We start from the raw sequence: 72,089 nt of genomic DNA on the forward strand, positions 1-72,089 counted from the left end.
CATTTTAAAGATGAAAACAATAAGGCCCAAAGAGATTAAGGAAGTTGCCTAAGTTTATACAATGAGTAGGTTGGATCTAAACCCAAGCGATCTGGTTCAGTCTGTACTCTAACTACCCTATAATTTTGTATTCCTGAAGCAAAACCAGAATGATATTAAACAGGAATCTTTGGAAAACCCCAAAACAAAACCAAGAAAAAGTCTTGAGAATTAAAAATCCTATTGAAGAAATTAAAAAGTCAATAGGTCTGTTGGAAGATGAATGAGAAAAGTTTCCCAAAGGCCTGCTGAAAACACAAAGAAATGGAAATTAGGAGAGAAGGGATAAGAAAACTAAAGGACCCACCCAGGAGGTCCAGCATCTGAATAATAGCCTTTCTAGAAATAGAGGAGAGAAAATGAAGGGGATGATATCTTCAAAGAAAATAATTCAGGAAAATTTCTTAGAACCAAGAAATATAAATTTCCAGATGGAAAGGGGCACCTAAGCGTCCAACCCAATGGAAATGGATCTACACAAAGGCACACACCATTGTTAAACTTTAGAACTTAGAACAAAGAGAAGACCCTAAAGGCTTCCAAAAGAGAAAAAACCTGGATTGCATTAAAAATTGAGGAATCAGAATTGTATAGGAATTCTCAACAGTGACTAGAAGCTAAAAGATGATAAAGAAATGCCTTCAAAATGGTAAGAGTAAATGATTTCCAACTCAGATTCTATACTCAGAAAAAAATATGAAAACTAAGCATGAGAAAAGTACAAAGACATTCGTAACTATGAAGATCCTTAAAAACGTGTATTCTGTGCACCCTTTCTCAAGAAGCTAATGGAGGATGTGCTCCACCAAAAAAGGGAGTTAACCAAGAAAAATACAATGGGATCTAGGAAATAGGAAATCTACTATAGAAGAGGAAAAGAAAGGATCTCGGGAAGATGGTAAAGAGAAATTCAGGAAGACAGTTGTAAAACAAGAGTAGAGGGGGAAAAAAACAGTCCAGGCTAGAGGAAGACAGAAGATTCCAAAAGTGATATCTCTAAGAAGATAGAGTTGATGGAAGATTTTATGTGCATGATTATGCTAAAAGGAGATTTAGACAGTGAGTAGAGATTTGGGGGTTGAGTGAGCAATAGGTTCATAGAAAAATGTCATAGTTATCTATTGCCGTTTAACAAACCATTCAAAAAATTTTGTGGCTTAAAACAACCACCATGTACTTTTGTCACAACTTTGTGGATCAACAACTTGAGCTGGGCTCCTCTGGATGGTTCTATGGGTCTTGCCTATGGTTACTTTCATCTGGTAGCTTAGTTGAGGCTGGATGGCCCAAGATGGCCCCACTCATGAGTCTGTTGGTTGCCGGGCTATTGACTGGGAAGTCTTTGTTTCCCTCCATGTGGCCTCACCAGCAAGATAGCTCACACTCACTCATATCTTGGTCTCACGTTTCAAACTGCATCACATTTGCTAATGTCTGTGGTAGGCTGAATAACAGCCCCCCACCCACCTCCACCAAATGTCGGGGTATATCCCACAAACCCATGAATGTTACCTCATCTGGCAGAAAGAGCTTTGCAGCTGTGATGAAATTAAGGGTCTTGAGAAGCAGGGGCCTTATACAGGCATTTCACCACTTAAAATATATGCATATATAGTGTGACAAAAATAGAAACGAGTCTTTGAAAGGAAGGTGCACTACTTCTATCTAACAACACGATCGCTCATTGATGATCCAAAGCCGATGCTAAAAGCTGTGTTTTCCCTTCACTAATAAACAAGTAAAAATAAACTTCAAAGGCAATGTTTTATACAAAACATGTAGATAAAACCAAAAGGCCTCAAATAGAAGTGAAGACTCCAAGCTACATAGCCTGCAGGCTGATGAAAGGCCACTGTAATGTTAACAGGCATTTGCCGCCTGATAGTTATAAAGGTAATTTATATCCAGAACATTCCCACCCATGTGAGAGAATGACCCTCCATTTTACTACATGTTGTATTAATGTCAATCAATATATGTTTGAGGGCTTTATACATTATGGATCATAATGTTGGAGCTTTGCAAACCATTCCTCTTGGGGGAGCTACACAAAATTCTACAGGAGAGAATAAAGCAAAGCAACCAAGCCCTGAACGGCCAAGCTCTCTTTGGGTTCGGCAGATGTTAATCAGTTCAAGTGTGCAAATGAGAGCAGAAGCTGGTCCACTCCCAGGCTGAAAATCGGAAATGCCCATGGGGGTGAATCCATTCTTGAAATGGGAAAACGGGGTCTGGATCTGTTCACGAACAAGGCTCCATGGATAAGAGTCTTACTGCTGGATCATAATGCCGTGCTGAGGACAGACAGCCACCCAGATGTGCTGGGGGACTTTGGCCAAGGCACTTAGTTACTTTACACTTCAGTGGTTGCCTTCAAAGTTGCACATACTAGTTAATTAACTCGATGGGGAGAACCCTCTCACAATGTTTCCATCTATCAAATCATCACATTGTGTACTTGAAATATCTTATAATCTTTTTTGTGCATTATACCCAAGAACGGTGAAAAATAAAAAATAATAATAGTAAAGTAAAATAGGCCCCACTGAATCACCTGTCCTTGGAGCTGTTGTGAGGATTAGAAAAATCTATACTATAGGGGCGCCTGAGTGGCTCAGCAGGTTAAGCGTGTACCTTCGGCTCAAGTCATGATCTCCGGGTCTTGAGATTGAGCCTTATATCCGGCTCCCTGCTCGTTGGGGAGTCTGCTTCTCTCTCTTCCTCTCTCCCTCTGTCCCTCCCCACGGCTCATTCTCTCTCTCTCTCTCTCTCTCTCTCTCTCTCTCTCTCTCAAATAAGTAAATAAAATATAGATTTTTTAAAAATCTATACTGTATATCCACTTTGGAAATTTTCTTTTTTTTTAATTTAAATTCAAGTTAGTTAACATACAGGACTTTAGGGCAGCCCGGATGGCTCAGCGGTTTAAGGCTGCCTTCAGCCCAGGGCCTGATCCTGGAGACCCAGGATCGAGTCCCACGTCAGGCTCCCTGCATGGAGCCTGCTTCTCCCTCTGCCTGTGTCTCTGCCTCTCTCTCTCTGTCTCTCATGAATAAATAAATAAAATCTTTAAAAATATATATCTATAGCACTTTATTAGTTTCAGGGGACACTTTGGAAGTTTTCTATTTCCCTTTGTGGGAAACTAAATTACTGGAACCAGTTCTTTCCCTTTCCCTGAATCCACAGCCTTTGTCATGTAACTTCACTGTCCATTCTACTTCCCCTAACTTGACCTTGAGCCACATGACTTGCTTTGATCAAAGGACTCTAGCTGGAAGTAACTGTGTCAGTTCTGAGCCTAAACCTTAAGATGCCTCTCTTGTTTCTGCTTGCTTTCTTGCCTCCACTCTTGCCTTTGGAAGAACATGCCCCCAGATCTTCCAAGGTCCAAGAAACATGTAGAGTAAATCTGGACTCAATTTGTAACTTAGAGATCAGCCCAGCTGATCCAGTCTAGATGAAGAGCCACCCCGGCCAACTCACATATGGAAGAGAAAGAAATTCTTATGATTGTGCCACTGAGATTGTGTGGCTGCTTCTTACACAGCAAGAGCTTACTGATGCAGGTGACAAAGCCAAGAGACTATAAGGACAAGAAGACCAGGAGTGGTTAAAAAAAAAAAAAAACCAGGAGCTAGATGGGAGGGAAGGCAGGCAGCTCTCCTGTAGGCAGTGACCATCAAGAAAGCACCTAGAGTGATATGACCTTAGAATAAAGAGATACTACATGCTGAGAAGCTCAGAGGTATCCTACTAGAATTCTTGAGATATGAAATTCTTACTCCAGAAGTAGATAGTTTTATGCCTTTTAAAACATTTACATTGTAGGATATCTTTTTTCTTCCTTAGCTTTTGTGGCAGTCTGCCCACTTGACCAATGGGGAAAGAGAAAGATGTGTCCATAGTAGGGCTGGAGAAAAAGAGGAATGGTGAACTCTTGGAGTCCAGGCACTGTCATGGAAATACACATAAACATCTCTGGCAGAAATTCAGGGAGAGGAAATCAGGCAACACGGGTGGCGTGTCTTGCCTAGAGTAGCTTCTCCTCTGAGGTCTTCTTTCATGCAGTGGAGCACTCAGCAGTGTGTTAAGTTTAAGCACATAATTCCTGTATGCAACCACAATTTACTTGGGTTTGAATTGAAGGCGTAATTCAATGTTGTTCCACTAGACCCTGAACCCTTTGAGTGCAAGAATGTCTTACTCTGCTGTGCATCTCCTGTGGTTTGCTCAGAGTCTGGCCCATGTTACATGGATAAATTGATGGATAGATGGAAAGTTGGTTAAATGGATGGATGGGTGGATGGATGGATGGACGGATGGACAGATGGACAGATGGATGGATGGACAGACAGCTAAATCTTCACTTGTTGGAATACGTGCAAATACAAACCTATCCAGAATAGAGGCATTTTTGCTTGGAAGATAAGCCCACTGAATAAGGACTTTGTGTAAAGTTCTTCAAATCACTTCGTATACTGTAAATGCTCTAATATCGTGGTCATCACTGCTATCACTTAATAATATTTCTGAGCTTCCTTCACTGTCTGGAAACTAACTAACAGAAGTCATTTAAAACAAGTTCTCTGACTTCTAGGAACTGACTGTATTCATGCAGTCTATAAACTACAACGGTATTCAAAACTCTGGTTGTGTATTTCTCAGACTGCTCCATTTTTATTTTTTGTAGCCTAAATGCTAAGACATCCATTGGTGCAGGTGTATGACAACTGAGGGCCAGGCGAGGGGCGCCTGAGGGGCACAGTCGGTTAAGTGTCCAACTCTTGGTTTCAGCTCGGGTTATGATCTCAGATTCCTGGGATCAAGCCCCGAGTTGGGCTCCCATCTCAACACAGAGTTGGCTTGAGATTCTCTCTCTCTCTCTCTCTCTCTCTCTCTCTCTGCCCCTCCTGCCCATGCTCTCTATCTATCTATCTATCTATCTATCTATCTATCTATCATCTATCTATCTATCTATCTAAAATAAATAAATAAGGGCAGCCCAGGTGGCTCAACAGTTTAGTGCCGCCTTCAGCCCGCGGCATGATCCTGGAAACCTGGGATTGAGTCCTGCGTCGGGCTCCCTGCATGGAGCCTGCTTCTCCCTCTGCCTGTGTCTCTGCCTCTCTCTCTCTGTGTGTGTGTGTGTGTGTGTGTGTGTGTGTGTCTTGTGGATAAAGAAATAAAATCTTAAAAATAAATAAATAAATAAATAAATAAATAAATAAATAAATAAAATCTTAAGGAAAAAAAAAGAACGAGGGCCAGGTGAGCCACATGATTTTAGAAAACAGTATCTTGGGGCTCCTGGGTGGCTCAATCAGTTAAGTGTCTGCCTTTGGCTCAGGTCATGATCCTGAGGTCCTGGGATTGAGCCCCATGTCAGGCTCTCTGCTCATGAGGGAGTCTGCTTCTCCCTCTCCCTCTGACTCTCCCCCAACTCATGCTCACGTTCTCTCTCAAGTAAATAAATAAAATCTTAAAAAGAAAACAGCATCCCTACCCCATGATGATAGAGTACACTCGAGCCCAACTCATCTCACATTCACTCAGATTGGAGCCACCAGTCACCTGGAGGATGTAGCTGCTAGAAAACTCACACACTGAGCACATCCAGATGAAGGTGACTGCCCACAGCCAGGAAGACCAGGACAGAATATGTTTTCCCAAACATCATTTTCCTCTGAATATCACCTCTTTCTGGCCCACTCGTCATCACCCTGATCCCCACAACCTGCCTTACCACCTACATCCCGCTTCTGGGCTCTGGACACTATCACCTGCCCAGTGAGCCACCTGTCTGCCACCTGTCCTCCTCCTCCCTCTTCTCCCACCTCAGTCCTTAGTGCCAGCACCTGCCCCATCCCGAGGCAGTCTCCTCCTCCCTGGCCCAGGACTCCACCAGCAAATGGAATTTTCAGGAACCACTGATGACAGCATCTTTAACGTGGCTGTGAAGAGTACCTGCAACTGTCCAGGCATTTATTTCTGTTCATTGATTTCAATTTGCTATGCAGTCATTTCCTGGGCTCCCATTGGCCCACACACTCCAAGCTCTCTGCGAGGCGCAGCTGGGAGGAACAGCGGGTTCTGGGGGGGCGGGCTGGTCCTTCCTTGCAGGGCACAACCCAGAGTCGCACGGAAGCAGCTTCGATATGTAGGCCGGGGCCAAAAGAACGGGAAAACATTTTCAAGCCGCAGGCTTCTCCTGAATTAAATATTTACTCATTTCGTGCCTCTCCCTCTGTCCACGGAGAATCCAGCTCAAACTAAATAACAAAGGAGGTCAGGCTTGTGATCCGCACAAAAATACTTACCCTGCAATTATAGGAATATTGGGCCTTACAGTTAATGCCAGCTCTGTGGAATTTGGAGAAGGCCCAAAGAAAAGCGGCAGAAGAGATAAAGCTGGTGGGGGAAGCTGGAGAGGCGGGACCTGTTTGGAATGGAAGGACCTTGAGGATGCCTTCATTACTGTCCTCGCTCTATTCCCGCGCTGGGACCTGGCAGCGCAGGGGTTCCAGTGCCACCAGGTTGGCCACTTCGGGTGTTTGAACTCTTTGATCTCAGTTCCCTGTTAATAGAAACATGTTGAGCACTCACTCCACAAGTGGGTCAAACATGGTTGACTTTTCATTTCTATCATTGTCCTCACATCATCTTCACCACAAGACGAGTGCAGAAAGAGAATGTATTAAACAGAGAGATGAACGCCACTTTCAACAGGCACACAGAGCACCTGTTCATACATCAGTGGGTCACCTTGCCATCATGCCCACTTTGGAGTCCACTGTCTGGACTGACAACATACCCAGGCACAAGGCTGGTGTGAAGGCAGGGGCCTTGCCACATCCTTCTTGTCCAGAAGGGAGACTTTTTTTTTTTTAAGATCTTATTTATTTATTTATTTATTTATTTATTTATTTATTTATTTAACAGAGAGAGAGAGCAAGTAGGGGAGCGGCAGGCAGAGGGAGAGGGAGAGGCAGACTCCCCGCTGAGCAGGGAGCCCAATGCGGGACTCGATCCTAGGACCCTAGGATCATGACCTGAGCCAAAGGCAGACACTCCACCGACTGGGCCACCCAAGAGTCCTGGGAGACTGTTTTAGACCAAGATCCCCAGAAGCACTTTCTGAGATGAGGCTTCCTGCGCAAGTGACTGGTTAAGAATTCACTCCCAGGGGAGGTCAGAGAGGGGTCGGGGTCAGACAGGGAAGGGAGTTGCCAATAAGATGTGACTTCTGGCAGAGGATGAGCCAGCCTGCTCCTGCAGGGGTCTGTGGAGCTTGAGGCCCCTCTCAGGGGCACCAGAGAGCAAGGGAGCCAGGCTCTCACACTCCCTCACTGCCAGCCATGGGTTAATATAGCCCTTGGGTCTGGGGCAACAGGGGCAATGGGCAGGCAGGGTGGCTCCAGCAAGAGATCCCCCGGTGCTAGCTGACAAAAGCATGCTGTAGGGGTGGTGACATGCCAAAAAAAAAAAAAAAAAAAAAGGTTGAAATCTACGTACTGACATTGTGCATTATGGTAACTAATTAATGGTACATGCTCAATTAACGTCAGCTGACTGACGGGCTTAAGGGTGCCACGTGCGCCCCCATGTCAGACTCGAGCCCTCTAGATGAGGCCAAGAAGGGCCAGGCAGCTGGACTCCCCGCCACACCTGGGTTGCACTGCAGGGGGGGGAAATTACCTGCCTGTGCAGCCCCCAGAGAGAGAGAGAGAGAGATTGAGAGAGAGAGAGAGAGAGAAACACGGAGACCAAGCGGCAGCCTTTGTAAAACCCCGACAAAGACGGAGCAGCGCCCCAGAGGTGGTGACCCGACAGGCTGGAGCAGAGCCTGCTCTCTCCGAAAGCGTGGCCCTGGGCTTGGCCGAGCAGCGGGGGACCTGCTGCCCCCGGAAATTTCGGCCAGCAACCCAATGCCCCTTTGGAGGAGGGCCGCCTTTGCTTCCTCCGGAATCTACCTATAAATATCCTGCTTCTGGAAAAGTCGGAAGCCCTTGGAAGAAGGGGAAATCCAAGCACCCTACTTGGAAGCTGGGGCTTGATCATCTGAGGCTCGGCTGGACGGGCAGCCACCCACACGGCAGAGTGACTCGAGATGGCTTTGCGGCTGTGTTCCGATGGCCCAGAGCGCATCACGGGGCCGCGTTCACAGAAACGAACCCCCGAGGCTCCGGGGTCCGATGTTACTGCCCTCTGTTCCCTGGCTGCCCCAGCCCAGATATATGACCATTAACATTTTGCGGCTCCTACAAGCATTCTTTAATGAAGAACTCTGTTTCATCATCTGCAGTGCTGTGGAGTTCAAAGCGTGTGGATGTGGATTCGAAGGCCCCTGGATTTCTGACTCACCAGACAATGATCAAATTTATATTTTTCCGCACCATCCGCCTTTGAGATGGTGTTTATGTTTCATGTTAAATATAATTCTCTTTGGCTTCCCCGGCTGCCTGGGGCCTAGTTCTGCTCTGTCCTAGAGCGGCTCACCCGGGAGCTGCCTCTCCATGTGGCCTCTGGGGTCGATTCATTTTTCTCCCAATGCCTTCATGAGTGATGATTTCTAGAGACAATCGGATCGGCTGTGCGGGAGATTCAGCTCCATCATTACGACAGCCGGATACATCACAGGCACCATTTTTCAAACCCATGTTTTTCATCACACAGATATGACTTGATTAAACCTTTGTGATATTACATTGGGATATTTGAAAATAGCCTTTAGTGGCCGGCGTGCGGGTCTTGTTTCTGAGAAATCTGTTACTGCCGCGCGAGGTACTTGCACGTTTGGGGTTTGCAAACAAAGACTGAAGCCCGACTGTCTGGGTCCAGATCCCAACTCTACTATTTACTGCTGTATAACTTTGGTCAAGTTATTCAGCCTCTCTGTGCCTCCGTTCTCTCCTTGATTAACCAGAAATTATGTTAATAACAAGATTCTTATCTCATAGGGCAGTTGTCTGAGGTAGAAGAGATAATACGTGTAAGGCACTTGGCACATAGTAAGAGCTACAGATGTTGGTTATTACTCTTATTATTTGTTATTGTTGATTGTTATTTATCCCTCACTATAGTCCTGTGAGGTAGAGCTAACTTATAGATAAGGAAACTGATATTCAAGAAGGGTTAAGTAACTTGCACAAGCAGTTAAAACATGGCACCAAATTTGAGCAGAATTGAGTATCAGTGCTCACTGCTGTTTTGCTTCTCCCTTCAAGGTTGACCTTTATGTGGAGGTAAATAAAGATGTTGTGGGGAAGGGGGGGCTCCTGGGTGGCTCAGTCGATTGAGTGTCTGCCTTCAGCTCAGGTCATGATCCCTGGGTTCTGGGATCGAGTCCCATATCAGGCTCCCTGCTCAGCAGGGAGTCTGCTTCTCCCTCTCCCTCTGCCTCCTGCTCCACCTACTTGTGCACATGTGCACTCTCTCTCTCTCTCTCTCTCTGTCAAATAAATAAATATAGTCTTTTAAAAAAAGATGTTGCAGAGAAGGGGGATCCCACCCCCAGATCTAAGCAACAAGCAAAAGGAGCAACTGAGACACACATTCGGTTTGTCAGTCAGTGGTTGATGAAGCCCAGATAAGCAACTGCAACATGCCAGGCACTGTGCCAGGCTCTTAAGGATCTCTCAGGCTCTCTGGGGAGCTGGACAGAGACACAGCCGACTCCATACACCATGATGAGACACCTGTACCAAGTGTTATGGGAAAACAGAGGACTGAGGCAAGGGAGGGGAAGGAAGGAATCTAGTTAATATCATTGGCTCCTGGGCTCATGCCTTGTACTGGTCAGGTTTCCACCAATACTCCTGCATAACGAACAATCCCCGAGTCTGGCTAGTTTCCAGGAACAATCACTCACTTTTCTTCAGCTGAACTTGGCTTCAGGAAGCAAGCTGGTTTCAGCACTGCTCCACCAAACTCCGCCTTTTGAGACCAGCAGCTACCCGTGCATGTTCTTATCACAACAACCAGCAGGAGAGCAAGAAACCAACGCAAACCACACACGCATATTTAAAGCCTCTGTTCACATCACTTCTGCTGAGTTCGTATTGGCCAAAAGAAGTCACATAGCAAAGCAACATTAATGGCACAGGACAACATGCTCTGCCTATTGTAACAGGAGGGCCCCGCCAAGTCACACCGGTATGGTTGTATAATCCTATTAACAGGATGCAGTAAAGAATTGGGAGCCAGAATGCAATCTGCCATGAGTGCCATGGGCAAGGCCAAGAGAAGAGAATAATGCAGGCAATACAAGCACTAATAGCTCCCCTGGGGAAGCAGGGTGTGGCTACTATATTTATTAAGTGAGAGACCAAAACCCAACTCAAATTCCCTTTTGCTACATAACTAGGAAGTCTGGGATTTCATCGAATTCCAGTTGACTGTCTCCAAAGGCTCGATGATGTTGTCAGGGCTCTGTCAGTCTCTCTCTCCATCTTTCTTTCTTTGTTTTGTGTGTAGTGGCAAGTTGGACTTGTCGGCCTGGGGGGATTTTGTGGTCTTTACAGCTTGAGATCCCAGCGGGCGAGAAAGTCTCCTATAGCATTCACATAACAAATCTCAGGGAAGCTGCCAATTGGCCCAGTTTACTCCATCTGGGCATCCCTGAACCAATTACTATGACTCTAGAATAGAATGCTCTGGGTGACTGGTTAGGAGGATGGCAGCCTGGGGACATGATGACTGTCAGCCCCACAGAGACCACTTAGAATAGAGGAGGGATTGTTCTCCGAAAGCAATCAGCATGTTATTTCAGGACAAAGAGGGAATGGATGCCAGACACTCCTAAAGAGTCTGACTCAGTAAGTGTTGCTGTTAGATCTGCTGTGTAACAAACCACCCCAGAACTTAGTGGCCTAAAACAATTTAGTATCTCCCATGGCTCATCTGCTGGTCTCACAGGGACTCATTCATGCTGCTGCTGCCACATGATGGGGCGACTGCAACTGAATGATACAAAATGACCTCATCCACATGTCCAGAACTTGGTGCTGGCTGTTGGCTGGAGTGCCCCAGTTCTCCTCCACATGGCCCCTCACCCTCCAGTCGGCTAGACTGGGCTTCTTCACATTGTGGTGGTCTCAGGGGTCCCAGAGAGGGGGAAAGTTCAAGCTGCCTGGTCTAGTGTCAGAAGTCCCCCAGTTCCACGTCTACCATATTCCATTAGTCAAAGCAAATCACAAGGGGAAATATACTCTATGTCTCGATGGAAGGAGAGGCAAAGTCACTTTGCACGGGAGAGCCTGGGAGCCGGAAGGCTTTGATATAAGCATCTTTGCAAATAATCTACTGCAATAGGTTTGGGGAGGGGGGTACCCGAGACTCTTGGTAGTCAAGTGATATGGACATGGGTGGTCAGCACACTTTGGAACTACATCAGGTTCCTCCCTACTGCGATGCTTCTCTGTCAGGCAGCTCCACTCTCCCCCAACTGTTTCTACCTTTCAAGGCAAACCCCTCCTGCACACCTCACACCTCCTGCAGGAGGCCTTCCTTATCCCTCTGCCCTCAAGTCTTGCCTTCTTTTCCATCATGGCTCTCTGAGATGAAGGATTCCCCTCCTAGACTACCAGATCTTAAAGCACAGAAGGCACATCTTGGATGATACCAGCCCCTACCCATAGTACTGGGGATAAGGCAAGACCCTTTGACACTTAGAGACTGGTAGATGAATGGAGTTGCCACTCCCAGGAGGACCCTGGCTTTTCTTCATGCCCCTCCTAAGACAAAAATCCTCTGTCTGTAATTTCAACTCTTTGCAGGAAAAAAAAATCGAGAATGAGAGTGAGGGAAGTAAAGGGGAAAAGAACTGAATTATTAAACTCTCCTGATCCAAGGCACTTGGGTGGCTCAGTTGGTTAAGCGTCTGCCTTCAGCTCAGGTCATGATCTCTGGGCCCTGGATTGAGACCCACATCAGGCTCTCTGCTCAGCAAAGAGTCTGTTTCTCCCTCTGCCTCTCCCCCTGCTTGTGTGCACACTCTCTCTCAATTTCTCTCTCAAATAAGTAAAAACAAAAACCAAATAACTTTTCTGATCCAAAATGAGGGAGTAGATCCTAGTACAGTTTAAAAAGAAAAGAATATTGCACCCATCACTACAAACCACAGGCTCACTGAGCTCTGGCTGCCTCACTACCCTGGCTTTGCTCCACAGGGCAATGAGAAGCAAACCCCAGCTACCTTTTTGCATTTCTTGTTCGCTCTTTTCTTAAGGAGCTGGAAAAAGTATCATATTAGGACTTGCCAGAAGTAATGTTGCCTACCGTTAAATGTCTCAGCTACCATGTAATGCTCATTAAAGAGGCCAGCCTGATAGTTACATTACATTGTTGGGCTCAGGTGAAAAAGGAACTTGATTTAGGAAGTGTCAGGGGCCACTGCTATGAGCTCTATGGAGTTACCCCACTTCTCCCCCTTCCCTCATCCCCCCCACCAGTTTCTAGAATGTGCAATTGTGAGGTGTGATCCCACAGTTTGGGAGAAACACCAGCACGCCCCACCCATGTCATCCAACAAACAACAGGGAGGCGTCCTGTGCTTTTCCAGGGCTTCCATCTTTGGCCAAGGTTCCACAAAGCCTCGAGACCCTCCCGGCAGGCATCCTGTGCACATCTTATCAAAAGCATTAAACTGCCTTATTTCCCTTGGCAGAGGTACCTGTGACATAACTCCAGAACAAATGCTCTGCTGGAATGTGGACTGCCTTCCAAACGCATGCTACGCTTGCTCGCAGGGACCACACTCTCCCTTGCTCGGATCATTTGCGAGGTTTGAAACGCATCCATATGAAACACGGATTGTACCATTTGACTTCCCATCAGCATTCCACAGACTCGGTGTGGATATGGCGAGACAACTGGGCTCTTCATACTTAGCTGAAAGGTTGGTGCTCTGACAAGTCATTGCAGGAGAGACATCCCGGGGATGTGGAGAGGTTGGCTGCCGGCAGGTCAGTGCGGTGTGATGTGTGTTGAGAAGGTTGATCGCAGGACGCCTTGGTTCATCCACTCTGCGAGTGTTAACGGACATGGATGGTGTGCTGAAGCACAAGCCCCAGGGAGAGGTAGGGCGCCCGGCCAAGGGGTGGACTCTGCCCCGGCGGGAGTTCGCAGTCTGGTTAGGGAGCAAGTTCCTTCCCCACACCCTCTGAAGAATAACAGACAGGCCAGAAGTGGTAAAGCACTAGACAGGAAACAGAAGGAACTGGAAGCAGTGACGTCAGAGCCCTGAACATCGTGTCAACAAAGTCAGATCCAGCACGTAGCAGCTACTGGGTGAGAAATGGGTTCCTCTGGGTTGATCACATCAGAGTACGTTGGAGATAACTAGGAGTCCAAGGCCAAGGAGATGGTGAGATAAGCTGGCAAGGCAGAGGGGTTCAGAATAGCCTCAGAACTCATTCAAAGTTTTCTCTCTCTGGACATCTGTCTTCATGCATCTATTTTATTTTGTCTTTTTCTACATTTTTCTCTCTCTCCTCCCTCTCTTTCCCCACCTCTTCATTTCTACTCCTCCCTCTCACTGTCTCTGGTTCCTTCCCTAATCGTCATCTCTTTCCCTTTCTGAATTTCTCTTTTAGACTTTTCTGGTTTTTCCTTTCCATCCTTTTAATCTATCTCTCCATCCTTCAACTTCTCTTTCCTCTCCTCCTGTCTCTGACAGAAGTAGACAAGGAACTGAAAGTACACTGTTTTTTTGGCTCATTTGCTTCAAAACCATTCTGCTTGATTTTTTTTTTTTTTACTGTAAAAAGTAAGAAGTGAACCAGACTTTTAAGGAGAAAACATAAACAATATTCAAGTTACAGATTGCCATAAGTGGCCTTCATGTGTGGTCTCCTTTAAGGTATTTGTCTGTGTTTGCTGTTACCATAAGAAACTCTTAGATGATATCTTCAAAAAATAAAACAAGGAAAAGCAGTGGAGGAAAAAAAAGTCAAATGTAAGCAATTCATAGATAGGGAACCCCTAATGAAGATGAAGAGATAACCAACCCCCATGAGTTATTAGAGAAATACAAAGTCCAACAGCATCACTTCACACCTAAGACGTTGGCAAAACTTACAAATGTGAATAAAATCCAGTGCTGTAGAAGATGTGGGGAAATGAGGACTCTCGTGCACTGCTGGTAGGACTGCCAAGTGATACTGCCATTCTGGAGGAGTATCTGGTGAGGCTTAGAGGAGTGAAATCTCTGCAAACTTTATGACCTAGAAACCCCCCGGGGTCTTCACCCCAAAGAAACTCTTGTATAGCTCATGAGTGGGCATTTACTGAGGTTGTCCATCATAGCTGCCTTTGCAGTGCCAGAGAGTAGAGGACAACCTGGGCATCACTCATGAGGGCAAAGGAGAAGTAAGATGGTGGTAGGTGCAGATGGCATGGATACATATGCAGGTGGTGCCCACACCTGGCTTCTTCCTCTGGCTCCACTTAGCAAACTTCCAGCCAGACCACACAAATCAGAAACCTGAAATGGCTAATCAAGAGAAATGACAGAGATGCTCAGGCAACGCCCAATGTTCATTCACCTGTTGATGCCGGAACCCAGGGCAGGGTTTCCAAAAGGAGGGGGCCAGGTCCTTCTCTTCCTCCCTCTGACCTCAGTGGGAGCTACGCACTTCTAATGGCCAATGGCGTGGAGAGGCATAGAGCGGCGCAGAGCAGCGCGGGTCACAGCGGTTAAGTGTTGTCATAATTCTCTCCCCTGGAGCACTGAACTCCATCTCCCTCCAGTTTGTGTGGGAGGAATGTAATCCAGTTCTCCTTGGAACTCAGAGCACATAGTGATTCCTTTCTCCTTTTGTGGTCAGGAAATGAGTTTTGCTGTTTTTCACTTGGGGGCTTATTATGCAATTGCTTAAAATATGCAATGGGATGCAGATATTTATATGAGGATGTTGAAATGATGACTTTTTAATGGAAGCAATCTAATTATGCCATATCTGCGCCCTTTTCATTTTTAAAAAATTTATTTTTACGGTGTTTGAAAGAAGCAGCGATTTTTGTGTGTGTGTCTGGGTTGTGTTTTTGTTTTTGTTTAGGGTATGTGGTTCTATTTCATCTCCCAGACTGTTTAAATGGATTGCAAAGGAAAAAAAAAATCCAAAAAGTATATGGCTGTGATTTAACAAGATAATTAGCAGCTGCACTTTATAACAAAATCTAAGGCAATTATCACTTCAGGAGGACCCAGAGGAATCCCAGCTGCCAACATCCTGCTTCTCTGCCAGAGGGAATGACATCATAACTGCTCCAGACAAAGGGGAGGTGGTTTCTGGTCACTGTGATGTCACTTGCTCCAGCAGACAGTCTCAGACAGCTGGAAGACAGGTGGCTGCTTCCTAGGACATGAGGGAGGAGGATGGGCACCAGAAGGATATCAGTTATTTACAGGCCCAAACTCCGCCCCCTGCCCCCCCAATCCCTCTAGGCCACGGAGAGAGAAACATGTTTACTTAGGCTTCTCCTCCTCCCTAAGACCTTGTAGTCTTTTCGAGAAGTCGAATTGTTCCTCTCCGGAGTCTCATTTCTGAATTTTTATCCCAACTAATCAAACTTCACTGGCTTATTGGGTTCTTGCTCATGGTCAAGTTTACGACTTAGCCAAGATGTGTCCCTTCGAAGATGAGAACTGCCAAGTTACGATGGACAGCAAGCCAAAACAAGCCTAAGAAGAAGATTTGTGTTTTCGTGTCTGGGTTGTGATCTTTTGCCCTGTGGCAAACGATCCATCACTCCAGGCTCCTGAGCACTTTGGGGATCAAAACACAGAGCATGCTATGGTCAGGTACCAGGTCCAAATGGGAATTTGTCATCGACTGAGCTTTATATGTAAAATTGAGCCAGACTATCCCTTTGCATGATGATAAAATCCAACAACTGTTTAGATGCATCCGAGGTGGGCGCCTGGGTGGCCCAGTCAGTTGAACATCTGCCTTCGGCTCCAGTTATGATCATGGGATAGCCCATAATGCACTTAAATATTGAATGCATGTCAGTCTTCTGAGAGTCCCAAAGGATGGAGAGAATAGGTCTGATTGCCTTGTAAATTGCAGGAGGCGATGCGCCGCAGGTTGATTCTGGCTATGGGCAGCCAAGTGCCACCCACCACCCCCACCCCTTCGTGAAACTATGGAGGGGCAGCCAGGGATTGTCCATCACAGTGCCAGATGACATTCTTGGTGCCCGGGCGGGAATTTGTCCTCTGTCCTCTGATAGATAAACCACAAAAAAGATGTGAGTTTGCTCTCACTCTCGTGTGTTCACATTCTCTTGTTTCCTCTTCTGCCCGAGAGCCATCCTCCTTAGGCCCAAGTTACAAAGCCAGGGAGAATAAGAGGGCCAGGACAACTTCCATACTTCCTTCCAACGTCTGCCAGAAAGCTGCTGGACCACATAGGAAATAATATGAGACTTGAAGAGCCCCCAAGAAAGTCACAGACTCGCGGGTCTCACTCAAACATGGATGCTAACCTGGAGGTAACAGTGCCAGGCCTGCCTCTGGAACTGGGCATAATTCTGCAGCCGGGGGTGCAGCCCACACAACAGATTCTTTGGCCCAGTGCCATTCTCAGGCTTCTAGAAAACCTCCTGCTTCCTTTATGGAAAACAGGTGTCCATGTCTTCATGCATTAGGCTGAACGTCAGGCAGGACCCTGGGCTGAGGGCTGTTCCTGTTATCTCTTTCTGTTTAACAAACCACCCAACCTTTGAGGTATAAACAACAAACATTTTAGTATGCCCCTGGATTAAGTGGGTCAGAAATCCAGACAGGGCCAGCCTGGGTGGCTTAACTGTGCTCCACAAAGTCTAGGATCTCATTCAGGAAGAACTGAATGGCCAAGAGGTAACCCAATAGCTGAGGGCTAGAATCATCCAGAAGCTCCTTCACTTATGTGCCTGATGCTTGGACTAAAATGACTTGAAGGCCGGGCTCTGCCAGGACCGTGGATTATTCCATCCGTGTGTAGCTGCTCTGTGTGGACAGGGTTTCCTCCCAACATGGCAGCCACCAGTCAGGCTTCTCACATAGCTTGGAGTGCCAAGAGCAGGTATTCCAGCAAAGAAGACAGAACTTGTGTGGTCTTTTTGGATCTAGCCTTAGATGTCACATGGTATCACTCTTGTGGTATGCTTTGGGCTGGAACAGTCACAAACCCGCCCAGATTCAAGGGGAGGGGCCTTAGAAACCACCCCTGGATTGGAAAAGTATCAAAGAATTTGCCGCCAAGTTTCAAAACCACTACAGGGCTGACGTTCAGATGGTCCCCACCTCGACCCTCAGGGTTCAATGCTACTTGATCACTGGGGCAACCTTTTTCTGTCAGGATCAGCGGCCTTAGAGTGATGCTTGGGATTGTGGGCAGGTGTGGGGGGTGGGAGAGGAGGCACCTGATTGTGGTTTGTTTTTGGTGCCTAACTCCTTTCTCTCATTTCTGGGAGTCTGTGAGGATCTCTCAGACCCTCTCCCTGACATTTTCTTCCAAAGCAGATGTAAAAGGATGAGCCACACAACAGCCACATTCTGGGTGCAGATAACATGGCTGCCGTTGTACAGAGTGTGGGGAGAGAGAGAGGTGGGGGGCCCACCTCGAGAAAGCAGGTTTCTCCATGAGCCAGGGGTTGGGGGGTGCGGGTCTGGTCACTGGGAGGCACAAAGCCATTTCACTTCCTTCTTCTCTTCCCACCCTCAAAGCCTGAATACAGGTTGGGTTAGGCCATGACTCCATACCCGGGCTTCTGTCCTGAGAAAGGAGATGTTGAAATAGGAAGCCATGGCAGAGCTGAGATGATGGCCCGAGTTCTTGGCCAGAGATGGGTCCGAGGTGCCTGTTTTCCATTGCAGCCCCTGGGATGCACCTGGGAGCTTGCCCAGTCCTCTGAAAAAGCACCAGACGTTTACACGGTGTTGACATGGTTAACAGGAGAGGGATCCCCATTTTGGGCTAGCAGGGAGATTCTGGCCCAGGAAATCTACCCCTCACCCAGCCCTGTCCTTTCTGGGGCTGAGGGAATCAAGACCAGAAGGGCCATGACTGGCCCAGGGTCACCAATGTATGACCAGGGGGGCTTTCTTCCCAGCCCGCTGACCGCCAGGGCTTGCGCTCAGTGGAGGGCTGCTCATCACCAGCGTCCAGCCGGCTCCGCCAGGCGCCGGCCTCTGGGCCTCTGGGCAGCTCTGGGCCACTGGGAGGGTCATGCCCACCTGAAGCCCCCCAATCAGGCCCCCCACCGGGCTTCCAGGGCCTCGTCTCAACATCTCCACAGCCTGCGGCCTGCCGAGCTAAGGCTCACAGTGACAGCTGCAAGGGGAGCAAAGCACGGGAACGGCGGCCTCAACGACTCACAAATGGATCTGCAGGGATGACATTGGGAGCACTCGACCTGGCACAGCCGCCTCCGGAGAGGTCACAGGGAGGAGGCCAGGACGGAGGCCAGGGGCCAGGAGACAGACCGGCTCTGTCTCACTGCATCCCCTGCCACCCCCCTGGCTCCCAGCCGGGGCCAGGATGACAATGCCAGGATTCACGGGGCCCTGCGCCCCGGCCGCATGGGCCACCCGGCCCGTGTGTGTCAGCGAAGATAACAGATGTCTTTCACGGGGAAGTAATTGCTCAGAAATACAACTGGACAGCATCCCCCCACCACCCGGGGGATGCAGGGGGTGGGGAGACGGGGAAGGCACCCCCTTTCTCGATTCCCATGATCCCCTGACACCCTAATGAGCTGTGCTAGGCTGCATGGGGGATCACCATGACGTCAGCGATGCCCACCTGCCCCCCTGGCAAGCCTGCCTGGGGACAGGGACCCGGGGGCGGGGCCTTCTGAGGGGGTCTTGTGGCCGGAGGACTTTCCCCAGGGACCTGGGTGGGGGTGCTGAGAGACAGAAATGCTAAGAAGGGCCAGGCCTGGGTCAGGGATCGTCTCCCGAAGCCTGAGAAATCGGTTCAAAGCGGAAAGACTGCTTTCGGCCAGGGCTGGCACCGGTAGGTGTCACTGTAAGGAAAGGAGGGGCCCCGGGGGCTGTCTGCGGCCTGTGCCGGTAAAAATAGAGCTGGCCTGTGTTCCCACTGCCAAGTCGCCAAGCCTGGTGATTTATAAGGCTGGGAGCAGACGTGTGTATAAATGTTTTTGCGTGCGAGATGTGTAGCCAACCGCGGGCTGGCTTTTTCAAACTTACAAGGAGAGAGGGAGGGAGGGAGGGGAGGGGGGAGAGCCAAGGCAGCCAGGGTGGGAAGCACATGGGCCACTTTTATGTAACACTCCTCTGATACACGCCGCAGTGGGGATTTATGCTCTCTTTGAAGTAAATTGCATCCCGGTGCACCATAGCATGAAAGTTAAGATTTACCATGGCTGGGACCTCCGAGACCCTGCTGGAAGCTAGAATAATTAGCACAGCATTTGGCTGCCTCTCCTCCCGCTCTGCGGGCGGTGACAGGAGTGCCACTAATAGATCTTCCAGGCCTGGGCCCCGTGTGTTTGTTATGGGGTCCACAGTGACTGTGAGCAAAGAGGACTCTGGTCAACCGGAGACGTGGAGGCAGGGGAAGGGCCCGGGACCAACCTCTTCGCTGGGGACAGTGGGCCCTGCTCCTCCTGGAGGTGCCCTTCTGTCAAAGGGGGGAGGGGGCTCGGCCTCAACGAGCATTTTGGGGACCCAGGGAGCTCATTTATAAGCAGAGTCCAGGGCGAGACTCGTGGCTGGTCACAGGTGGGCAGGCCGGGGCCCTTGCCAGTTTGGGGAGCCCCCAGATTCTATCAGCTCCAATATCCAGTGGTTTCCGGAAGACAGTGCCCGGACCTCCCCTCCTCCCCAAGCCCTCCTGCCCTTCCTGCCTCCCCTACCCCAGGTCCTTCCCAGGTCCTGTGCCAGGGCCTTGAGCTGCCATACTGGAGAAGCTGAGAAGTGAACTCGATCGACAGGTCTTGAGCTCCAGGGCGAGAGTCCTAAGAGCTGCCTGGACACCCCAGCTCTGTCACCAATCAGCAGTGTGATCTTGAGCCAGTTCCTGTCCCTCTCTGGGCCTCAGCTTCCACTTGGCTATCACAATGGGGTTGGATTTTCACTGGATCGTCCTGAAGGGCCTCCTTGAACATTCCGTGATCCATCTGAGTCTCCTCCTCCGCAGGAGACCAGCATGAAGCTCTAAGGAATCAAAGCCCAGAAGTGACGGCCAGTTGTAGGGTCCCAGGCTCATGGGAGGATGCCGGAGTGGGGAGGAGCCCGGCCGGCACGGCTCACTGCAAAGATTACAAGGGCCTCCTCTGGCTTTCCTGAGGTTACAGTAAGGTCATATGATCACTTCTCAGTCCGCAGAGCAGAGCAGTTTCCTGGGACCCCTAGAGACTTCCCACTTCATAATCACAACCATAAAAAAACAACACCGGGAAGCATTTTCCAAAGCCCTCACCTAATTCTCACAACATGTATCTAAGATAGCCAAAAAATCGTTCCTGTTTCACATCTGGAGAAGCTGGGGCTCTGAGAAATCGGCTGGCCCAAGCGAGTCTGCAGAATGTTGTAGAAATACGGATGTTGAAATCCAGCCTCCCATGGGTGCACATCTCAACTCTGCCAGGCTGGCTGCGTGAACTAGGATAAACGGGAAAGTCTTACGGCCTCGGTTTTGTCATCTGTAAAATGGGTGCTAACTCAACCTAAACGAGGCCTTGGTAAGGGCTGCCTGAGTGAGCCCACGGGAAAGGGATGCACCGAGGGCAGCCCCCCCCCCATAGGTGAGGTCAATGAGCAGAAGTTCCCTGGGCCACAGCTGCTCAGCCAGTAATGAGAGACTCAGGCTTCAGACCCAGGCCGCTGGCTGCAAGCCACTTTTGCCTCCCAGATCTCAAGTGGTGCCTGGCACGGTCGGGCCCAGTAAATATTTGCTGAACCGAATTATACCGGCTGCCACCACAGAGGCCTCACTATCGAGCAGTGTTGGAGAAGTAGCAGATGAAGCCATGAGGACTGAAGATTCTCCAAGGGAATTGGGGGCCGACGGCAAAGAGAGTTTAGGAAAGGGGCAGATCCAAATTCAAAAGGCTCACACTGCAGGGTCCAGAGCATCGTGCAGGGTGGGACTACAATCAGAAGTGGGCAGAGGTTTGTGGGCAGATTCTGCAAGGATGAATCCCCAAAATGCGCTGAGCGGTCTTTCGGATCGATCATCCGAGGTCGGCGATTTGGGGAAATACTAATCAATGAAGTGGAACCAGCAACCACAAAAGCCAAGTGTGATTCTCAAATGAACTGTCTTCCCGTTCCTCCTCCTCCTCACCCCCGCCACCCCCTAAATTCCCCCCTGCCACACAGACATGAGGGTGGGAGGGAGAGATGAAGCGAGGGCTCCTACCCGTGTGAATCTAGGTCCAGGAAGGTGAGGGATCTCAGAGTTACCCCAACAAATTCCCAGCCCTTCCCCCCCAATCCAGGTTCTCTGGCCTCACATCTCTTCTTGAGCTGAAAGTGTCCCGACAATCCAGGCCCTAGAGTGTTCGGTGAGACCTGCCTCCTGCCCTGTGGAGGAGAGGACACAGTGACGAGAACCTCCCATACTGATGGAGACAAGTTCCCCTGTGGAACTACACCTTGCTCTCAGAGGCACCACCCTTTCCCCGAGGTCACACCCAGGACAGGTGACACAGACTTACGGAGCAGAGAGGCCAGAAGAACACCCCAGAGCTCTTGATCTTTTCTCAAAGAACAGGGATGAATGGATGGTTGGATAGATGGATGGATGGACAAACGAACCAAGTTCCTTAGCCCCTCCTGGTGTCTTGCTCTCGAGCCTTAGAGCTACTATAATTGAGAGATGATGCCAAGTGTCTTGCTTGCTTTCTCTCAACCACGGCTATAAAACACTCCCTTTTCTCTGCTTGTCAGGAGACAACAAACAGCCAGGGGACCTCCTCTAGAAAAGTGTTGCGCTGAGTCAACTACTCCACATGTCTGACATCGAGGAAAGAAGGAGGGCTTGGAGGTACACAGACCCAGGTTGGAGAACCAGACCCAACCAATACCACTAAGCTATGGGACCTTGGACAACCTACAAAAGCTTTCTGAACCTATTTTATCATCTGTAAAATTGGGATCAGGGCCATGACATCTCAGGGGTGTTTCAGGAAGAGATGATTCCCAAGAAGCATCTGGCATGCATAGATAGTTCTCTTCAAGAAAGTGAGCTAGAGACGGAAAATAGCCCCAGCTTTGGCGTCTAAACGGGTCTGGTTGGAACCTGCTCAACCGCTGGCTATGTGGCCTTTCGCCAAGGTAGTGGATTCGGAGCTTCAGACTCCTCATCTTTTAAAGGAACTAATAAGACATACCTTTCTGGGTTGCCAGGAAGAGTAGACGTATTTTCTGGAGAGCGCCCAGCACAGAGCAGGTGCCTACCGAATGGTAGCCCATATTATCGCTAGTGAAAGGATAGGGGGACACTGAGGCACAAAGTGATCTGCTCGAGCAGGGGAAGAGTGATGGGGTCCGGGCTTCTCTGTGGCCCATGAGCCATGCCACACCACCTGGGGTGCCATTAACCATGCCTGGTCCCCATGCAGCGAGCCCGAGGAAACAGAAACCTTCAGGCTCCTTGGTGATTAGAATTTGGCCTGACCTGACTGGTGGCTGCTTGCAGGGTGGGTGGGGTGCCCAGAACTAATTTTGTTGGGTTTCTTAGGCTTCTGGCCCTGGGCTTTCCTCATACCTTCATGAGGGGGCTCAGCCAGGTGATTGAGAACACTGGAGCCCCACCACCTCCGTTTCTAATCCTGGTGCCACCACCTCAGGCTGGGTGACCAGCGGCCACGGCCTGGTCCCTCTGTGCCTCCATAATGGCAATGACAACAGTGCCTAACTCCAAGAGGTGTTGTGATGGTGAGACAGTGCCTGGCACATACAAAGCCCCCAATCAATGTTAGCGACAATTATTATTCGCTCTTTGCCACGTAGAGCTTTGATCTCTCAAAGACCCATTAATCGCTCAGCCCCTTCTTCAAGGGATTAAAAAAAAAAAAACCAGCAAATGAAATTCTACATGAAATCATCGCTGTAATATTTCTGCTGCCAGGACAAATCATTAGGGGCGGTGGGGGGGGGGGCAACCTGGCAGTGATACCACTGGCCTGCTCAGAATGAAGAAGGGACATTAATATAGCAGCCTCCCGTCTAACAGCCCGGGAAGACAGAGGAGGAGCAGAGGGCTGCCCAAGGAGCAGGCTCTGGAAGGAAGGGGTCCTGTCAGTCCAGAGCCCCCAGGAGGTGGAGGGGGTCTCTATGGCTGGTGGGGAGAGGCACAGAGAGTGGCCCCCTGGGACCACTGCCCAGCATCCCCCCATCCATGCAGCCAGCCCACCTCCAACTCCACTCCTTCAGGACCACGGGCCTCCTTGGGCTCAAGAAACCCAACCTGCCTTTATTCTTCACAGGGCACTGGGCGGAGAGCTTTGCCCTCCCCGAGGCTGGCTCCAAGAGGCAGTTGTGCCGGATTCCTGCTACTTCTGCCTCTCTGTGGTCTCCTCCAGCCCTGGACGGGCATCAGCTTTCTCAACTGAAGAGTTAGGGGTTTGGCTGAGGCTGTGGTTTTGAAAGGTGGGTTGGGGGTGCCCGAGGGAGCCCGGTGGAGGCCAAGGTTGGGTGTGGGCCTCCACCTGGCTTCTCCCAGAGTTGGCACCCTATCCGCCAATTTGAGGACTGCAGTTGCAGATAAATACGACTCGATTTTGCAAAAAGCTTCTGCTACTTCAAACGAGACTGTATGAATGCCCTGAGCAGAGGGTCTCTAGCCAGCCCTCCCCCTGCCATGTGTCCCCTGCCTGGGAGGCTCCAAGGACTGGCAGGGGAGCTGGCCTGGCCCTGGCTCAGAGTCCAGAGGATTTGCTGGTCCTCCTTCCCGAGTGGCCACTGGGCTTTGCATGTCACAGTTTAACCTCCGGCAAGGGCTGGCTGGACACAATGCCTTGGCCCAAAGCCCACCTGTGGGAGCCAAACCCAACAGTCTCCTCAGCTTCCTGGCTTGTGCCAGCACACTCCTTGGCAGAAGTGACCAGTGGGCACAAGGAGCGCGGGTCTGCCTGGGCTCAGAAGTACCTCCGACAAGGGTGTCTTGCTGGTTCCTGTGGGGCAACTGAGAGTCACATTCTGGGCTCAGGCCTGGAGTGTGTCAACGGGCAACTCGTCCTGCTGGGGTGGGTGGGCAGGAAATGGTGGTAAAGGTGTGGGGCGTGCCCGAGCCCACCCGGGAGTTTTCAGGAAGTGGTATAAGCAACTAGGCCCCCCCAGGCTGAGGCCCCCCCCACACTGCTTCTAAATCCCATCTTGCCTTCCGGTCAGGGACCCCTGGCTGAGTCACAGGGTACATCTCAGATAGTTTCCTAGGAGCACGCCTTGTCGAGGGCGAGGAAGAGTTGTCAGCACGTGAGGCACACCAAAGCTAGTAGGGGTGGGGTTTCCTTGAAGGAGGAAGTAAGGCCCAGAAAAGATGGCCTGGGGACCCACTGTCTCTTTTATAGTTTTGCTGGGGCATGAAACAGCCCCTTGGTGTGGTGGTCAAGACTCTCTGGGTCAGGTTCCCTACCCACTCTCCCAACCGAGCAGCAGTACGTGTACAGTCAGGACACCTTTGTGCCTTTGTGCATGCGATTCCCCCACAAGAGAATGGCCATACCTTTCCTGCGGCCTACTCCTAGCCTTATCTGCCTGGCGGGCTCCTGCTCGGCCTTCAAAGCCCATTTTTCCTTCCTCTGTAAGGCCTTCTCTGGTTCCCTCTGGAGAGATTCTTGCCCCGTCCTCCATTTCCCCGAAATATCTTATACACATGGGCAGCCCCAGTGGCACAGCGGTTTGGTACCGCCTGCAGCCTGGGGTGTGATCCTGGAGATCTGGGATCAAATCCCACGTCAGGCTTCCTGTGTGGAGCCTGCTTCTCCCTCTGCCTGTGTCTCTGCCTCTCATTCTCTCTCTCTCTCTCTCTCAATAAATAAGTAAAATCTTTTTTAAAAAATTTAAAAAATATATCTTACACACACACACACACACACACACACACATCACATATGACAATATTGTATTTATTGGAAGAACACCTCTTTGGCCTGTATTACTGGACTGTGAGCTCCTTGATATAAACTGTAACTTTTTGTGCACACAGACACTTGCACAGCTGTATGTATTTTTGCCTCCCACACCAAAAGCATTATTTGAGATCACATCAGGAATAATGACAACCCACATTTATCAGCGGCCTGGTGCGTGCCTGATTCCCAACAGGTACTCCCCACAGCACAGTGAGCACAATTACTCCATGTCACAAGTGGGGAAACTGAGGCTCAGGGAGCTGAGGTATCCTGCTCAAGGTCACACAACTAGTAACGCTAAGCCAGGGCGAGATCACTGTTCTTTTTGATTCCAGGGCCCGGTGTTTGCCCTGTTTTCTCATCACCACTATCAGGCTGCTGGAAAGTCTTCCTCCATTTCTCTATCACTCTGTGCCTGCCAGCAGATGTGCAGACATTCTGACCACAAGCAGTCTGACAGCGATCCCTGGGATGGTGGCCCTTGCTACTCAAATTAGGGTCCTGGGACTAGCAGCATCCACATCACTTGGGAGCCTGCACAGAATCGCAGATTCCACCATGACCTCTGGAACCGGTAGCTGAAATTGAACAAGATCCCCAGGGGGTTCATGCGCATGGTCAAATCTGTGCCTTAGGCACCTGTTTCCACCAGGAAGAGCCAGGCGAAGTTTTTGACAGAGGGAGTTCGCAGGTTACTAAAAATTTCCCCTTCTCAGTGCCACTTTGCTAATTTCTTCCACAACAGTTTCTTTGATTATGTTCAGCCTTAGGTTTCTTTTTTTTCCCTTTTTGAGAGAGAGAGAGAGAGAGAGAGAGAATCTGAAGCAGGCTGCATGAAACAGTGCTGACCCAGGGCGGGTCTCGATCTCACAACCCCAAGATCATGACCTGAGCCAAAACCAAGAGTCGGACATTCAACCAACTGAGCCACCCAGATGCCGAGATATGTTCAACCTTAGGAATGATGTCATGAAAAACCTCATTCGGCCCCATCAACTCCCCACAGTAGATGTTACAAGAATCCACCAGGAGCCATGCTCCAGAATGTCTACAGCAAGGCGGACCTACCCGGAGCCCATCCACCGTGGGATGGATCAGTAAACGGTGCAAGGCCACGCAATGGAACGCTAACAGCAATGAGGACCAAAAGCCACAACCACTTGCTGCGAGTGGATACATCTCAACATCTTACTGCTGAGCAAGAGGCCAGACCCAAAAGTATGTTTGATTCCATTTATGTAAGCTTCACGGATAAGCAAAGATGCTGGTGTAGAGTCAGGGGAGCTCCCTGGGGAAAGCAGTGCCCGGGAGAGGGCATGAGCAGGGGGCTCCCTTGGGGGCTGGCGACGTTCCATGTCCTGACCCAGGTGCTCCTCCGCGGGTGCTTTCTGCTTGTGAGAATTTATCAAGCATACACCTAGGATATGTGCGCTTCTCTGAATGTAGGTTATACTTCAATAAAAAGTTAAAAAAAAAAAAACTCATGTCGCCTAATGGCCTAAATTCTATGAATATGCAATAAACTTGCAGCATAAGAATTTTGTCCTGCAATTTGCTGCTGACTCGAAGTTCGGGAGGGGTCAGGGTAACAAAGCACCCCAGGGTGAGCATTTGACAGGAAGCATTAGCTGCCCCCCAGGAGCCTCAAATACCTGATGGGTTTTCTCCTGCTTAAAATTAAAAACCTGCCCGCAAAGATGCCGAGGAAGGGAGAATGTATCCACAGCCCTCATCCTGCAGCGTTATTAACTGTGGGAGTTGAACACAGTGGGTAGTGAGATTCGTTCTCCAATTGCTGGCTAAACACCAGGTGCCCTGGAGGGCGGGGCTGGAGCCTTCTTTCTTTGCCTATACGTGCCATGCACACATGCCCACGTGCACACGTGCCCACCACAGCCTTACACACAAAGGCCCAACGGTGCCTCTTATCTACTAATGTTTGTCTATGAACCATAGCACTGTGGCCCTAGCAAGAGCATTAATAAGAACAGCTCCCTTTCATTTTGCACATGCTTGTGTGCCCGTCACTAAAGTGCTTCGTATGCATGATCTCACTTAACCCTCGTGGCCAGCCTGTGAGGGCATGGCCGTTATTATTCCCATTTTACAGATGAGCCTTGGAGCTTACCCAAGCAGAGCTGGGCTCACACCCAGGGTGGGCGTGCATCCAGAGCCTGCTTGGCCTCGAGGCGTGGCTGCCTGGGAGGCCCGGCTAAGCCCTCAGTTCTACAAATGTGGCCACCGGGTAAGGTTGTTGGATTTAGCAGATAGAAATACAGGCTGCCAAGCTAAAGTTGAATTGCAGATAAATAATGCATACTTTTGCAGTGTAAGTATGTCCCATGGGATATTTGGGACATACTTAAAATAAAAATTACTAATTTGTTGATCTGAAATTTAACTTTAACTGGGATGCTTGTATTTTATCCAGCACCCCTACCATGGGGGCCCAAGGAAGCATAGCAATATATGAAGTCACACTGGTGATTTGTCAGAGTCGGGGGTCTGGACCCAGGGAACCCCCTCCCTGCCACAACCTCCTCATGCCATACTATTGGCACTGGCTGTTGCCCTTCTGTGAACCTCCTCACACTCTGTGTACTTACCACCAAACCCATCACTTTCCCTGGGAACTGCTTCTCCTATTCCTTGTATACTTTTAAGCCGGGCTTTCTGTGCTGAGCACCACCCTCCCCGCCTCACCGCAGTGTTCACAGCTGGGGTTCACTGCAACTCCACCCTCAGGCTCGGTCCAGCCTCAGATTGTGGGGTCACAGGCCCCTCCTCAAGGGAAACCCAGGGCCCTCTAAAGTCTTGCAAGGGGACTCAACCCTGCCACAGCTTCCTTTTCCCCCTGGAACTCAGTTCCAGTAAAGTAGAGGTTCTAGGCATCTCTTGCTGCATGACAAGCCACGCCAAAACCCAGAGGCTTAAAAAACAGGACATTCATTCCTTCAACTCCTGAACCTACTTTGAACTGGTCTCATTGGGAAGACTTGTCTTTGTACCATGAATTTGCTTGGGGACTGGCACAATTGCCTGCCACATGGCTGGTTAATACCACTCTCAGGGCTGGCAAGTTGGGGCTGGTGGTTGGCCTGGAGCTTAGCCAAAGCTGAGGACCAGGGGCCATGGTTCATCTGCACACAAGCCTCTGACCGTAACCTGGGCTTCCTCACAGCATGACGCCAAGGTCCCAAGGGTGGGTGTCCCAAGACAGAGCCAGGTGGGAGCTGAGTAACCCCTTCATGTTGCCAGTTCTCTTTTAGTCAAGGCAGTCACAAAGACTACCCCTGGGTTCAAGGGGAGGGGACATAGACTTTATCTCTTGATCAGAGAGTGCCAAAGTTCTGGAAAAGCATGCAGGACTGGAAATATTATTGAGGGAATACAGGGCTTATTATCTGGGACCATGCTCACACTTTTTAACCAACGCCAAAGGGTTTAGAGACCCCTAACATTGAAAATATTATGGCATGACCTTCCCAGCATTGGCTGGGAGCTCAAGATATTCTTTGCTAAAGAAATAAAATTCAGGGGCACCTGGGTAGCTCAATCAGTTAAGCCTCTGACTCCTGATTTCTTCTCGGGTCATGATTTCAGTGTTGGGAGATAAAGCCCCACATTGGGCTTCATGCTCAGCCGGGAATCTGCTTGAAATTCTCTCCCTCTCCCTCTGCCCCTTCCTACTTCCTCTAAAATAAATAAATAAATCTTTTAAAAAAAAAAAAAAAAAGAAAATTCAAGGGAGCCACCGAACAATATATGCAACATGGTATCACTCACGTTAAAACACATACACAAAAATTCTAGGTTTTTTTAAAGTCTTAGAGAAAAAGCATCCAAGAAGGATGAAAGAAAGGCACAAAGGTTTTCAGTTGTTATTAGACTGGGTTATCGTACCACCAACTTTTCTCTCTGAGATAGAATCCTACACCCACGCCCTCTGCCATCTGACTATACACCTCCTAGTGGACCAGTCCCCTAACTTAGGAAGTACCACTGGCTTTGATCAGCAGGGTGAACAGAAGCAACAGTGTGCCAGTTCCAAACCTTGGCCTTAAGAGGCATTGCTTCCAATTGCCCTCTCAAGTTTATCCTCAGCTGTGAGAAAAGCCTGCCCCAGGTACTTGCTCCTCCTTCTGTCTTGGTCCCAGGATGAGAGAAATGTGAGCCCTGAGCACAACCCAGAGCCAGGAGCCCACCCTTGGCCTGTAGAGCTGCAGCCAATTGAAAGACCATAAATGATTGATGTCACAAGCCAGAAATAAGTAGGAGCTGTTTGTTAAGCAGCATTATCATGGCAGAAACCTGACTGGTGTAGTCTCTGAGACTCTAAGTAACCTGGCCCTTGACAACTATTCCAGCCCCATCTCGCTTTTCACTGCTTCTTCGTTCACAAAGTCTAGCCCCCTGGCCTTTTGTAGCGCCTCCTAAGTTAATCACCTTCTCATGAGAGACTCATTCTATTTAGACTATTTTCTACCCTTATTCTAGCGAATTCCTACTCATACCTCATGTCTCAGAAGGTCTCATCTGAACACCCACCACCTCCCATCTAAATTAGCTTCCACTTTGTTGGGCTTTCTGATAACTTGTCTATTCGTTGCCCTTAGGTGATTTATAATTTCCGTATTTCTGTAATTATTTGATTTTTGTCTTCTCCCCCACTGTCCTGTGAGCTCCAAGAGAGCAAGGCCATGCTTATTTTATTCATCAGTATTTACTCAGTGGTATCAAGCGTGGTGCCTGGGACATGGTGCTTTACTGAACAAATGAGTCTGGCTGACTATTTCCAATCATGCTTCAAGAACCAGAGGAGGGCCTCCTTCCCAATGGGTCCAGGCTGCAGCGAAGGAAGTGGGATGTAACTTAAACCCTAAGGTATGGGTGGAATTTAATATGAGCAAAGACATAGCCAGGGTAAGCTGCAGTGACTCTAGGGAGCAGCAAAGGATGGAGAAGTTGGGTCATTAATACTGAGATGAGGAGGTTCAGGTCTTTCCCTACCCAGCTGTGTTGCTCCAACTTTATCCTGCAGCCAGCGGGAAGTGGTAGATGGGTTTTGAGCAAAGACAGGGAGAGATGAAGAGTCATTAGAAGTCCCTTCTGGAAGATATCAGCGGGGAAGTGGGTAGCCTGGTGTGAGGTGAGAAGGGCATGAGGAATGAGAGAAGAAATACCACTAAAGTAAAGACACTTCTGGCCAGGATGTCCACACAGAGTAGCTCTCCCACTAAAGGAGCTCAATAAATATTTGTTAGTGACGATGACTGGATATGGTGAAATAGCATTCGCGTTTTTGCCTTGAATGGGGGAAATGGTGCAACTACTGAGACATATGGGGGAGACAGGAAATGGGCTCATTTGACGGAGAGGAGAGTAGATATAATTTTATATGTGTCGGCTTCAATGTGAGCACAGATTGTCCAGAAGGCAATTTGGAGATGAGTATCAGAATTGGGGAGAACAGCTAGAGAAAATGCCCTTACTTGGGTTTTTCCAGAAGCAGACTCTAAGACAAGGATTTGGGTGCTGGTGGTATATGGGATGGACTCCAGAAACACTGAGAGATAGAAGTGAGATGGGGAAAATAAAAAACAAAGAAAGGTTGAGTTTTCAAGCAAGTTAGTACAGCGGGCAACTGGAGCTTAATCCTACTGGGACTTCTAGGGGGGGAGGACAGTACCAAGCACCCACCTCAGAGTCCTCCCACCTGAGGGCAGGGAACAGGGTCCTTACACACCGAGTCTTATCAGTCCTTGTTTGTGGGCTGTCCCAGGAACCTCTTATTCCTTGGCACTTCCAGGTCCTTCACACAACCAGAGGGAACTCTGGTGACAGAAGAAAGCCCTCAGAGTGGGAGCTGCAGATTTTGGCAATTGAAAGTGGGTCGCCATGCATGGAAATGGTATGTTTTGAGTTCTTGTGATAGGCCAGTCACTCCCCTAGATACTTACAAGTATTATCAGCAACATCTGCACAAGAATATCTTTAAAGATGAGGAAACAGAGCCCCTGAGTAACTAGCACCTCTAAGTGGCAGATCACTGAGACCCACCTTGCCAGATGGACCAGCCAACACATGGGACTGTGGTGTCTGCAGGGCATTGGTGGGACGCAAACTTTCAGCCCCAAGAGCACACTTCCAGCCCACTGTAGCAAGGGGAAATGAAGACAGCCAGAGAGGACTCTTAGGAGAGCCATAGTAATGGCAGCCATGTTGAACAACCCAATTAACAACTGTCACAAAAGACAAAGTTAGTAAAGAACGTGGAAACCCCACTTTTGTAAGTGGACAGGACTGAGTGATAGTCATTCTAAGATTCTGAAGGAAAAGAAGCATTTAAATGGCACCGGTGTAGACAGAGATGCAAAGCCTTTTCAACAGTGCCTGCTCCTGAAGATGGGAACATCATCCGAGTCAGCTCACTTTGTGGGGGTTCATCTAGGGCTGTCCCACTGAGTGCCAGCCCGCACAATTTATCTCCCTCCTGGGAAGGCAAGAGAAATACCAAAGGGCCAAGTATTGCAAACGAAACACTGGGCCTCCTCAGCCACGTCAAGGACAAAAATAAAGGAAATTAATTTATTGACGTTGTGTGAAGGCGAAGAATTGGTCTTGAAGAATCGTAGTGAATGGCTGGGAAAATATGGAGCAAAACAATTGGAAAGCTCAGTTAATGCTAAACAAATTATTAATCATTAACGATAGTTGGAAAACAGGCCTGTGCAGGCAGATGAAAGGAAATAGGAGAGAGAAGCCTATAGGAAGCAGAGACACTCAACTGTCTCTAAGTCTGTCAGAGGTTATTAGTTATTTTCCTGCCATTTGGCAATTGTTATTGAGGCAGTGTGGGAGGTGGGGCTGGGTAAAGAGGAAGGGATGATTATATCAGAATTAACCCCGGGGAGCTTTTTCAAAATGCAAGTGACCCGTACTACCGCTAACGTCAGCACATTTCTCAGGACGTCCATCTCGTGTTCACTTGGGTGTCTGACGTCTGTTGTCCTATAGTCTTATCAAAACCTCTATTTGCATAACTTGAGAGTGGGCCTCACCCTATCTTCCCATCTGTGGGCTTCCACAAAAAACAAAGGGCTGGCAGAAATTTCTTCTTCTCCTATGGTTCCTCTGACCAGCACCCAGGCAAGATCATCGAGCCCCCAAGAACAAGACCTGGACAGCTTCACACACTGGGGTCCTTCCTGCCCCCTCCACAGTGGCCAGCACGTAGCCAGACACATGGTCTTTCAGTGAAGGACACGGGCACTTCACCAACCCAACCAGAATGACCACTTCTGAGCATTTCTTCAAAAACAGGTAGATTATTGATGGCACCATGGGTAGAAATGGTAGGAGGAGAAATACCCACCCAGGGGTGACAAAAGACCGGGGCAATGACCTCTTCAGGAAAGTGTTAGTCCTCTCAGCCACAAGCAGCAGCAGCAGCAGCAGCAGGGAGCCTGAGCTGGGGCCAGTCTCTGCTGCCACAGGTGTCCTGCGGGTTCCATGGCTGCCCTAGCTCCTGTGGCTCTCCTGGCTACTTGTGGCTCTCGGTGGCTGTGGCTATCTCAGCCCCCTCCAGAAGGGCTGCTTAGGAAGATCCCAGCCAGACTGCCCTTGTCCTGGGCCCTGGGTGATTTATGGCCACATACACACATGCACACTCACTCATCCTGTCCACAGACTGAATCTGGGCGAAGGCCCATAAAATAGGCAACAGCTATTGGCAAATTCATTAATTAGGATTCTGTTTGTACTTTTATTGTGAAGGAAAATCATTTGTCAGCTTAAAGTCAGACCCGGTGCCTGATGAGAACTGTTATTCTAAGAAGGTATCGACTGACGGTTCTACGTGGCATTCGCGCTCTCTCCCCAGCTGCCACGTGCCACCCCACCTCTACCTGATCACAGAAAGCCTCTTGTCCTTCCACTTGATTTGGGGCTTGTGTGGTGGATTTTGTGAGCTGTTTACCCAGGAGGTTTACTCCCTCCTTTCCTGCCAACATAATCCCCGATTTTGCTTAAGGAAAGGGCAGTCAATGTGCATTGAGGACAACTGGGACCCTCCCGACTCTAGAGGGTAATGCTTGATAACTCAAAGCTCACCATGCCAACTCCATTTCCTCTCCCAGTGACATAATTCTGACCAATGACATATGAGAGGAAGTTTGTGGGGACTCTTTTGAAGGAACTCGAGGCATTCTCTTGGCAGGCCTTTGGACTCATGTTGGAGCGTGACACCTAGAACCAGGAGAGCCCTCCCGTGAACAAAGGCAGGCAAGACAGAGGACCAGCATCAACATGCAGAGGATGCACCAGCAAAAAGGTGGGAGGGACCCAGGTGTTGGATGAAATCAGTGAGAGTTGGGTTAGCCAACCCAGGAGTCGTCTTGCCTCTGAGCTTCTGGATCACAGGAGATAATAATCTCCCTGTTGTCAACATCCTATTGAGTGGGCTTTTTGTTATGAGAACCGAAAGCACTGAATACAGCTGCAAACATCCTGCTACATTATAACCAACTCAGCCTCAAACTACCTCCAAATAAATGTTTATTCTAATAGACGGCAATGCCTCTGCTCTAGCTATTGCATATGGTTGTCTAATTTCAGATTCGCCCTAGACTCTAGTTATACCATCTTTGCTGGGAAAGGACCAAAGTCCTTCATGTGAACCACTTCCCCATCAACCATTTTGCTATCACTAGTAGAAACCATTCTCCTCACCTCCAAAAAAAGCAAATCAGGAAGCTTTCAGCCAGAGTGTATGACAATACACACACAGACACAAACACACAATCGTCCTACATGTACCTCAGAATAGGACTGCATCTGGAAATAAGGTGATTGTCAATGTCATTAATTGGGATCAGGTCACATTGGACTAAGGTGGACTCCACTCCAATATGACTAGTATCCCAGTAAAAAGGGAAAATTTGGACACAGACATGCATGTAGAGAATGTGCCGTTCAAAGATTGGAATGATGCTACCACAAGCCAAGGAAGTAGCGGGAGTTAGAGAGAGCGTGGCCCCGCCGACACCTTGATGGCCTACTACTAAACCCCCCAGAGCTGTGAAACAGCGCACTCCCGTTGTTGAAGCTGCTCTGTTTATGGTACTTTATTAACAGCGGCCACAGAAAATTAATCAAGTCTCTTAGATGAAGGCCAGGGTTGGTGCAGTAAGTGGAGGCAGTTCCCATATTGAGAACCATAAGGCCAAGGCTATACGTTTCGGGCAGAGCCCACGTCCTCTCTAAGTTGCGAAGTTGCTCTTAGCGTCCTCAGACACTGAGCTAGCTGGGCAGGCCAGCTGGGCAGCTTCCCAGGGCACCAGTCTGTTAGAGGGTCCCAAATACTGCCGAAATAAATAGAAATGCCCCTGCCAGTTGACGCAAGTTTCCCCAAGCTTCTACCAAAGTAAACAGCAGCCTTATATGGAAATTTAAAAAACACCCCTGGCTGGCACTGACCCCTCTCTTTGGGTATGTCTGTGATACACACCTACAGTTGCAATCAGCTGAAAATCTGAAACCAAATACAGCGTGGTGTAACTTTCTTACTTACCACAAACAGTGATTCATTTTATTAGATAATTTGTAAGCCCTTCCAATATGCTTCCCCCACCAAATTGTCTGACTTGGGAAATTGCCAAAGAAAACCGAGGTGAGGAAAAAAGTACCACAAAAAGTGTAAGACATTTTGCCACTTTTGTAGGCCGTTAATTTTTCTACAGCCAGGGGAGGTAAATTAGTGAGTAAATCTGTCTTTGCATAAATGTTTTAATTAATAAGTTTGGCGGAGCCTGTTTCTTTACCTAAAGTGTCCTTTCTCCCCCCTTTCCCTGCTAAGAGACTCCGTGGCTATGGCGGGGCACGTGGCCACCCGGAATAAAGACTCCATGTCCCAGCCCCTCACGGCCAGGAGTGACCATGTGGGAAAGTTTGGGCCAGTCAGATGAAATCAGAAGTATCATAATTCGGTTCTGGGAACCGTCTACTGCTCCTTCTTGATCCTTTTCTCCTCTCTGCTGGCCAGAATGTCACTGCAGCAGTCAGCTTGGATCATGACGTGACCTGGGGATGGGAGGCTATGCCTGGCAGAGCAGTAGGATAGAAAGAGCCTGGGTCCCTAAGGACTTCATAAAGCAGAGCTCCCATGTCAGGCACAGTCTGCTGGTGAGAGAGGAATATACCTCTGTCTTGTTTTACACCTCTCTGTGACTTGAAGCCAAATGCTGATCTGGTCGGAAATCCATTTTTTCCCTTGTGTGAAGGGGCACCGAATTATTCCCCTGTGCAGAGTCTTGGTCTGGCCTCAGTCGGAGAAAGCATGGTTCTCTCTCTGGGTCTGGCTCCCACGAAGGTGGTAGATGGTATGATGGTGACCCTGTGAGGAGAAAGAACAGGCATTGCCAAGGGCGGAGTCCTAGGCCCCAACTCCCACGTGAATGGGAAGGAAGCCGTTAGCCACTGTGGTGATTTTCAAGCACGGCTGCAAAGTCTTTGACCTTCCTCCTATGGAGAGGTGGGTTCCAATCTCTTACCCTTGAATAAGGCTAGCCCTACTGACTGTCTTCTAACAAATAGAATCTGGTGGGAGTGACAGTGGGTGACTACCAAGGCTGGGTGTTAAAAGACGTAAGGCTTCCATTTGGTACTCTCTCATGGGGTGCTCACCCTGGGAACCCAACGCCATGCTATGAGGAAGCCAAGAACTGATTGGAGAGGCCACATACAGGTGTTCGGATAAAGTCCGGTTGCCATCTCAGCCTGCAGCCAGCATTAACACCAGACGTGCGAGTGAGTGAACCTTCAGATAATCCAGCCCCCAGCTTCAAACCACACCAGCTGGCATCAAGTGGAGCAGAGATGAGCTGTCCCCGCTGAGCCCTGCCCAAATTGTACATTCATGAGCAAAACTGTTGTTGTCATTATTTTAAGCCACTAAGTTTTCGGATGCTTTGTTATACAGCAAGAGATCATTGCAACGGCCACCCACTCTGCCCCCACAAGCCCGCATGCCAGTGTATGTGAACCCCTGGCTACCACAGCAGTTTCTGGAAAGTTCCAACCTCATTTCAATGGGCTCCTGAGAAGAAAGCAGGGGTTCCAGGCCACACCTTTGTGGGAGGACCAAAGGGGGCAGAGGTTGGTGGTTCCAGTGTCCAAAAGAGGGGAGGTCAGGGCAGAGGGAGCCAGTAGCCCCTCCCTGGCCTGGCCGCTCTAATCGGAGGGCGTATGCACACTTGTATGCACACATGTACATGTATACGCCCAAAGATGGGGGAGAAAATGAATCTCAGGCCAGAACCCTGGCCCTAGCACCCATATGCAGCACCTTCTACTCCCTGTCTTGCTTTCTGAAGTCTCTCCTTCTGGAGCCCAACCAAGAGGCCTCAGGTTTCATTTCATTAAGGCATTTCCTAGGTGCACCCAAGACACTTCCAGGAAGATTTTTTGAAATGGATCCCTGAGTGCCAGCAGCATTGAGAGAGTGATGAGACACTTTGCAAGAGACCTAACCTGGTGGGTGAATCCCCATGGTTCTCTGCGAAGAGTCAAAAGCACCTCCCCAAAATGGACCGAACTGTGTCCTCCCCTAACGCCCATGTGCCTACATGTGGAGATAAGCCTTCTGCGAGATAACTAAGGGTCCACGAGGTCCTGGACAGAGGGCCCTAGTTCCACAGGACCGGTGTTCTTGCAAGAAGACGCACCAGAGAGCTTGTGCTTTCTGTGTGCACACAGAGGGAAGGCCACAGGAGGACACAGCAAGAAGGGGGCCGTGGACAAGCCAAGAAGAGAGGCCTCAGGAGAAACCCACTCTAGTGACACTTTGATCTGGGACTTCCGGCCTCCAGAACTGTGAGGAAATGAACGCATGTTGTTTGAGCCACCCACCGTGAGGTGCTTTGTCCTGGCAGCCCGAGCAGACCCATACACTCCCTGAGAGAAACAAAGAGGAGGGGAATGGGGGAGAGACAACACTTCAAGCCATCATGCCCTTGTTGGTGGTGACACAGAGGGAACCTTTGTCCTGTGTCCCATGTCCTGTGAGGACACCCTCGGCAGTGCAGTCCCACGCAGGGACCCCATGCAGACAGCATGACAGGGGATGTTGGTCCATCCTCACGTCTCCCCTGAAACCGCCCCTGGGGTTAAGCGTTGACCTTTGGTCAGCCGCAAACTCCCAGAGGGCCACTACCCTCCCTGTGTGTTTACTGGCGGGGCAGCAGGAGTTAGGGGTAGCGACCGGGACCCTCTGGCCAGGGCACACAGGAGACAGCGTTGGTGACAACTGCCTGACTTCCCCTGCATGCTTCCGGGGAACCCGGCAGCATCTGCTCAGCTCGGAACAAGCCCACCCACCTCCCTTCTAGTGGCCTGGTTGTGTTGGCAATTCCTGCTGCTCTGCAGCTGCCAACATCTGTAGGCCTTCCGTCTGGGCCACCTTTGTGCTTTGAATGTAAGTATATTTGCGTCTGCTTCCCCCACCCCCTACCCCATGCCCCCAGAACTTAATGGGGAAGGAAGGAAGAAGGAAGGAAGGGCGGGAGGGTGGGAGGGGCGTAGAGGGATGGAAGGATCTGTACTTTGGGGCTCAGAGACCCCCCCACCTTTCTACCCCATCCCAACACGCCTTCTTGATGTTTCCTGTAGCTCCCCGTTAAGGGCACCATGCAGGCAGCCCTCGGCTACCCTGTTGCCGTTGGCCCCACTCCTGCCTGAGCCCAGCGGAGCTGCACCGTAGCCAACATAGCCAATCTGGCAGATCTCCAAGACTTCTGGGTTAGAGTCCCAGCTTGCAATGCACTACTGAGCAATACTTTGTCATGCATTCATCCAGCAAATTCTTGATCAATATTCACCCCACTGCTGCGGGCCAGGCTCTGTGCTAGAAGCACAGGCGCGGCACTGAGCAAGGTACGCGGGGGTCCCTGCTTTCTTCTGCTGGGGGAGACAGACAACAAGCCCATGAGCAGATGGCAGACAGTAGTAAGTCCCACGCTAAAACCTCAAACAGGACACTTTGGTGGAATGACGGGGGAGCAATTTCAGGTGGGCAGGCAGGGGAGGCCAGCCTCAGGGGACCTGGAAGCCAAAATCTGAAAAGCAAAGAAAGAAGCACATATTGACCGGATGGAAAAGCTTGCTAGGCAGAGGGAACAGCTATTAAGAAGGTAGGACGTGGGGAGGCAAGAATGAACTTGATGTGTTCTGACAACAGCAGGAAGGCCAGCATGCCTGGGGTTCCCAGAAAGGTGATAGGAGGTGACATCACAGTGTACAACAGAGGTCAGATCACAGAGGTCCTGGGGACACCAAGTACTCAGGATTCTGGGGTTAGGGATGGGAGGTAACCTAATCAGATTTCCAGTTTTTAAAAAATTGCCAGTGCCTCTTGATTACAATGAGGAAAACAGTAACATGGTAGAGAAAACTGGCAGACGCCACCGTGACCAAGTGATCAAAGTGAACGCCACAGTCACAGATCAAATGGACACTGTGTGCCTCCCAATATGATGCCCTGAGAGGGACACACATGCCCTCGGTGGGGTTGCTGCCAAACATGCAGAATCTGAACCTGGTCACAGGTAACATCAAAAACATCAAACAAAGCCAAATTAAGGGATAGTCTACAAAAAGAGTACTGGCCCGCACTTTTCAGAAGTGTTCATGTCACAAAGGACAAAGACAAAGGGACCATGCCAGATTAAAGGAGATGAAAGAGACACAATAACCGAATATAATGTATGACTCAAGATTAGATCCTGGGCCAGAAAAAATATTTTATTTCTTTTCTTAAGAAGGACATTGGTGGGACGACTAATGAGCATTTGAATAAGATCTGTCAATCAGGTCATAGGATTGTATCAATGTTCATTTCCTGATTTTGATCAACTATACCGTGGTTATTTTACAAGAATGTCCTTCATTTTGCATTTTCAGGGAATACAATTGAAATATTTAGGGGCAAAGAAGCATCATGTCTGCATCTTGATCTCAAAAGCTTCAGGGAAAAAATAGTGTGTGCATGGGTGCACGCTTGTGTGCATAGAGAGAGTGTGCCCGCTTGCAAATTAGTAAGATACCTGGGGGATCTGGGTAAAGGAATACAGGAACTCTTGGCACTATTTTTGCAGCTTTTCAAGTCTGGATCACTTCAAAATTAACAGTTTATAAGATAAAAATGTAAAAGTACACTCCAGCTACTGAGTGGATTGTGAAAATGGGGAAGAGAGGGGGCAGTAGCCGGCAGAGGGGAAGAGCAAGGCCAAGGTTGAAGGCCCCTGCTAAGAGGGGACAAGACCTGAGGCTTTCAGACCTGATTTAGAAATCAGGACCTCGGGAAAGCCACTCAGTCCCCCACGGTTCGGCTAACAAGGGCCCCAGCCAGGGCCCGCCAAATGGCTCCGGCGACTTCCCTTCACAGCCACGCTGCAGAGCAATCAGACGTGAAAGCCCAGGGCAGCGGGAACACTGTGGCTGGCACTCAGCTCTGGGATCTGTCAGGGAAGGGGGCAGACTGGCTGAGGCCCCTGCTGCCTTGTCACCTGCATCCCCAGGTGTCCCCCCCTTGGCCGGCCTCAGCACCTCAGGAGCATAAGGCTCCCTGGGGCCCCACTAGGCCTTTGCCGAGATCCTTTTGACCTCAGCGCAGGCAGGCCAGGGCTCGGTTCTAAAAGAATAAAGGATGGGGCTTCCTCTGAGGTGGGGGTGGGGGGCTGCCCCTCCTGGCCCGGTGCAGGCGACTCGTGGCGCAGCCAGCGGGGCTGTCTAAACAAGCAGGGGTTTAGCGGCGCACCAGGCGCCACACTCCCATTAAACAGGGGCCAGCCGTGGGGCTAATCTGACAAGGCCGCCTCCAGACGCCGGGTGCCTGCAGGTGGACGGGTGCGCCCGGGGCCCCTGAGCACGACTCGGGGAGCCGGGTGGTCTGATGATCCCGGACAAATGTGCCGGCAGCCGCCGGGAACAGAAAAGCCTGCCTCTCCCACCCTCCCTTATCGCGCCCGCAAACAAACGGCGCTGTCGGGCAGGACAAGGAGGGGGGGGGGGGCTCCCACACCCCGCATATGATGGACCTCCTTCCCCTGCTTAGCAGTTCACAATTTGACACCCACAGCCTGCGTCGCCGGATTAGAGGCATTCATGGCTCGCAGAAAAAGGAGGTCCAAAGGCAGACGTGGTGATAGATTGCGATCAGCGGCCCCGAGGAGAGCCTGTTGCTTTATTCTTCTGGAAGGCTTTCACCGAGGCGGCCGAGGCGCAGTGACTCAGACGCTCCGGAATCGGGAACAGCCTGGGCCACGGGTCTGGGTGGTGATGTGGGCCCCTGGCGCCAGGCCAGCTGGGAGGGCGGGAGGCCGGGAGGCTGGAGGTTTGCAGGCTCATAAAAAGAAAGCGCTTGTTCCTCGGCCAGCCCAGAATGCTCCAGGTTCCGTGAGGGGGGGCGGGGGGCGCTGCCAGGGCTGGCACATTCACCCGCAGGACCTTGTCATCCTGCAGATGGGGAGGCCAGGCAAAGATCTGCTGCTTCTTCAGGGCAGGTGGCAGGTGTGGCGGGGAGGGACGTCGAGGCTGCCCCACTTGCACGTGACCCAGTGCCAGGTGAGGAAACTAGAGGCGGGGACACAGAATTGACTTAGCCCCAGACCCACCCAGCCCCCCCCCCACTCCGGCCGCTATTACCTACTCACTGCTTCCCCCCACTAGTGAGGCCTCTGAGAAACTCGAAAACAGAAAGCAAGCATGACCCACACCTTCCAGGTTAGAGCCTGCCCCCGCCCCCCAGCCTTGAGTGTGCATGATTTTCACCCAGGCCCCGGGTGGGGGCGGGGGGCGGTGGGAGCCTCTGCCTTGCCCGGTTGGATTTTTCTGCATCTCCCCTCCTGGCTTGAAATGGTTCCGCATCCCGCAGGGATTCTCAAACTATCTGCGGATGGATGTAGGACCAGTCGCATTTGTGTTTGTTAATTAATTTCAATCCGTCATGGATGGATACTTTTGCCCAGTACAATAAGCATGATTGGCTAGAAAAATGAAATATGAAACACAAGCTACAAAACACAAGCCCAAACTTTTATCATTGGATTTTCTAGGCAGACACAAACATACTCTCTTGAGTTCCTAAATGCTGGCTCCTGATTTCTGGACTTAGCTCACCGTGGACGGGTGCCAGCATGTGGACTGGCGCTGGCCTGGGGAGCACACTTTGAGTCACGGCAGGGAAAAATCAAGGTCAAAGCCCGTGGGTCCTAATACCACTTCTGACAATTGGTGAATTGGCTGCGCGGCTTCCCACTCGGAGCCACCACCTTCACGTGCCCACAGTAGACTCACCAAAGCAACTCACGCTGTGGTCTGCTGAGTGAAGGAAGATGCTTGTCCTTTTCTTTGCCTCTTGCTGACACCTTCTTTCTCAGCAGAGCAAGAAGGTGGGCCGGTGAGATCTGCGTCCTACAGAGTAGATGGAGGGCAGCACAGTGGTGTAAGTGGCCCCTTTAGGCAAATGCCCAGGTGCTCTTAGATGTCCACCCCCCTGCACTGCTCTCCTACATGATGGTGTCGGGGCGTGTGGGGGAGGAGAACTGAGCTGAGGCCACCACCTCTCAGGCTTTATCGTGCACACAAATCCCCTGGGGAGGGTGTTCGAGCTGACTCGGCACAGCTGTGGTGGGGCCTGAGACTCTGCATTCCTACCAAGCTTCCAGGTAATGCAGGAGCTGCTGGTCCTGAAACTGCACTTCTGAGTAACTTCCAAAGGAAGAAGGGCTTACGGGGCCTCATGAAGAGAGAGGAGCCAGGTCCTAGGGTATCCCTGCACAGGACACCCACCCCCACCCTGCCAGAAGCTTCCAGGTCTCTGCAGTGGACTGTCTGGTCTTGGCTGCCCCTGAAAGGGTGATTATTGAGATGCAGAGGCCTCCTCCCCACCCTGACTTGAGTGTGAGCCCAGGGAACTCCTGGTCTGACCATCTGGGTGCAGTGAGAGACCTGTCCCCCTAGCCAGCTCTGCCTCCCCTCAGCAATCTCTGGTGCCGTGGAACCCTTGAAGACTCTGTGACATCCCCCATCTGGACCTTAGCCTAGGCCAGGGCCCTGGCCCTCAACACAGCTGCCTTCCACTGAACCTCCAGTACCATCGCCAGACCCCAAGCAACAAGGAAGGGCAGCTCTGCTCAATACACAGCGCCACACCTCCGAGTTCTCCTTCATATGGAGTCCACCAGATGAAAGTATGGAGCGCGGCCTCCAAACTGCCCACCCGGAGCCCCCAACACAACCAGAGGCTAATATGCTGCCGCCGCCAGAGACATGCCTTTCATTTCTCAAATATCCCTCCCTCCAGCAAGATCCCCAAGGGGGTGACCAGAACCCCTTCAGAATGTTTCCCCAGCTCCAGGCCATCTTCCTGCCGTCCACCCAAAGCAGAAGGAACAGCCTCTCCCTCTTCCTCTTCCCATCTGGTTGGGACTTCCTCCCAAAAAAAGGAGAAACTGAAGGGATGTAGGAAATCCTTTTCTCTCTGGACAATGCCTCACTTCCTTCCTGATTTCCATCTGTTGGTTGAAACACAGTCTAATTTGATCAGAGCTGAGCAATGGCTTCCATAGTGAGCAAGACCTGCTGCTCCCGGGTGCACTGGGAACACTGTGTCCCACTGAAAACCCACCTGAAAATACTGCCCCCAAACCATCCCTGCTCCATGGGGAATGAAGGCATCTCTTTCGTTAGCCCCAAGAATTCGCAAAAGGGCCATCCTCTTGGCGACTTAGAAATGGAGCACGCTTCTTATGGGGGCCTTCAAGTGGGGCCTCAAATGTATCAGCACTCCACAGGTAATTAGCACCTACTGGGTGCCGGGCACTTGTGGGGGACTGGGGAGATAGCTGGTCAAGAGTTTGCTCTCAGGGGCACCCAGGTGGCTCATTCACTTAAGCATCTGACTCTTGATTTCGGCTCAGGTCATGATCTCACGGTCATGGGATCAACCCCCTGTTGGGCTTCCCGCTCAGCAGTGAGTCTGCTGGGATCATCTCTCTCCCTCTCCCTCTCCCTCTGCCCCTCCCCCACCTATGTGCACAAGTGTGCATGCTCTCTCAAATAAATAAATCAATATTTTTTTTAGTAAATAAATCTTTTTTAAAAAGCAATCATCCCCAAACAACTGCTTTAGAAAAAAATTAAAATAAAATAAATAAATCTGAAGAAAAAAAAAAAAGAGTCTGCTTTCAAAGCACTTATAAATGACATCACCATCCCCCATGGTGGGCACTGTGATACACCATCCAGTTCCCTTTCCAGGGTCTGACTCAGCTACTGAAAGGCCCCTGGCCATGCCCATTGCTTTGTGAGGTAGCCCACGTCCACTGACTGATGGTTGCAGGGCTATCACCTGGGGACCACTGTGACAGCCCATCGGCCTATGGAGCTCCCTGTGGGCTGAGGGGAGGCTGTTGATCTGGATGCAGTTCAGATTCCCCCTCTGCCCACCCCTAATTTCATCCTCACCCTTCCTCAGGTGTGGCTCCCAAGGGCCCTCCTTAGTAAACATCCTGCAGCTAAACTCCATCTCAGAGTCTGTTTTGCAGAGAACCCTCATCACCCCCAGTGACTGTAAGACCGGCAGACGTGGGGAGGGGGTGGGGGGTGGGGAAACAACAAGGAGATTTCTCCAGGCCTGTTCTGAGAGAAAGAAAGCGGCTGGACTTGGGACAGACGCCTCTTCCACCGCAGCTGCCAGTGAAAGTGGAATTGGCCCCTCCAGGAAGGCAGGCCCCTGCTCCCCCACTTCTCGGAGGAAAGCTGTGGGAGTAGCATCTGCTAGGCCACAACCTGGGGAAGCCAGATTGGAGAAACTGCGGGAGAGATTAGAAGCGGGGAGGGAGACAGACCTGCAGGCAGGAGTGGGAAGTAGAGACTCAGTGGGGGAGAGGTGGTGAGGTGCAGGGAAGGGACACTGGCCCGGCCACCGGGTGACGCAAGTTCCCTCCCATCCAAGCTGGGCTGGGTGACACTGCGAAGAGCCCTCCTCTCTCTGGGCCCGACCCCTCGCCTGTCAAATGAGGGGTGTGCATCCGTGGATCAGGTGGCCTGTGAGACCTTTTGGCTCTGAGCACCTGGCATTCTGGCCTCGTGCTCTGCAGTGCCCGTGGCCCTGGGCCCTCACAGATGTAGCCCAGATTGCTGAGAAAGCAGAGCAGAATTCAGCAGGGGGACATCCCCTCTCTCCTCTTCAGATGGCTCAGGGGGAGTCTGGTTGTTATGGGCTGAACTGTGTCCCCCTAAAAATCATAGATTGCAGCCCCACCTCCAAGGACTTCAGAATGTGACTGTATTTGAAATAGGGCCTTTACAGAGGTGATGTAGGTAAAACGAGGTCATTGGGGGTAGGCCCCAATCCAATCTGAGTGGTCTGCTTATACAAGAGGAGATTAGGGGGCACCTGGGTGGCTCAGAGGTTGAGCGTCTGCCTTATGCTCAGGGCATGATCCCGGGGTTCTGGGATGGAGTCCCACATCGGGTTCCCGGCAGGGACCCAGCTTCTCCCTCTGCTCATGTCTCTGCCTCTCTCTGTGTGTCTCTCATGAATAAACACATAAAATCTTTTAAATAAATAAATAAAAGAGGAGATTAGGACCCAGACACCCACAGAGAGAAGACAATGTGAGGACACAAGGAGAGAGCCAAGGGAGGCTCTCTTGTAGAGAGGACATCTACAAGCCAAGGAGAGAAGCCTCAGAAGGAATCAACGCTGCTGACACCTTGAGCCTGGACTTCCAGCCTCCAGAAGTGTGGGACAGTACCTTTCTGTTGTCTTAGCCCCCCGGGGTTTTGGTCTTGCTAGGATAGCCCAAGCGGAATAACATGCTGGGCAATTAAATGTATAGACAACCCCAAACCTAGCACTGGAAGGCTTTGCTCCATGTCGGGAAGCCCAGACGTTTCTGAGGGATTCCTGGCTGAGCAAGCATGGCTGGCATGCTTGGGCTTTGGGCTTTGGGCTGGGCAGGGCTCCCGCTTACCACACGCTAGGCTCCAGGGGAGCTGCATGGGGCAGGAAGCTGCACGCTGATTGCAGAGCTGAGAACTATCGGGTGGGGCCTTGACCATGTGGTTGACACCCCCATGCTGTGTACACCCAGGCCTGGGTGTTCCCCACCAGGAAGGGAAAGGAGAGAATGTTCTGAGAGGCCGTAGACCACCACCGCTGTCTGGGTCTGCTTCCTTACCTCTGAGGAGACTTTCCCAGTTCCAGTAAGCATGTGGTTCCTCACTCACTGTGAGGCAGCCTCAGAGACATGGTGAGCTGTCCTCACGGCCCACGGCCTCAGGGAGGGCCCACGAGCCCGCCATGGCCCGCTTCGCCGACTCAGGGCACCCCAGGGTGTCTCAGAAGGCAGGCCCAGGACCGCTCCCAAGGTCCAAGAGCCGATTCTGCTGAAGATCGGCCTTTCTCTAAATATTTTCTCTCCAGGTTTGGCTGGAGACAGTCACAGCCCGTCAGGGGGCTGGGAGAACAGACCGAGCCTGCCAAGAGCCGTCTGAGGACCGCCTTTGTAAAGAAAACCCAGGGAGCGGGGCTGGCCCACACCCAGGCAGCAAAGGGACAGGCCCACCCTCCCCTCCCTGGGTTCAAGCCAGGGCACCCACTGCGGCCGGGAGCTCTAGCCCAGGCGGACCCCAGAAAACAGCCCACAGCCCTGCAGTCAGCTGCCGTGTGTTTGTTTTTACAGCTGCTCCTCCTGCTCGGCTGTTCCAGGGAGCGAAGGAATCTGTTTGTCTGAGAAAAAGAATGTGGCAGAGAGGCAGGAGGCAGCCCCGGGCAGCCCGGGCAGCCTTAGCAGCTAGAGAGCTCGCCAAACCCAGCCAGACACCCAGGAGAGTCACCCAAAGGCCTAGGGGCCAACGTCACGGACCCAGAGACAGCCTCCACCGGCACCCTGCAGGCAGCCTGCTCCTCGGGGGGCCGGGGCTTTGCCCAGAGTCCTCAGGGCAGGTGCCAGGCGGGCAGCCTAAGCACACAGAGCAGGGACCCACCCTCGGGAGGTATTTTATTTGCCTCTCTCTCATTTACACACAACCCCCACCACACCATGTAGACACGCGCGCACACACGCACCCACGAGAAGGTCAGTCAGCTATGTGTACGAATAGCAAGCGTACAGGATTGAAAGCAAACAAGCCCACAGCCGAGCCCGCAGTGGGCCTGGAGACGAAGAAAGACGTGACAAGAACCCCCCACCCAAACCCAGGGCCAGTTTGGTGCCAGCCCAGCCGAGGGAGGCCATCTGCCACACTGGACCTCAGAGCCCCCCCAGACCTGATATCTTTGTTCTGGAGCATTCAGGGCAGCCCAGCAGGAACCCACGCAAGGATCAGTCCAAAGCCACCCTCATTTGGGTGGTCTTCGTCAGAGGGACACTTGGGATCCCCACAGGCACACTTGATACCCACATCTGCCCAGAGCCCCTCACCCACCCCCTGGACTGACCAAGATGTTTGCTCTGGGGTCTGGGATGACCGTGGAAGGGAGACACAGCTTCCAGGTAAATTTTCTAGACTACAGCAGGCTCCCCACCCTTGGGTGGTCAGATGTGGGTTAGAACATTTCCCATTGCTATTGTGGTCTGGCTTGCGTTAAATCCCTCAGCGGTGTAGGAATAGAAGGCATAACAATTAATCCTCCCCCACCCTAAGTCTTTCCTGGTCAGATTAACAATCTAGATGTAACTGAGCTCCTCCCCCAGGTCAGCCTGTTCACCCCTGAAGGGGCCTGAGAGGTTGAAGGATTGCTCGAGGTCACATAGCAAGAGTGACCAAGGGAAGGTATCTTAACCTGGGCTCTTCCAGAAACAGCACCTTGAGATAAGGATTTGGGGCTGAGCGATTGATTTGGGAGTGGAATTTTAAGGTAGGGAAGGGATGCAGCCAGTAAGAGGTATTACGGAGCAAGTCACCAGAGTGAGACTGGGGGTCAATCCCACAGGGTTTCTCTGAGACATCAGTGTTACCTGACCTGGGGAGTGGGAAAGTGGGATATTTACCCTGGAAGGTGCTCCCAAGGGCATTTCTGTGAAGCCCTCAGGTGAGGGTCTCATGCCCTTGGAGAATGTTCTGGACTGGTGAGTCCCAAGAGAATTGGGGTAGGACACTGGAGCATTTGCTGCAGAAGTTGGCCACAGATCTTTGTGAATTCAGAGTCTTCCTGAGTCCCCTATCCTGACTGTTCCTTACCTGGCCTCTGAGGCTGGAATCTTCAAGGCTCCCCAGCTGGTCTCTGATGAAGTCAGCCTGTCAAGGCTTGGAAGGGTCGGAGGAGACTTTGGCATAGAAATAGCCACCCCAGTGCACCTGCACACACATGCACCAGTCTGTGCCACATAATGGGGCTGGGCTCCTATGCTGGTTTCAGGATGAGGGTGCCCTTGGGAATCCCCAATGCTACACAGAACAGAGAGATGGGAACCCCTCAGAAGGGCCCCTCAGGGGCACCTGGGTGGCACAGTCGGTTAAGTGTCCGACTCTTGCTTTCAGCTCGGGTCGTGATCTCAAGATCATGAGATCAAACTCCACATCAGTCTCCGTGCTCAGCACTGAGTCTGCTTAAGACTCTCTTAAAAAATAAATAAATCTTTTAAAAAAATAAAGAAGGAAGAGCCCCACACCTTGGGAGTAGAGATTTGGATCCAATATCCAAATTTATCACCGTGTGACCTAGGGCAGGGCCCAGGTTACCAGCTGCCTTGGTGCATATGAAATGAGGATTTTAATATCCACCTCCATCCCCAAGGGCTTGGTTCAAGCATTAGAAGTAATTAGGGGGGGCCTTCCTACCCCCCTAATCCATAGCCAGGGTTGTTAGCCCTATTGTTTTTCATCGAGGTAAAATCCACACAACATAAAATTGACCATTTGAAGCATTTCGAAACATATAATTTCATGGCATTAGGTATATTTTTTTTTAATTTTTTTATTTATTTATGATAGTCACACAGAGAGAGAGAGAGGCAGAGACACAGGCAGAGGGAGAAGCAGGCTCCATGCAGGGAGCCCGACGTGGGACTCGATCCCGGGTCTCCAGGATCGCACCCTGGGTCAATGGCAGGCGCCAAACCGCTGTGCCACCCAGGGATCCCTTGCATTAGGTATATTTATAGTGTTGTACAAGCATTGGCACTGCCTGGTGCTGGAACATTTTATCTCCCCGAAAGGAATCCTGTACCCATCAAGCAGCCGCTCCCTAGACTCTCCTCCCCGACCCCCAGCCCCCGACAACCACTAAGCTACTTGGCTGTCTCTGTAGATGTGCCTATTGTGGACATTTCATACAAATGGAATCGTACAATACGTGGCCTTGTGTGTCTGGCTTCTTTCACTCAGCATCATGTTTTCAAGGTCTTGAAAGCATGTGCCCCTCCTTCCTTCCCTTTGATGGCGGGACGCTATTACACTGTGTGGATAGACTTCGTTCTGTTTATCCATTCATTTGGGTCATTTCCATTTGGGGGAGGGGCTGTTACGAATAGCGCAGCTAGCAATATTCGTGTCCCTGGTTTGGTGCGGAGGTACGTCTCCAATTCCCTTGGATATGTGCCTGGCGTGAAATTGCCAATCACATGGCAATTCTCTGTTTAACTTTTTGAGGGCCTGCCACTCTTCTGCACCAGCTACCCCAGTTGCATTCCCACAAACCCAATTTCTCCCCCATCCTTGCCAGTACTTGTGATTTTCCTCTTTTTCCCCCCTTAAATTAGAGCCGTCCTGTGGGTGTGAAGAGGTACATCATTGTGGTTTTCCTTTGCATCTCCCTTTTGACTAATGATGATGAGCGTCTCTTCATGTGCTTGCCGGCCTGTGTACTTTTTGTAAGATCACTCCATCTCTCTCAGTTAATAATTACCCTGGGTTTAAACCAATACACAAGAGTGGATGGAGTTCAATAAGAGAGGGGACCCCAGGGGCACCTGGGTGGCTCAGTCCATTGAGCATTTGCCTTCTGCTAAGATTGTGATCCTGGGGTCCTGGGGTTGAGCCCTGGTCCAGTCAGCCTTCCTGCTCAGCAGGGAGTCTGCTTCTCTCTCTTCCTCTGTCCTTCCCCTGCTCGTGCAATCTCATGCACGCTCATTCTCTCTCAAATAAACAAAATTGTAAAAAGAGAGAGAGGACTCCGGAATGCCCTGCGGCTCCATCCCCTTGGTCCAGACGTCAGAGCCACTGGAGTATGGGGACAGCACCGTATCTGGAAACAGCGGCTTCTTGTATATAGGCAGCCCACAGTCAGAAGAGGAGGGGCATAACCTATCAGCTGTTTACCTACTTTTTTTCCTTCTTTTGGATAAATTCCAGGATGAAGATCACCCACACAAAGGGGCCAGAATTTATCATCGTACCTTTTTATTAATTTTTTTCATTGTACCTTTTTAAACCACCACAAGCTACATGCCTATGGAGTTTTACTATCTTGACCTCTCAAGCACTGGCTATTGGCATAGCATTTTAAATGTTTTTGGTAACTGCACATAAAATTGTTTTATATTTTTATATTATGTCCACATAATAGAAATATATAAATTAAATTTATATCTTATATTTCCTTTTCTTAGTTACCTGTGTGCACATTTATCAGTATTTTCTTATCAATTCACAGGTACTCTTTCATAAAATAACTACATCAATCATATATTTTGTCCTCGATCTGGTTTCTCTTTATAATTTGATTGGAATGTGGTTTAGTGTTTTTTCTTTGTGTTTTCTATTTTCTGATTCCTTCTATCACATCTAAACTTAAAAAGGCCTTCCCTGGAGGCAGAACATCGCTTTAGGATAGATTCTTCAGAGGAAGATGTCCCAGCTCCTAGGAAATTGCAAAATCCCTCAGCTTAGATGGCATTGGTGTCCTTCCAGGGAGGGGGGATCGTTTAGCATCATAGTTAAGAGCATGGGCTCTGGAGCCAGACAGCTAGATGTGAATCGCACTCTGTCACGTGGGCATGTTACATAATTCTCTGTGCCTCAACTTCCTCGTCTGGAAAATGGGAATAATGATGGCACCTGCTTCATAGGGTTGTTGAGAAGATTAACTGGTATACTGAGTTCATCTAAGGAAAGCCTGGATCTGGCCGGGATCTCAGACCTGCCACGGTAAGTGCAGTAGAAGGATGACACTGGTACTCTTGCTGGTCCTGCCCAAAGAGAGGGTTACCGACAGGTCCAAGCCTGGTTCAGTGGGGAGGACGGCTGCTGGGCTCTCCTGGCTTCTCTGCCAACTCTTCCCTCTCCTGCCTTCTGTTTGGTTTCATCTGAGGTTGACAGACCACCTGGCCTGCTAAACTGGGACAGTAAACTCATCCCCATCTGCCACTTACCTGCCCAGAGCCTGCCTGCCATCTTTTTTTTAATATCCTGAGTGGGGGGCAGCTGCCGATGAGACCAGCCCTGCTCCTTTGGTCCCTGGGTCACCACTGCCAGAGATCCTGCCCTGTCTTCCTCCTGCTCTCCCCTCCCCTGCTCTGGGTGGCTCAGGCCCCGGAATTTTAATTGGCCTGAAACCTTGTTAACAAGAGTAGCTGGAGAGAGGCCTGAGGGGGATTCAAATGCCTGTGACTTTCAGGTGGAGGACTCAGGTCCCCAGGAAGCCCATCAGTGGGGGGATGGTGACCTGGCCTCAACCAGGCAAAACATGAGGGTTGGGGGGTGGCGGTGGGAAGGGGGAATGCAGTGGTGCTGCTGCTGAGCCCCGAGTCTCTGCAGTGGAAAACGATGATCCCATGTTCTTTCAACCTGGGTAGACTACAAGTCCCTCAGCTTAAAATTCCTAACCTTCCCCCACCACTCACAAACAAGCTGCGGTGGAGTGGCTAATAAAAACACTGGGCCTTGCCTTGGCTTTGCAAATGGTTCTCATATTCACTGTTTGAGTCGTTCCTCTGGTGAGCCAAGGGAGGTGAGCATTGTTGCTCCCATTTTACAGAAGAGGTGATCGAGGCCCCCCAAAAAGTAAACATTGAGGTCCAGGTGCTGTCAAGATTGCTCTCAATCCGAAGGCTCTAAATCCTAGCCTAAAGCAGTGGTTCTCCATCCTTAGCACATCAAAGCCCCCTGGGGAACCCCAGGCACCCACTCCTTCCCACTATCATGGAAAAGAAATGAAATCAGTGCCTCGAAGAGAATTCGCTTTTCTAACAGGCTCCCAGGTGACACTGAGGCCATGGGGCTGGTGTCCACACTTGGAGAATCGCTGCCTGAAACTTGGATCACTGCATCATACCTCCTCATTGTGTTAACGAAGATGTGCTTCCAGCAGTTGCAGAGGGACAGGTTTGGGTGTCCCCGAAAGAATCCGTTCCGGGCAGCACATCTGAAACGTAAGGCAGGGGCAGCAGACCTGCAGCTGTGGGGTGGTACCCCCCATCAGGGAAGGATCCCGGGTGGAAAGGCTGGGGTAGTCCGGGCGGGGGGCCTGAGCACAGGGGGTTAAATCTCAGTTCCTGCCTGGGAGTCCGAGTGAGTGGGAAGGAAGCAGGCGGAATGATTGCTTATATACAGAACCATCAAGGTCTTGGCTGTGTAAAACCCAATCATTACTTCCAGGTAGTAATGCGTTTTAGGCAATGTCTTCTGCTTATGCTCAGCAATGCATGAGTCTCAGAGCGGTGGCCAGAGAAATGGCGAGTTGTCGGATATTGAGCGGGTGATAATGGAATCCAGGAGGTGGAAATTACAAGTCGAAAAGTAAAATCGATGCCCTGCCTGTGAAATGACGGAGTGCCTGGTGAGGAACCGTGTAGAGATGTCCCCCCTTCCTGCCCCCTCGCTCGCCACCGACCTCTAAGATGCTTGCCGGTTCAGAAGTTCCTTGAGGGCAGGGACCACATTTTAATCATGGGTAATCATATCACGCCAGGGCAGAAACGGACCTCAGACGGCTTCCAGCCCTGAAACGGCACATTGGTTTCATTTTGGTGCCAAGACGGATCTTTTAGTGACAGCTGCCTGAGGTCTCTTGGCTCTGTGGGGAGCCATTCTTATCACGGGGATCGGGGGTGGGGGGGGTGACACTGCATGACACATGACAGCACTTTGCTCAGATTAGTCAATCCAATCTAGCCCTACCTGCCCTGCTGACAGGCGAGGAGAGAAGAACTGTCCCACCACCTGTCTGTGTCCCCAGCCATACCTTCAGCGCACCCCTGTCCCCTAGCAGCCACTGCCTACCAGGCCAATAGGTTTGTGCAGATGATTCGAGGATCCAGCAGCTGGGATAGGAGGAAAAAAAATGACATCTTCGTTTTTACTAAGCTCTAACTGAAATCGAGCATTTCCTTCCATCCTGAACGTAGGCAGCAAACCAGAGGAGCATCAGCAGCGTCTACGACTACCACTTGTAGAAACCACAGCTATCTCTACAGCACATCAGAGTCCCCACAGATATCTCTCCAGATCGCTTACGCGCCTCGCCAGGACGAAATGATAGCAGTTATTAGATCTGCCGCTAAACCTTGTTGTTGAATGCATCTATAAAGAAGCACATATATTACCGCATCACGAAGTTGTTTTCAAATATTTAAGTAACTGCATCTCCATAGGACTGGTTCCTCCGGAATCCTATCTGATACAGTTGAACTCATTATTCTGAGAAGGGGTCTGCAGGCTTCACCAGATGCCAAGGGTGGTGCGTGGACAAAAAAAAAAAAAAAAAAAAAAAAAAAACCCTAAAAGCCCCTGCCAGCATTTGCTGACGGTAAGTCCTGTGCGCCGGGGCTCCTCCTGGCCTCAACATCAGCCGGAGGAGTGAATGTGAGCAACACGGGCTGTCTTTGGTACCTTGTATTCTTTGCTGTGACTTGGCAGCAACTGGCAGCTGAGACAGTGTGAATTGGCTGCTCTCCACTCTGGGGAGACAGCTGACCTCGAGGGCTCACTGGGCCCAGATGCCCAGACGGTGACAGCTCTGGCCCCGTGCCAGGGCCTCCCCGGCTTGGCCTTCCACAGCGATGGTCAGTCTGGGTCACAGACGCGGCAGCTTGATGTTTGGCTCTGGCCTCCTTCTTTCTCCTGTGGCAACCCTTCCCTTCTGTGACGCTGTCCCCCAGGAGTTTGAAGGGCAGGCTACGTGGATCGCTTACTGCTGGGTGTAGATGCCTGTTTCACAGCCTCGGTTGGGGTGCGGGGGAGACAACCTGGAGATTTCGATCAGGGATCACAGGCCCCATCACTATTTGCATTTCATCTTCAAAATACATCTATCCTCCTTCCTTCAGACATGCAGATGCTCAACTCTAGGCTATTAGCCCTGGAAGGGACCTCACAAAACTGTTCTACACACCCTCCCTCCCTTCACTTTACAAACCAGGACACAGGCTGGGAAAGGCAGGGTGACCTGTCCGAGTGGCACAGTCCTGGAACCGCCAGGCCAGTCCTTTCTCCACCACTGCACAGCCTCGTAAATAACGTAAGATTTTGGCACCATCACCATCTGTCTTAGGCCAGTGAAAAATAAAACCACAAATCCGTTTCTACTCAAAATCGCTGTTTGGTTAAGCCCGGGGTATGGGGGAAACCCGGGCCGCTGCCACTGCCCATTTACAAGGGGGTCCTGGGTTTGCAGTGGCTTCTCTATAACTGGCACAGTTTGGGGCAGAGCGGTCTGTGCAGAATTCTTGTTTGTTTTTATCTTCAGAGACACTCCTGGGGAATTTTAGAAGTGTGAGGTGAAGAGTAAAGGCCTCCCATTTTCCAGCAATAGCAGAGATAATGCCTCCAAGATGTTTCAGGTTTGGAGGCTGCTCCTTCATCCAAGGATACGGTCCTTCCATTAGTGAAGAACAGGTGAGCCGCTATGAGGAATATCCCGCCAATCTCCGTGGCCTACCAAAATGTATAAAAGGCTTATTTCTTCCTCAGGTCACATTCCAATCAGGTTCCAAGGTCAGTGTCGTACATGGTGACTCAGGACTCCAGCTTCATCCACCTGGTGGAAAGCAGGGGAATCAACTTTGATATATGTGGTTTCCGAGGTCAAAGTCAGCTAGGATCCTGAATGGGAGATTTTTATGGCTTATGCCCATCACTTCTAGCCACCTTCCATAGGCTATGACTCAGTCCCATGGCCCCCACCTCACTTCCGGGAAAGCCAGGCCATGTAGTCCAGCTGTGGACTCAAGAAGATGAGCAAATGGATGTGGGGGAAACAGGGTCATTGCCAGGGTCATTAATGTCATGCTGCTATCTTAGTAAAAGTCCTTTTGGTTGCATGTGACAAATCAGCTTAAGTGAAGTGGGGAAAATGTTGGATTAAAGTGATCAAAAGTGCTGGATACTTCAGAGACTCCAAGGGAACATTTGGATGGAACCAAAGAGATTTGGGGTGGAAAGAATGAGGCAGATGTGTCCCCACTCTCATGGAGCTGACATTGTGTTCATTTCTCTCTGCAAATATTTTCTCTCTTCTTCATGCCCGTGTTCCCAAAGACCACTGTGGTCCTTGCATGGGATGTAATGGTTCTGGCACTGCCAGCTCTCCTCTAGCAGGACTATGGAGGGACCATGTTGGCTGATGACTCTCCCTCACTGCTCTTTCTGGCCCTGTCCCCAGCTAGTGTCCCCCACCTTCTCCCTACAAGATGTTTGGAACACTGGTTTGGGCAGTCACTTGTGAGAGAGGAACACTCTGATGGGGACTTCTGCTTATCATGCAGACCAGCTATCCTAATTCGGGTTTCCCTGAAAGGAAAGCCTAAGATAAGGATTTGAGTGGCAGTGGTTTATTTAGGAGGTGAGCCCAGGAAGCATCAGCAGGGACATGAGGAAATGGGATGGAGAGAGAAGGAAAGGTAATCAAAAGGGATTCATGAGTGATTTCCACCAGACACAACTGGGGCTCAGTCCTGGTGGTTACCTGGGACAGATCTTGAGGAACACACCTCTGAATTGGCCCACAGGGGGCCAAGGGGCAGCTCAGTCTCCATCCATCAACTCTTTGATGGCCATTGGTTGGAGGGATTAACTTCTCCCACTTCAGGTGGCCAGTCAGAATGCCCTCAAGCAGGAAGACCCAGGAAGCTATGGGCAGGACACTAGCTGCCTGGGTCCACCAGGAATCAGAGCTCAAAGCTATGCTTTTCAAAGTGGGGTCTGGGACCCTCCACTTTGGAATCATCCATATGGCTTGTTCTGCCTCCCCCACCCCCACACTCCAGATCTTTGACTTCTGAGTAACAGGAAGAGCTGCAATGGGCACTTTCTAGACACCCTCTAGGTAAGTAATGCCCACCAAAAATTGTGACCTACTACTCAAGAAAACCATTCAAACTCCTCACCATGGCCCATAAGACCCTCCCGGTTTGGCCCTGCCTCCCCATCAGGCTCCACTTCTTCCTCCATCCACACCCGATGCTCTCTGTTTTAGCCATGCTGGCCCTTTTGCTGAACCTTCTAATCCTGCCACTGGGCTCTTGCACTTGCTTTTCCCACCACCTGACTGCTCTGCCCTGTCCCCATCTGCCTCACCTTGTCTGGGTCTCTACTCCAAAGCCCTTCCCCGGCTACTTTGTCTGAAAGAGCCTCCCACACCCTCTCCTTACTTGACTTGACTCCTCTCCACATAAGCTATGTGAGACATTCATTTACTCGTTTGTTGCTTAGCTTCCCACTCAGATGGAAGCCTCCTGAGAACAGGGACCTTCACTGCTTTGTTTGTCTCTCAACCCCCATGCCCAGAACTGAGCCTGGAACATAATAGGTGCCAGGAAATACTGGTTAAGTGAATAGACCTGGGCACTTCCACCTGCCTCATGGTGGAATTTTAGGAGTAGTCCCCTCTTCATACAAAGCAGAGGAAATTGGAAGTGGGTCTGGTGGAGGTAGGGGGTGGTAGGTCTTCCAAGGCAATAGGTTCAGACTCTAAAAAGGAAAGCTTTTAAAACTGCTTCCTTCCCTATCCCACATTCCCTGTCAACGCCCCCCCCCACCATGAGCCCCTCACCTATCCAGCCACTAACCTCTGGGACTCTCAGGCCAGGCCCCCTAAGAAAATCAGGAATTCAGAATAATGAGTTGGGGGAGAAAGAGATAATCTCTGTGCTCCCCAGTCCAAAGAACACACAATCGGAAATCCATAAATTAGAAGGAATTCACTCTAACCCCACCTGGGCCTCTGTTTCCCACACTGTATAATGGATGTAATGCTTACCTGAAAGCATGCTTGTGAGCATTAAGGAAGCTAATCAAAGTTTCCTATAAACACTTAGCATGGTACACAGTGCCTGGTAGCGTCCAATAAATGCTAGCTTAGTACATTATTTTTCCATCTATCAGGAAGCATGTGGCACAATGCTTGGCACACAGGATGCCCTGGGGATGGATAGGTGGTCTTGACCTGGTCCCCGGGCCCTCCCAGATTTTGAAGAACCCAACAGGAATGAAGTAATTGCCACCCACAGCAATGGAACAGGGGATGCCTGGCCCCAGAACCCCAAAGAAAGAATCTGGAGAGATGATCAGGAGTCAGCTGAGCTGCTGCTCCGTCTTGTTCGCTCTGCAGTTCCCAGCGGTGGGGCTTGAAGAGGCTCGATCACAATCACTGTCACCCAGCGGGGCCGCTCCTTCCATGTCCTTCACGGAGTCCCCCAGTGAGGAACCCAAAGGAAAGGAAAGAAAATTCTCACAACCTCCACCATTTCCATCTCCAGCCTCTCTATCTTGTCCTTAGTTATTTTTGTGAAAGGGTACTTTCTGACCCAGATCCCTTGGCTTAAGATGTGGGGCCCAGAGGTGGGCCAACTTTACCGTGTTTCTATCTGCCCTCCTTCTGGAACCCGCCACCTCCATCGTAGCGGTCAAGCTAAGAGTGGGGTGTGGCAAGATCTCGCCGGCGGAAAGATGATGAGATTTCAGTTGCTTCTTGTGTTTCAAGCTCCTTTCTGATCTAGGAGGGGGAAAGGAGGCAGCCCACGTGGGCGACTCGGGAAGCGAGCCGAGATAAGAGCTTCTTGACAGGCCCGGCTAGCAGGGCCCTCATTCACACCGCTTCAAAGACAAACACTTTGCGTTTGTCGATTTGTTTTAGGCCTTGCCGAATCTGCAACTCTGTGGCCTTGACTCTAAAAATAAATCTCTTGCAATAATGACGGGGCTGTTGCAAGGAGGAAGGCGCGCGAAGGAGAGCCGGAGAGAGAGGCGAGCGAGAGCAGGAGGGAGAGAAACCGAATACCCAAACAGGAAGGAGGGATGTGGGGGAAATCGCCCTGGCTCCTTCCTCCCCACCGGGGAAGCGGGGGCTGGGCGGAGGCTCATTAGAACCTGACCTTGGAAGGGGAAACCGTCCTACCTCGCCACTGTGACCCAGCTACCCGGTCCCCCTGCACCAGCGGTGTCAACATCACCTGCGCACCATTCAGATATGCAAACTCTCGGGCCCCAGCCCGACCCTGCTGAATCCGAAAGTGAATCTGCATTTTAACCAGCTCCCAGTGTGATCCATGTGCACCATAGTGTGTAGTGTTGGGGTATCGGGCAGAGGCCCTGGTGTTTCATCGCATGTGACACAGGGGAGTCAGGCCCTGGAGTTTTCTCCTTCCCAACAAACCAGAAGTGAGACCCTGGGGGGTTCCTCCGAGGGGCTTCCTCCGGGAACCTTCCCCTGGAGAAAGGAATCTAGAGGCATCCAACGAGGCTCCTCGTTGACTAAGCTCATTTTAGTAGAATGTCACACTTCTTCACGAGTCCCCAAGATGATTAGGAATGTTGGCGACCCATCCTGTGATCATTCAGCATTCCCTTGGATGTAGGACGCAGACTCGTGACAGGCTTAGTTACTCCCAGGGGTCTCTGTGGGATTTGTCATTTGAATCCCTTCCCTCCTAGGCTTTTGCTTTGTTTCTCCTTCCCCGGCTCCTGGCCTGAAATGTTTCCCTGTCTCCTCATCTTTATGAAACTCTATTTCATGGCCTCCGTGCAAGATTTTGATACACGCTGACACCCCGCCCCCCTTCATTCTCCCCTCCCTTTAGGGCTCACGGACATATTTCAATGCTCCTTACTGTTCTCATCAGTTCTCCAAAGAGACCGTCCTCTCCTCCTTTCTGCCTTGGCGGTCATAAACTCGGTTATTTAGTGTGGACTCTGGTTCCCCTTGCTCCCGTCCAGGCTGGGCAGGTGAGCAGCCAGGCCATTGTTTAGATGCTGAGCAGGTGACAAACAGTTATGGTTGCTCTTTGCTGGAATTCTAAATAGTGGCTGTCACTCTTCATTGACTATAAAATGTACAAATGTGAATGATAAGAAAGAACATAACTGTGCCCCATCTTATCAAATTTATTTTAGCTCTGCTTTAAAATCAATTTAATTTGTAAATTATTCATGGCATGTAGCAACTATTACAGACTTGCACTACCAAAACCTATGCTTTAAAGATTGTACTAACTTTTTCGAGACATTTTGTGGATGCTTTTTATCATTTTTTATTACAAAGGTAATGTGTATCTATTTTGCCAAATGTGGATACTACAGATAAGCAAAAATAATTATTTTATTATTATCACCTCTAATCCCATGACCAAGAAGTAATCACTGTTCACATTTCAGTATATATCCTTTCAGGTTTTTTTGATTCTACACACACACACACGCTATATGTGTAACTCTCTTTCTTTTTAGGGTCATTGTATATGTACTAGCTTTTCTCCAAAGATGGTCACCAACAACTCCTTCCCCTCTGTTCTGGAGCACCTGTTTTCTGGAGCCAGGTCATACCAATATTTCAGAGCCAGTCTTGCACACCTCTTTCCAACTCTACATTCAGTGACATCATGTTGATAGCTTGAAATCAGCCATGATGGTAAATGCTACGAGTCAGGGACTTTTTTTTAATTTTTTAGACATCCAACTGTTAAACATTTACCAGCATACCCCATGCATATATATGCCTGGGGCCAACATCATGGACATGCAATTTGAGCAGCTGTGCAGGGCCCTGTGATCAGAATGGCCTCGTGTTTGGCTTAAGGTTCTACTGTCACCACCTTGAAATTCTTAGTAATTTTATGTGTGAACTTGAACTTTGTTACTAAAGTCTGATGAGGCAATGGAGCATGTGCATGAGTAGAAGAGATACATATAATATGTGTGTCCACCATTTCTTGTTGTCCCATTAGCATTGGTATTCATGATGCCCACAGAATTCTGGCAAGCCTGTGCTGCATGAAACTCAGCAAGACCCAAAGCAGATACAGGGTAAGTGTGTGTTGTCTACAGTTGAGTAAGGGATCTGGGGCCCTAAGAGGCTTTGCTTTCCATTTGAAACAGTACTTGCTCCAGATGCAGGAAGAAAGCAATGATGTTGGAAGAAACACGGACAACCAAGGAACCTTATCATAGTCTTTCTTGCGTTATGTCCCCATACTAGCCAACGACTTGTACTGAAAGTAGGGACAGAGGAAAAATGGGAAAGGTAGGGCACTCGTAAATCCTTTCCTTCATGGGTCTTTCTTACTCATCAGTAAACAGAGGGTTGACAGAATGTGCTCACATCAAGAAGTCAAATAAAAGAGTGGAGTTAATTTTGTGCAGCATTTCCACTGTGCTGGTAAGAACAAAATATACATGTATGTGTGAGTGAGCTACAAAACATGAATTGTGTAAGTTTAGTGATTCTGCATAGGAATTAAGTGCCCCTGGGACACCTGGATAGCTCAGTCAGTTAAGCATCTGACTCTGGATTTTGGCTCAGGTTATGATCTCAGGGTCCTGGGATCAAGCCTAAAGCTGGGCTCTGTGCTCAGCAAGGAGTCTGCTTGTCCCTGTGTCCCTCCCCATGCTCATGCTCATGCTCTCCCCTTCCTCTCCCTCTCTCAAGTAAATAAAGAAAATATTTTTTAAAAGAGAGATAATTGGCCCTATGTTTGCATTTAAAACTGACGTCGCACAATATATAGATGAATGGTAAATTCGTGTTAGTAATTTAAAATTTTAATTTTCTTTACTTAGCACCACATTGAATAACAAACCAGAAAACACTATGACAAGTCAAGAGACAGACCATGAAAGGAAGGGGAAAAGCTTTATGTTTTAGCATCTTCAATGACAGTTTTTTCCTGGCTTTTTGAACAACGGTTCCTGCATTTTCATTTTCTGCTGGATCCCACAAATTGTGAAGCCAGACCTGTGCATGCCACCTCCTTAATCTAGTCTGGCCTGTGGCTGCTTTGACTAGTACTATTCTGTAGAAGTGAGCTTTCTGGCTGCATGCTTCACCTGTAGGAGGACTGGAGGTTTCTGCCTCCTGCCTCTTGCAGCCCTGAGCTACAGTGAAAAAAGTCCAGGATATCCTGTTGGAGGGACAGAGGCCATGTGCAGGAGCAAGGGCTGCCAGACACAGGAGTGAAGAAGCCACCTTGAAGGTCTGGCCCAGTCGAGCCTTCGGATGGCTCCCAATACCAGTTGCCCTTCTAACTGCAATCACATGAGAGACCCCAGGCAAACCACCCAGTTGAGCTCTGTCAACCCACTGAACCATGAGTGATAGTAAGGATAGTAAGCTATTGTCTAATGCCACTAAGTTTTGGGATGGTTTGTTCTGTAGCAAGAAATAACTACAACAGTATCATTCCCCTTTTATAACCCCTTTTATAGATTTTAAGAAGAAAATTCTAGATTTGTTTCTTCCAGGAATTGGAATGCCAAGTAGCAAATATTAAGGTGAGATCCAAGCTGCCATGAGGCACAAGAGTAGATCTCAAAGTGCCTGTGGTTCACTAGGTGGGGTGGGGGGTAGGGGTGTATTGAGAACATATTAAAAATGCAGCTTTTCAGACCTCAGCCTCCCAGATTTTAATTCAATAAATCTGGGGTGTGGCCAAGGCATCTATACATTTCCAAGTCCCCACATGATTTAGAGCAGGCTTTTGGTGTAACCGAAGTATGCAGCACCCAATGTCATTGGAATATTACTCTGTAGTGGCAACAGGCTATTATTTTCAGAGTCAGAAGAGTCCCACAACCATCCCAGCCCTGGATTACAGAATTCAATGATGGCCCAGGAGGGTTAACTGGAATAAGGATAGCCTTGTCCATCACAGAACTTCCCTCACTATACATTTGAAAAACAACAGAACACATAAACTATTCTTCTTACACGTTAAGCAGAACTTTCAGGAAAGGCATCCAACCCTTATTGATTACTCATAGTACCATGCATGAGAGTTGAGGGAGAGCAAATGCCCATCTTTTGTCTGCCTGAGACTCTTCCCTTTGTCATCATTCCCAAAAGAGACATGGGTGCCCCAAAATGCCACTTGATTTTAGTTCTTCAGAGGGAATATTTTAGGTAGCTATACCAAAAGAACAATGATAATACTAAAATTCAAATCTCAGTCAGATTGTAACTTATGCATCTGTGTTCCCAGCTCCTAACATGGTGCCTGCCTCAAAGTGGGTTTTCATTTAAGTCCTCAACAAATTTGAAGCATCCAACAAAGCTACAAGCTTGATGTCATACAGACATCACTGGATGTGATTAGCCCTCCGTAGACCTGATCTGATCCTTGTAGGAAATGTCCTAAAATAGATGAGCATACCCTGGTGAAATAAATTCACTCAGAGGTTCCCAGAAATGTCCGAATCCCTGGGAAGCAGTTTCAATCTGGCAGCTTTCTGGGAGACTTTAATGGAGCCGGGTTTGGTGAGTATCCCCCAGCCACAGAGGGTGAGGGATGTAAGGTGCTCCCTGGTTCTTAGGGCATGGTCCCAGACAATGAGCATGACCACAGACCTGGACCAAGGGACAAATGGGCATCTGACTGGTGAGCAGAGAGGAAAGCTTATGATCTTCGAGGTGATGAGTTTATGCTGCTCAACCTCATCTTCATCACCTGTAAAAAATCAAAAACAGTATAGAGCTCACAAGGTTTTCATGACCATTCAGAAGGTAGCACACACAAGGCCTCTTGCTCCGTGCCTGGCACATAATAGCTCCTCAAGAAAATGTCATCTCCTCTTTCCTTTCCTGAACTCTCACCACCCTGGATGATTCTCTCACGCTTCAGCTTTCCCGAGGATATACTACTGTCGGTTAGAAAGGAAGCTGGGAATGGATGGTGTATCCATCAGCTTTTGCTATGTAACAAGCCACCTCAAACTTAGTAGCTTAAAACATTACTCATTTCAGTTGAGCTCCACCAGGCAGCACAGCTTCTGGCTGCTATCTACTTGGCCATGGCTTCCTCACTGCAAATCGGGGTCAAGTCTGACTCTGGGTTCTATGTGGAGGGCCAGGCTACCAAAGGAACGTGCTTCTCCTGGCAACGATAGAGGTACAAAAGGGCAAGCCCAACCATGCAACCACATTCCCAGTTAGAAGGACAAAAGGAGGGATCCCTGGGTGGCGCAGCGGTTTGGCGCCTGCCTTTGACCCAGGGCGCGATCCTGGAGACCTGGGATCGAGTCCCACATCGGGCTCCCGGTACATGGAGCCTGCTTCTCCCTCTGCCTATGTCTCTGCCTTTCTCTCTCTCTCTCTCTGTGACTATCATAAATAAATTAAAAAAAAAAAAAAAGAAGGACAAAAGGAGAAGATGGTAGAAGCACAGCCCAGAAGCTAGGGCCATCTGGCCAAAGCCCCAAGCACAATCTGCCGGAGGTGACTGAAGCTGTGGAAGAGACCCAGCCACTGCAGAGATGCTGTCCAACACAGAGAATGGGGAAGAAATGTCCTGACTTCTTCCCTCGTCCTGCCTTGGGACTTCCATCAGTTTGTCCCATTGGCCAAACCTACCAGGAAGCCAGAGCACAAGGGAGCAGGAAAGTGCAGTTCTCTGTGAGACAGAACCATGGAGAACAGGCAAGGATGGATCTGAGAGCAAACAGGTGAATGAGACAGCATTTACTTCACCAGATGTGTACACACACACCCCGGGCAATGCACAGCCCAAGCACGGTAGCAATCACCTCCAGTGCCCCACCCCTTGGCACTGACCAATCCCACACCACCAGTGGCTTTACTGGAGATGTCTCAAGTTCTGCCTGAGCAGAGCATGCTTGGGCTTCATGCTCTGCTGGATGAGCTTGAAAGGCTGCAGGGTTGGTGTTCCTGGGAGTGGCCCTCAACCAATGACAGGAGTTGGTGGCTAATATCCCAGCTTCTTCACCCCATGAGCATGCTCTACCTTGTTTCTTAGAGGTCCTGCGTGAGACTGAGCCCTGACAACACACAGTGCTAATCTGCCTGTTACCCATTAGGTGTTGACTTCCTGTCCTTCCTTCTCATACCTCCTCCTGTCCCAAATCAACTCCTTCTGCCAGCCTAAGACAGACACCCCAACATAACTCACGGCCAGCATTTGTGCTTACTCCCCACCATGCCTTAGTGGCAGAGCAAGAAGGAGCCCTGGAGCCAGGGGACAGGCCCAGGACTGGGCACTGCTGTATTCGTGCCTAGGACTTATAAGCCACCACCACCACCACCACCACCCCAGAGCCATATTTGGCTCCTCACCCCCGCTGCAGGACAGCTTCCTTTCCATTCCTTTCATGGGAGGAAGAGCAGAACAAGAGAAGCTCAGAGACCCTCTCCAGGAAGTCAGGGGCAGACTGGGGTGTGGAATCTTCTCCCAGAATCTCTATCCTATTGCCACTCCCATGCTCCCTCATCTGCCCCCAGCACCCCCCGAAAAGGCCACCCCTCCTCAGAAGAAGCGAGTTAAGTGCTGCGTTACCAAGGAACTGCCACACTAGCCACCAAAGTGACTGCTCGTTATTTGAACACTTTCTTCTATTTGACTGAATACAGGAAAAATGTCACAAATAGAATATTCATCATCCCCCTCGTGCGCCTTTTCTTTCCTGCTTATCTCCCTGCTGTCATGTACGAATCCCGGCTTCAGGTTCATTTGGTATGTTGAGTGCGTGCCCGGGGAGAGGATGCCGCTGAAAGCCTTGCCCACACGCTCTGTGCCATGACAGCCCTCCCTCCCCACTGGTGACACCCCACCAGACAAACGCCACTCACACTGACCCCTCGAGGGTAGGACAACGTCTGCTTGAGTGGAGGGGCCTTCTGCTCCACGCAGAGGGAACATAAAGGACCCGAGGAGCCTTCACAACCAGTTAGTGATTCTCGGCATGTCACTTTTACAGACACCTCAGCTTCCAGAGCTTTTATCCTCAGGTGCTTCTTAGAAGACGCAGGATGGCATCCCCACCCCACTTCAAACACCGTCTGTTTCGAGATTCTCAGAGGGGCTAACGCCGCCTGCCAATTTCTCAGCTACAGAGTCATCAGCGCGGAGCGCCTCTCTCTGCCTCTTTTCCATCAGTGCCAGAGACAGTTTCCCCAGCCTGGTCCTCCTCCAGCCAGGCCCCACCCTACAGATTGCCCTGTCAGGCTACAGGCAACACGTTTCTAGGACCGGAAAATCAAAGTACTTATTGCACTGACAATTAGATATTATGTTCAACTGGAGTAACACAAGCCGGAAAACTGGTGGCTTAAACAAAAGAAGGATTTCTCTTTCTCTCCTATAATATCAGTCCAGAGGCAAGACATCCAGGGCTGGTATGGCCAGTCCACGCAGACACCAAGGACCCAGCCCCTTTCTCCCTCCTCCTCCTCCTCTTCTTCTTCTTCTTCTTCTTCTTCTTCTTCTTCTTCTTCTTCTTCTTCTTCTTCTTCTTCTTCTTCTCCTTTGGGGGTTGACCATCACCCCATGCTCTTAAAACGGCCACTGAAACTCCAGCCATCACACCAGGATTCCAGGCAGGATAGAAAGGCGGGGGGGGGGGTTCCCAAGGTGATTCAGCCACTCTTCTAAGGAACTTTCCAGAAATCCCACCCAAGAATTCCACCTTATATCTTGGTGACCAGTAGCTGCAAGGGAAGCTGGGAAAGCCAAGTTTTTAGCTGGGTACATTTCCATTATGCATAAAATTGGAGTTCTGTTAGTGTCATGGGCTTCACTGTATCTCCCTATAATTCATATGTTGATATCCTACCGCTAGTATCTTAGAATGGGACTGTATTTGGAGATGGGATCTTTAAAAAAGTAATTCAGTTAAAATAAGGTCATTAGAATGGGCCCTAATCCAGTATGACTGGTGTCCTTATAAGAAGAGGACATTAGGACACAGACACGCACAGAGGGAAGACCATGTAAGGACATAAGGAGAAGGCAGCCATCTACAAGCCGAGGAAAGAGGCCTCCAGAGAAACCAACCCTGCTTAGGTGCCACCACCTTGATCTGGACTTCCAGACTCCAGAAGTGTGGGAAAACAAATTCCTGCTGCTCAAGCCCCCTGGCCTGTGCTACTTTGTTTTGGCAGCCAGAGGAGACTACGAGGAGGGCTAGTAAGGAAGAAGAGAAGAATAGCCATGGGTAGACAATGAGCAACACCTGGTGCATTTGGAAAACCTTGTCTTTTTTTTAAAGATTTTATTGATTTAGAGAGAGAGAGAGAGAGAGAGCATGAGCAGGGAGAGGGGGGAGGGAGAGAGAGAGAATCCCAAGAAGACTCCATGCTGCGAGAGGAGCCTGACAGGGGCTAGTCTCATGACCCCGAGATCGCGACCTGAGTTGAAATCAAGAGTCAGACGTTCAACTGACTAAGCCACCCAGGCACCACTGGGAAAACCTTGTCTTTATTACCTGGGCCTTTTAAGATCTTTTTTTTTTCTTAAGTATCTTAACATACTTTTTAAGAGATCCTTTTTAAGATACTTTTCATCACGTGGTATCCATCAAGGGCGCTATCCTCAGCCTCCCCTGGCCAGCTCTTCTCCAACCTCCATTGCGCTATTGTCTTTGATTCTTCTCCCTGGAAATGCTTGTGTAAAAGCTGTAGCCTCTCTGTGATGATTTGAGAAGTCCGGAAAGGGGCCCCCCTCCCTTCCCCTGGCCATAAATAGCCTGACTGTGTAAAGTCGGTGTTTCGTCCCTCTGGTTAGTCCATTATATCCCAGGAAAGCACCAATTAAATGGTAAATGATCGCCATCCAGTCCACCCAGGTTGCCATGAGGGAGGGGCAGGGCCTGGGAGGATGGCCGGGAGGGCAGGACCAAAGAGTCAGGGACCAGAGCAAAGGCCTCCGGTGGGCTGCTACCAGCAGAGGGGTCCCTCAAACACTGCTGGGCCCATGCATCTTTGCTAACCGGAGATGTGGAAGGCCCCTGGGATTAAGATCCAAATTTGGGGGGTGTCTGGGTGGCTCAGTCGGTGAAGCTACTGCCTTCAGCACCGGTCATGATCCTGGGGTCCTGGGATCAAGCCCCCACATTGGGCTCCCTGCCCAGCAGGGACTCTGCTTCTCCCTCTCCCTCTGCCTGCTGCTCCCCCTTCTTGTGCTCTCTCTCTGCATTTATTCAAATGAATAAATAAAATCTTTTTAAAAGGATCCAAATTTGCCCCAGGGAATACCCTGTCTATCTGCCTCATCTCAATTTTGGATAAAACTACACTCAGATACCAGCTTCCCACACGTTCCCTCTCCCTTTCTCCCTCCCCTGCCCACTGCTCCACAGGAAGCAAACAGGCAGTTGAACTGGAATGTTCTGCTTCCCCCATGTGCCATGACACCGGTTCCCTTAAAGGGGACACCACACTCATGGGGCATCTGTCTCTTGTCTTTGCTGAGTTTGAAGCTTCGCCACCTTCCTCTTTTGTCGATTAGTTCGCTTTCTGCTCTAAGGAAGAACACGTCGAATAATTCTTCCAGAAAGTGTGAAACTTCTCAAGTCCCTTTCATATCCAATACTATCTTTAATTTACCCTCACACTTGAGTATGAATTGGCTGGTGTGCAGCATTTATTCATTGTCTCAGCGCTATACCCATCCTGTTAAACTCAGCTCTATACCACTGGGGGTGGAAGACTGCAAACATTTCCCAGGTGCCTTTCTGGTAGGTTCTGCTGACAGGAGGCACTGGTAGGAGGTCAAAGGCAGGAGAAAGGGAAAAACTTCCTCCTCCTGGCTCCCAGGGGATGTAGCTACTGGTTTCTCTTTTCCTGATTGAACCCTGACTGCTGCAGGTACAGAATTCAAATCTCAAAGTCATCTTCCCTCAGAATTTTGAAGGCACCACACCGTTGTCTCCTGGCTTTCCAGCTGACGTGTTTAACATCATATTTCCATTTTGTATCTTTCTCGAAGATTTGGACCTTTTCTGAAAATTGCCTTTGGAGTTCAAGATGGTGATGCCCTTAGAGATGAGTCTTTTATGATTTTTCCTCTTTGGCACTCGATCTGCCCTCTAAATCTGAAGATTGAAGGTTCCCTCCAGCTTGGGGAAACTGCTTATTCTGGTATTACTTTGATAATTTCCTCTCCTACGGGCTCTCTGTTCTTTGCTTCTGAAAACTCCTATTAGATCGATATTTCAATTTCAGTTCCTGATCCATGTCTCTTAATTTTGCTCTTGTGCTTTAAAAAAAAAAAAATCTGGTCTCCTTGCACTTTTCGAATGCCTCCTTTGGCCCGTCACCAATGCGGTCTTCAGGCATGGTGATCAACTGCTCCATCCAAGGGTCTGATTACGTTAGCAATGGCACTTTTTTTCATTCCAAGAACTCTGATATATTCTTTTGACAGCAGTCAGCTCTTGATTTATGGACACCACTTCTACTTAATTTAAATATCTCTCTATACCCTGGGAGAATTCTGTGGGGATTAGTTCTCTTGTTTGTTTAGTTTTGGGCCTCTCCTTCACAATGTTGGTTTTCCTCGAATGTTTGATAATTCTTTACTCTCTGTTCCTTTTAGAGATGAAGAAGGTCCAGGCTCGTCTATGGTGGGGGCTGGTGTGCATTTCTTCAACTCCGGTGAAAAATGTCTGGTCTCTTGACAGTGGAAGCCAGTTCTGCTTGCAGAAAGCCTTGGGTTACCTTTCTCTGTTGACGTTTGCTAGCTCGTTCTCCAAGCATGGGGACTCCCTTCCCTAATGACCACCACTATGGGGCCATGTACTTTTTTCTTTCCCATATGAGAGTCTCTCACGTTGAAAAGTTGTTCTTGTGCCTGTAGCCTAGAGACAAGTATCAGGAGCCAGCCTCCCGAGAGCTGGGATCAGGGGCAGAGCCCGGAACTTAAAATCTCACCAACAGCCCTACATCCCATCCTCCCTCCTCCAGCCCTCACTGCCTCTGGTCTTGGGACCCTTCCAGAGTTCTCCAGAAAACTCTCCTTTGAAAGAGAGAGCTCAGGGGCACCTGGGTGGCTCAGTCGGTTAAGCATACACCTTCAGCTTGGGTAGTGATCTCAGGGTCCTGGGGTCTAGCCCCATGTGTCGTCCCCACTCAGCAGGGAGGTCCACTTCTTCCTCTCTCTCTGTCCCTCCCCCTACTTGTGCTCTCTCATCCTCATTCTCTCCCTGTATGTTAAATAAATGAATAAAATCTTTAAAAAGAAAGGGAGAGAGAGAAAGAGAGCTCTTTTCCCTGTATAGAATTTGGGGATCTTCAGCACTGCTGTGAGGATCCTATCTCCCTTACTTTTTCCAAAAATTTCTGGACGACTGATGACAATTTTCCCAGCTTCCCAGCTAGGCTTTTGGTTTCACTTAACGTCTCAGTATGGAAAATTACATTTATATAAAAGTAGATAAAATGTTACAATGAACGTTATGCTGAATGAAACAATCCAGCCACAAAAAAGAAATACCGTATGATTCTACCAATGTGAGATATATAATCGACATCATAGAGACAGAAAGTAGAAAGGTGGTGGAGGTCAGGGGCTGGGGAAGGGAGGAACGAATGAAGAGCTGGTGTTTAATGGGTAGAGAGATGCAAGATGAAAAGTTTCAAATTTTGCAAGATGAAAAGAATTCCGCAGATTGGTTATACAACATTGTGAATATACTTAACACTGCAGAGCTGCCCATTCAAAAATGGTTCAGCTGGTAAATTTCATGTTATGTGTATTTTACCACAATTAAAATTTTTCTATTATAATGAATCCCCCTGAACCCATCACCCTACTTTAGCAAGTAACAATGGATTGATCAGCACTCATGCTCATTCTTCACCACACACCCCCATCAACACGTTTATTATTTATTTTTCCCTTTCTATCACTTCAGTAGAGTCTGAAGAAGGACCACAAATGATAAATCAGCAACCTTGAAACACAAAGTCATTTCTCCATAAATGCTTGAGGAGATCACTGAAACTGGCTACTGGATACATGAGGGTTCGTTACCTTCTTTCTATGTTTGAATAATTCAGAAAAATTCCATAATTAAAAGTTAAAAAAATCAAAATTATAATGAGTCAAGACATCACCAAGGCGAAAGAAAGAAAGAAAGAAAGAAAGAAAGAAAGAAAGAAAGAAAGATGATAGATAGATAGATAGATGATAGATAGATAGATAGATAGATAGATAGATAGATAGAAAGAAAGAAAGAAAAAGATCAATGCACTTGGGTGGCTCAGTCAGTTAAGCATCTGCCTTCAGCTCATGTCATGATCCCAGGGTCCTGAGATCAAGCCCTGAGTCTGGCTCCCTGCTCAGAAGGAAGTCTGCTTTTCCCTCTCCCTCTGCCCCTCTCTGCCCTGTTCGTGCTCTCTTTCTCAAATAAATAAATAAAACCTTTTTTTTAAAAAAATCAATGTTTGGAGAAGGGAGGCTACTGAATGAAATATTTTCTCTGAGCTGTTTCTACAGCTGTCTTCTAGGCAGGTGATTGTCAGACAGCAGAGCAGAGAGAAGAGCATCTTCCTCCTTCTGTTTGAGTCTTCGAGAATCATGATGTCGGCTGAGACAATTCAGAGAGGAGTGCCTTGGCCAGGGGGAGAGAGCCAACACAAAGATAAGGAGAGAGATCTGCACTCCAGCCTCCCATGGTGGTTAAGGGTCCAAGGCCACACTCCTTTGACAAAAAGCTTACCTGCAAGCAAAGCTGAGATCATTGAAAGTCCCTCATTAGTAATCATTTTTGGGTGCTCGCTCCTATAATGTATTTATTCCAAGGCCTTTTGTTAAAAAGATTTATTTATTTATTCATGAGAAACACACAGAGAGTGGCAGAGACCTAGGCAGAGGGAAAAGCAGGCTCCTCGCAGGGAGCCCGATGCAGGACTCCATCCCAGATCCTGGGATCAGGCCCTGAGCCGAAGGTAGACGCTCAACCGCTGAGCCACCCAGGTACCCTTGTTCCAAGGTCTTAATAGCGACCTTACAATTGGAAATTTAAACCTTGACCGGATATTTGTATTAAGGAATTCTTAAGTTTTATTATTGATTTTTAGGTATTTATCACCTACACTGTCAATCACCTAAAGACTACTGTGGTTGCATCATCTTTCAGAGACACTGAAAAAATGTGTGAGATGCCATGGTGCTTGGGATTGGCTTCAGAACAACCAAAAAGGCTGGGCACTCCCCTGTATGTTAACTAAAAGATGCGTACTAGAATAATCATAGTAGCTATTTATAATGGCCTCAAACTGGCACTCGCCAAAGACCAAATAAAAAGTGAATGGCTAAACTGTGCCACATCCATACAAGGGAATACCACTCACCAGTGAAAAGAAATGAACTACTGGTAGATGAATCTCACCAACATAATACTGAGCATCAGAAGCCAGACTCAAGAGGTGCCTGGGTAACTCAGTGGGTTGAACATCCAAATCTTGATCTCAGTTCAGGTCTTGATCTCAGGGTTGTGGGTTCAAGCCCTGCATTGGGCTCCATGCTGAGCATGGAGCCTACTGGAAAATAAATAAATAAATAAATAAATAAATAAATAAATAAATAAGTTTTTTTACTAAAAATAAAAAATTAGAAGCCAGACTCAAGAGTCCATACTGTCCAACTCCATTTACATAAAGGTTGAAACCAGGCAAAACTCATCTGTGACATTAAAAGTCAGGAGAGTGGTCTTTCTGGAGGAAGAAGGAACAGAGGGAGGTTTGCAGGGGAGGAAAGCTGCTGGCCATATTCAGTTTCTTGGTTTTTGTGCTGGCTATACAGGTATGTGCAATGTATGAAAATGTGTTCAGAGTTTACTTCTGATATGCATGCTTTTATGTATATATATTATACTTGGACTAAAAAATTAAAAATCATAGTCACGCAAGAAATACATACAGATAGGGCAAGATTGGCCATGAGTTGATGGTTATGGGGGCTGGGTGAGGGGTACATAGGGGCTCATCATTACTGTTTAATCTAGTCCCAGGTATATTCAAAACTTTCCATAATAAAATAATCCTTTGAAGTGACTTTATTTTTTTAAAAAACATATTTTTGCCTATGGGGGTGGGAGAGGGTTGTGATTATTGTTTTTAGTTGGATGATAAGAAAAAATACATCCCAATTCAATGCCCTGTACTTCTTTCTGCTCCAGTAAGGGTAGATTTCCTAGTCATGCCAGCTTCCCTACTTAAAGACCTCAATCCTTCTCTCACCACCACCCCCCTCAGTTGCCCTCTGCATCCCCATGAAATGAGCCTATATATTCAGGGACAGTTGTTTTCACAAGAAGAAAGCTGTCCAGAGCTTCCATTAGCCACTATGCATTTTTATTGACTTATATCTGCCTTGTTCCAAAGATGTATTTAAGGTTTGCAAAGATGCATATGATAGAGCAGCATAAAATACATTACAAGTAAATAAGAACAAATGAAATAAAGGGAAAACAAGTACAGGAAAGCAAGAGGGAGCGAAGAATGAAAAGGCCACACAAAATACCTGCCATGAAACCCACTCCACCTGCTGGAAATGCAGCACAGGTTTGAGGCTGAGTTCCCCAGCCACCCCCATGAAAAATGAAGCCAGATCACACTGGGATTTACAGGCCTGATGATAGTAAAACAAAGCCAACAGTCTGGAGAAGCACAACTATTCCTAACATACAGATCAAGAAGGCAGGTTTTTACCATGGGTTATCATATGATCAATATCCTCACCTTACACATGACCACAGAAGATGACTTTCTTAGTCACACGCACACTACG

This window comes from Vulpes lagopus, chromosome X (genome assembly GCF_018345385.1).
Source record: "Vulpes lagopus strain Blue_001 chromosome X, ASM1834538v1, whole genome shotgun sequence".
Classification (NCBI taxonomy): Eukaryota; Metazoa; Chordata; class Mammalia; order Carnivora; family Canidae; genus Vulpes; species Vulpes lagopus.